We start from the raw sequence: 72089 nt of genomic DNA, 5'->3' as shown, positions 1-72089 counted from the left end.
GCAAAGATGTGCCAGTGTTTTAAATGTCTTATATAATCTTGTTTTGATGTAAACAATAGGGTCTGATCTTATAATAAGATCCAATTAATATGATGTTGACAATCGCTGTGTCAGGTAAGCAGAAGAATATAGCGTGCATTTTTCACCTTTGACCAGAAGCTCATTATCTTCGCATGTATTTCTTTGCTTTTATCATCAAAGCACATTAGTGCAGTAAAAGGAATAAATAAGGTGGTAAAACACAATAAATAAAGGCATGGTACAGGAGGTTAACAATATGCAACGGTAAAATACTATCACCTCTCACTGATTAGCATACCTTTGGAAGGTAAAAAAAAAAGCACAACTGGATAACAAAAGAAAAAAAGCTAAGGAGCCAGTGTTTAGAATTAATAGTGATATAAACTTGGAGAAATTGCTAACCTTTAGAACAAAAAGAAAGGTGTTTCAAATATTTTCCTCCTCTCTCTCTCTCTCTCTCTCTCTCTCTCTTTCTCTCTCTCTCTCTCACACACACACACACACACACACACACACACACACACACACACTGATTTGATAACTATATTCTTTACCCTGAAACTTCACTGTCATTCCTTTCTTTATATTCTTTTCTCCGATTTCTTCTCTGACTTAATGTGCGATGGTCTCATATCTTCTGTCTCTTTTTTCTTTTATTTTCCTCTTTTCTTGCTAGGTGGAAGCGGTAAGAATCAGCTGAGCTATAATGACAGCCTTTTTTCCTTAAAATCTGGGTCCACATAGTATCACTATTGTGTTCTCCGGTAGTCTGTGGAATGGAGGGATTTGAGAGGGCTGTGGAGGTATAAATTCTTGCCGATTTGTAAAGCTCACCTGGATGCTTATATCATTATTTTTAGATGGTACACACATGGTAAGTATATTCTTCCTATCTGATGTATACACACACACATTCTCTCTCTCTCTCTCTCTCTCTCACACACACACACACACACACACTCACACATCACTCTAAAAGGAAAAAGAAATAACTACACATTTAAAATTTTTTTTTTTACCAATTTAAAGTAGAACCACCCAGAGGGTATCGAAAGATCTCCCGTTTGCCTAGGCAATGGCTAATCGAGTTTTTCAAAGCACCTTAACAGGGACTGCCATGAAGTCCGCCTCAAGAAATATTACCACAAGTATTCCCCACCTGCCTGGTGGAAACCATTTGTCCTCAGAGAATTTTCATCTTAATTGTAGCTGACATATTAATGCCATCAGATGCCCAACCTACCGTATGAGATTGGAAGACATAATGTGTAGGAAGCCTTATTCTACTCAGCAAGGAATCTGAGAAGCATTAAAGATGTATTAACCTAAAAAACATGATTCACAAAAAAAGCTACATTAATGATTCTAGTTGTGTTCTTATTTTGAATAAACTATTTTGTAAATAAGACTGCTTTAATGCATTTGAAAAATCAATAAATAACAGATTCAATAATAATCCCTATCTTCTAAAATACTTGTAAAATAATAATAAAGAGGAAAACCTGGATGTTTTATTAAAAGCAAAGTCTGCCTTTTCGGTTCCAATTCATTCAACAAATAAGTCTGATTTGAAAATAACTGGAGAACCCTGACTGACAACAATAGAGAAGTTAAAATACTTAGGTTGTGAATACTTTATTACTATTCCTATGTGACACTAGTCTTGAAAAGCCCAGTGAAAATTCATTTAAATGAACTGATGCAACTCAAATTGGGACCTCCCAAATTATTCACTTTCTTTATTTTGGAACCGTAATAGATCCATTTGGTCTTAATGCCTGTGTCATCAGTATCATGTATAAAAGGCTTCTTCTGTAATCGAGCTTTAGCTGGATGGATCTTTCCAGTGAATTTGTTTCTCGGGAAGAAGGGGCAGAAAAGAGACTAGTGAATCCCTCACCTACCCACAAGGTTTTCTTTTGGAAACAAAAGAGACCAAAACAAATAGCCTTCTGAATGTATACTTAAACAGGTAAACCTCTCCAGAACCTTTAAACTCTAAGGGAGGATTTAATCATTGTCCTACATCAATATCATACGGAGCCAAATGACCAAAAATTTGTCACATTTGACCTTCATGATAGTCATTTATTCTATAAATGGGATGTGTAAGCTACTTCCAAAGTCTGCAAGCTTCTGGAGACTTTAGAAAGGACTAGACGCATAAAAGAGTACTCTGATTTACTCCATTGATCTTTTTAATGCTTAATAGGCAAATTATTTTTGCCACAGAATCATACAGCTGTACAATATGAGTTGTCTCTGTTCCATTTTTATTTTCTTTCTCGTTTGGATAAACCACTGAAAACCGTTTGAATACCGTTTTCATATTTTAGTAAGATAGAAGAAGTAAAACCAGTGTCTTCATGACACATGGTGAAGAAAAGAACTCTCCCCCACTCTAGAATCTGTAAGTTACATGTTGCTCTTTGGGGCCTGGCTGGCCTCACCGGGGCTTTGCTGTAGATAATGGGTTCAAGTCAGGTCTTCTCAAGTGGCTCTCCATTCTGGGATCCACAGCAAGTTGGAGTGTGCTCTTCTCTTCATGGATGCCAGAAGCACAAGAAGTCAAGTTGAAGCTTTCACGTGCATTTAAAGCTTCTGTCGGAGTTCCAGGCTGACAACAGTCAGTGCCCAAAGTAAATCACTGGCCAAACCCAGTATCCCTGGGGCTGGAAAATGCACTCAGTTCACTGTAGAGGAAGGTACTGCAGAGTCACATGGCAAAGTGAATCGATGATTTTTTTTTAATTTTTTTAACGTTTATTTATCTATGAGAGACAGAGAGAGAGAGAACAAGAGCGGGGGAAGGGCAGAGAGAGAGAGAGAGAGGGAGACACAGAATCCGAAGCAGGCTCCAGGCTCTGAGCTGTCAGCACAGAGCCCGATGAAGGGCTCGAACTCACAAACCGTGAGGTCATGACCCGAGCCGAAGTCGGACGCTCAACCGACTGAGTCACCCAGGAGCTCCTACATGCATTTTTGTATAATAAGGAGAGAGGACTAGCGGACAATGATCTAATCTACCACTAAGTGTTACTTATGGAAACTCCAGAGCCCAAAGGCCCAGAATTCCTGAGGGGTGAGGAAAGCCTCAAAAGTTACCACTCATGCATAACAGTGACAACAGACCTTAGTCCTACCTTGATGTGAAAATTAAATGAGATGATAATGGATAAATGTAACTTACTTTATTCCATAAATTCTCAAGGCCTTGAAAAGAAAGATTTACATAAAATATCAGTTATTAGCGTAGTTCTACTTCTTCCACATTTTTTTGGGGCGGGGCGGGGAGCCAAGCATGCTGAAAGAGCAAACTCTCTTACTTGGAAGGTAACTGTATTCTATTTACAAACATCTTTCTATTTCCAGGAGCGACTATCCTGAAAAAGTGAACCTATAATTTCCTTGCTAAATTGACTGAAACCAGTTAGTGGAAAGGAACTGCAGATTCACTGTAATGATTCTGTTATTTTTTATCACCATACTTTCCCCATCGCGTGATGCTATCACGGTCTAACTGAAACCCAGAGTTATGCCAAATACAGACACTCTTACAGGAGGCAGATCTGATACATGTAAGAATGGGTGGTTCCTGCTATCACTCATTCCCAGCCTGGCTGCAGGCATAACATTTTAGGAAAAACGGTTTCTTCAATATTCTATCAAAATGAAGCAGGGGAAATAATTGCTTAAGTGATATGGTGGAATAATCTCAAACAGACGACTGAAAGTCAGAAAAAATGCCTGTCACTGTAACAACGTTAGTATTAGGTACTTGATAAATAACTGTGGAAGCAAAGAAGGAATAAAGGGAAGAAGGACTGAGAGGGAAGGAAAGAAGGGAGGGAAGAAATCACCCATTTATTTACCTGCCTCGTGGTCCTAAAACAATGAAACATGTGCATGTCCGTAAGAGTCCACTGAGTATGCTTAGTTCTAATAATCATTTAAGTTGATATTTAGGGGTACAAAACAAAATGGGGAAAGAAGAAAAAAAGAGGTATTTCAAAATGATTTGACTCTTAAGTGTCTACCTTGAAATGTGATTTCTAACAATCCAGAAATGTGCTTAAATCCTTTTGTACAACATTCCTAACTCTCTGTGTAACCTAATGTAACAACTAAGGTCTAGTAACTAATGTTTCCTGAGCTGTTTTTAGTTACTCTCACACTGTGGGTCTTTGTGCCGCTTCTTTTCTATGGTTAAAAATAGACCAGTAAATCCAGATAATTATATTTTACTTTTAGAGTAAGAAAAGAAAGAACATTAGATCTGGAAGGAAACACTGAGGGTTTGAATCTCAGCATTCTCAATTACTAGCTTTGTGATAACGTTGGGCAAGTCACTTCAATGCCCCATGCTTAAACCCACCCTTTTCTAAAAATGGGAATAAAAGTTTATATGTTATTTCTTTAGAGAGGAACAAGACATTTCAAAGGGCATTCTCTAAGCTCTTTGCAGATTGTATGCCACTGTTCAATTGCAATTGTGAGTATAATCTTTCAACGCAACTTTTACCTTTGGTCTGGATTCTGGATGTTCTAACTTAGCACAGTGTCGACACAATTCAGCTCTAATGACAAGAAAATCCAATTCTTACAGAGGAAGAAAATGAATTGTATACCATACGGTCACACATTTGGAACCTGTTATTTTCAATAATAACATGTTTGGGAAGCATTCATTATCGACTAGAAATAACTTATTTCGACAGTTAACGATAGTGGAGTTCATGCTGAGTGCTAAGATGCTGACATCGAACAGAGAGGAAATACAGTGAGCTCCGTTCTAGCAGAAGACATCCGTCAGCGTGGTTTATTTGCAAGGCACTGTATTATTTCTCCTCAATCAGCAAGTTCAAGGTAGGATCTTTTACAGCAGGACGTGTTGTACAGCCATTCCTCTCCCTCTGCACTGCTCACCTTCTTGCCGTTCACAGTAAATCTTAACTATTTTAAGGCCACTTCTCTTTTAACCCATAGGTCTGGTTTAATACTCAAAAGTCACCCTTAGGTTAGAGGCTATAAACCCGGTTATTTGAATCCAGGAGAGGTAACCTGCTTTCATGAAGATCTCAGCTTAGGAGTCAGATAAATGTCTTCAGATCCATTTGTGCCGAGCACAGCCAAATGATACGAGGCCAGTTAGGAGATTACATTTCTGTGTTCCCTTCCCAACGGATAAGTTTATCCGGGGACCTATATCGTCTTCATTTCCCAGCAGGAGAAAGAGTATTAAGACATCGAGCCTCGGGGCGCCTGGGTGCCTCAGTCGGTTGAGGGTCCGACTTCGGCTCAGGTCATGATCTTGCTGTCTGTGAGTTCGAGCCCCAGGTCGGGCTCTGTGCTGACAGCTCGGAGCCTGGATCCTGTTTCGGATTCTGTGTCTCCCTCTCTCTCTGCCCTTCCCTCACTCATGCTCTGTCTCTGTCTGTCAAAAATAAACATTAAAAAAAATTAAAAAAAAAAAAAGACTTCGAGCCTAATAAAATGCATAGCAAAGCAATTTCGTGGGTAAGACAAGAACTGAGTTTGTGGAGAGAAAAATAGCACTAGGTCTGTCCATCAGAATTAATTTAAGAAGCCTGTTGTGCATTAGTATCAGAGATCTTCCTCTGGAAGTAATGTATAAAATGCTGGGATTATGAACAACAACAAAAAGATTGAACCTGAAGCCAAGGGGAAAAGAGTTCCCAAATTATTCAGATAGAAGTGAAAGAGAGAAAGAGGAGGTTGAAAGACATTAAGAATTTATTTTTACTGTAAATCAAATGCTGTGAGCACACATGTGTCTGTTAGTACTGTGTAAAATGCAAAATCATAAGAATAGCTAAGAAACCCCAGGACCCACACAACACACATACCCGTAGATTCCCATAGAGTGGTCTCTCAATGAACTTTAAAATTTTAATCAGTAGAAAGAGACGGGTGCCTGGGTAGCTCAGTTGGTTAAGCATCCGACTTCGACTCAGGTCATAATCTCATGCATGGTTTGTGAGTTCGAGCCCCATGGCGGGCCTGGGCCCTGCTTTGGACTCTGTGTCTCCCTCTCTCTCTTCCCCTCCCCCATTCATGCTCTGTCTCTCTGTCTCTCCAAAATGAATAAAGGTTAAAAACATTTCATCAGTAGAAAGAGAAATAAATACCGTAAAATACAATATCGAATTTAATGTAGTTTAAATGTACAAATTCTTGTTAACTACATTCTGTTAACTACATTAACAATGTACAAATTAACAATGTAACAAATAACAACGATTATTTCAAAATTATTTATGACTAAAATATATTTATATTGTCATCTTATTTAAGAAAACTTTTTTTGTACCCAAAATTATAAATACATGGTTTCGAGGTTTCGACAGTCAAATAGCTTCGTTTAACAAAAGCTCATGGGTAATTTTAAGTTGCTAATCATTTTAAATAACATGAACTCATCAATATTTAAATTTCACACAAAAAAACTCAGAGTTCCTTTAGGTAAATTTTAAGACTTAGGCCAATCCCATACCAGGTACATTACAATAAACATAAGTTTCTAATAAATGGTTTAGCTCATTTTGAATGTCACTTTTATTCAACAAGTATTAAGCAATAGTGTACAAGCCTGACTATGCCAAACGTACGCTAGGTGGATTATGTTTTAATAAAGATATTAGAGAATTTGGAGAAATTGATAGTTTCAGGGAATTAAAACGGCCTATTATAGTTCCCATCTCCTCCTCACCCAATCCCTATCAGTTTCTGTTTTCAGAACTCAGATCAAAATATGCTGTTTAAAAGCATTTAGAGATTAAATTCACTCCACATGGCTTATTACTTTACTTTGTGATAATATTCTGTGCCTATTGGGCAATCTAACTTATGGTGGGGACATTCAGACTTATATGAGACAACAGGGATTCAATCTTGATTCTATGACTCACCGGCCACATGGCTTGACCAGTTGTTCATGGAAAATGTAAATGTTTATGGAAAATATTATGGTTATGAGGATGTAACCATGTAAAGCACTTAGTACATATTCGAACATATAGTCTGGGGTTGCTTCAGTTGTATCAATGGATATTGGTGTTTTTACTTAAAGTTTTCATATGTATAATATTATGACAAAAATAAAAGTCTGGCCTTGTTTCCTCTTTTTTTAAATAATTATTGTCAAGGCAGTTTATTGTATGTGCTTCACATTCGATTTTTATGTTTAATTTCCACAGCACCCACAGGAAGAGACCACTCAGCTTTTGGCACGCCTTCCGTGAGTAGCATGTCACATTGTTTGACTGACTGTTAACCAGGTGTAAATCATCCAGAAAACAATTCAGCTTTAGCTTGGCAGCCTCTGGGGTGGCATGGATATTTTGTCTTTCCAAATGAGAATAATGGTCAAAACAATGGTCTGGACTTCCTGAAAAGTCTGCCCCGTGGTCTTCAATTATATCCAGTGTTTGCAAAGTGCCATGGAACTTGTTCGAACTAGAAAATACTCAAGCCTGTGCAAACCCAGGGTGATCTCAACCAAACTCTCCTTCCTCTTTGAGCCACTCCGTCAGGAGGCAGAAAGCAGGCAGTGGCTTTGGGATTAAGTCACATAGCTCAGTTTACAGCTTTCGAGATAGGGGCATGCGATTCAGGTCTATCTAATCAGACTGAATCTTAGATTTTTCCTGAGAGGGTTGGGAAAAGACTCTCACATATCCCCTGGAGCTGGTGATTCAGGTTTGTGCGACTCAAAACTGCTGTATTCCAGAAGCAAGAGCTTGGAAATTCCAAGGGATCATTATGCACAGCCTGACAATTAGATGCTATCAGAGGAAGCAGAGCTGGAAGATTAATTTGGTTGGCATCTCTGAGTCGCCGATGAAGTTCTCTTGGGAACTAGGTATCCTTCTGAGCCGCTCTGTTTTATGTACTGTATTTACTAAACCAGATTGTTTTAGGCTTTCCATGGCTTAAAACTGAGATAATCCTGAGATACAGACACTCCTAAATTTATCGTTACAGACACTCCTAAATGTATTATATATCAGATGATATTGAAGATCCTGAATTTAACATTCCTGGTCTGATAGCATTGCAGCCTTTGTCTCTAATTATTCAGAGCTTATCAACTGTTGACACTTGCCAGGACAGTGACTTTTGTGTGTGTGAGTGGTGTGTGTGTGTGTGTGTGTGTGTGCGTGCACGCGCGTGTGGTCAACAAATACTAGGTTGTAAATCAGTCAAAACTCAGTGGCTTCAAACAGCAACCATCTATTGTTGTTCACCCATATGTAGTTCAACAGGATGGGTGGTCCAAGTGTCTACAAGTGAATGAGTCTGCTTTAATATGAAGGTATTTGAGCTGGGCTTGGTTTCTTCCTAACGGTTAGTACACATCTGTTCTATGCCTGCTCTCTGTAGGGCCCAGACTAAAGGGACAATTAGTTTCCTATAAAAAAAAAAAGTCTTATGATTAAGAGTCACAAGAGAGCAAGACCAATCACACAAGCACATGTCAAGACTCCACTGATGTATTTGTGTATTTGAATGCAGAAACCCCCTCAGTGTGTTTTCAGTGGATGGTATCGGCCGAGGAGCTCCTTAACATAGTTAGCTTGTTAGAATTTATTTTCATAATTCTATTTTATTTATTTGTTTTTTTTTTTTTTTTGTTTGAGAAAGGGAGAGAGAGAATGGGAGGTGCAGAGAGAGAGAGAGAGAGTATCACAAGCAGGCTCCATGCTGTAGGTGCAGGGTCCAACTCAGAGCTTGATCCCACAAACTGTAAGATCATGACCTGAGCCAAAAGCAAGAGTCAGATGCTCAATGGACTGAGCCATCCAGGCACCCCAAGAATCAAAATCTTAATGTCTGGATTTTATTCCTAGCTTAGCCACTTATTTTATGACCTAGAGCAGTCATTTTACTTCTTTAGGTCTTTTTTCTCCCCTCTAAATGGAATCAGTAAAATACTTAGTTACAAGTTATAAAGAGAAAATAAAATGATATAGGTGGAGGTAATTAGAAGAATGTATCACAATTGCTCTGTGTAAAGAAATGAAGAGCCCCAAATACCTAAAGTATGAAAAAAATTGCACTTGATATTGTTGGAAACTCAATATAGAAAAGAATTATAGTTGTTTTCTTTTCTTTTTTTATTTTAGAGAGAAAGAGAGCTAGTTAACAGGAAGAAGAGACAGAGGGAGGGTGAGAGAGAGAGAGAGAGAGAATCCCAAGCAGGGCTCCATGCTTAGCATGGAGCCCAATTTGGGGCTCAATCTCACAACCCTGGTATCATGGCCTGATAGGAAATCAAGAGTTGGATGCTCAACCAACTGAGCCACCAAAGTGCCCCTACATTTTTTTCTAAAAAAAAAGAAATAAAAAAAAATTGAGAGAGTATGAGGAAAAAGTACTATCATTAGCTGTCTATCTCCACAGAGGCAAGCATTCTGATAGACAGAGTGTGTTATCTCATTTAATATTCACACTTTCCAAGAGAAAAGAAAAAAAAAAAAAAAGGAACATTAATTGGGGTATAGCATTAACAATATCCTGAGCAGTCAGTTTTACTTTATAAGCACATGGCTCACTTGGGACTCAGTTTGTAAGACAACAGAGGTTCCAGAATTTTCCAGAAGCATTTGTCATTTCCTTGAGCTTCGCCATACTTGTGCCACTAATTGACTCTGCTCCCCTTAGAAAGCGAGTCAACCTCTCAGGGCTTTCATTTGGGAAAACAATGTGACAAATTATATTTATTGCAACACTCCACAAGAATTGTAGAATTAAAAGGGGCATGTGCTGTTATGTGGCACAAAGTTAATTTTTAATTAGATATCCTTCTGATTTTACTTAATCTATCTCTGATAACCAAAATCTAAACATAAATTTGTGTTCCCCATTTTCCTTTCCTTTCTAAAAATGTCTCTATAGTTGTAGAAGGAATTTAGTCTTGTCTCTTACGGAAAAAAGAGCCTTGTGAAACACAGCAAATGTGTGAGCTAGACTCTTCTTTAGGCACCTCCCATCCTTTCTATATAAAAAAGAGGGGGGGAGGATGAAAATGGAATATGGATTACCTTTGGTCTACCATTCAACACTATTGAAAAACCTGGAGTTATATAAGGTATATCATTTTACTCAAACAAAATATGCTTGTTGGCAACAGCGAATGTTTTCTGAACCCTAATAAAATATTGAAAATAAGATGACATCACAAGTATTTCTGCAGTAGAAAACACCTTTAATGAACTGAAGACCATGTCCCAACTTCTAATTTCCTGAAGGACACAATATAATGGAATAGTTCAAAATACAGCTTCTGTAGTTGTCCTGGTCTAGGGAAGTAATAACTGCCACACACACACACACACACACACACACACAAACACTGAGATCTCAATGGATTGACACATAAAATTTTATTTCTCACTCATGAACATCCCACACAGTCCGGTGGGACGTTCATGAGTGAGAAATAAATCACATAATAAGAACCAGATAATCGGCAGTCATCATGTTTACAGTTAGGTGCCTCTAAGCTAAAAACTTTGAAATGATCACTCCTAGAACAAGGTAGGAAGAGTATATAATGGTGGAATCCTGGGAGAGGGAGATGTACTTTAAATTGGATAGCCACTGAATGCTACTCTGTTAAAATTTCAGCTAAAACCCCAAGAATGGGAATAGTAGGAAAACAGTCTTCCAGGCCAGTGAAGAACATGTGAAAAAGGTCTCGGGCAAGAAGTGGCTCAACATCTTGAGTGAACGAGACCAAGGACAGAGTAGCCAAATCTCAGTGAGATACATACGATGGCGCTGGATATTACTGGAGAAGTAGGTCCCACCCAGAGCGTAGGAACGGAAAATCAAGAGATGAATAGCTGATTGGAGGTGTCATAGTTAATGAGAATACTTCTAGACTCGTGATATTTATACTACATCATGTTTTCTTCTCAGAGTTACAGGCAAAATAACATCTATTCATATGTGCTATCAGAGCTTATGCATCACTTTTACAAATATAACCTCTTTGTAATTCTCAAAACAATCCTCTGAGGTCACCAAGGCAGATAATAATCCATTGAAATCCATAAGAAATGTATATCCAGAGATGGTGACTCAACTACCCAAGATCACATAGCTAGTAAGTGGTACGACAGGGGTATAAAATAAGTAAAATTCATACTTACTTTGAGGTGTGTTAAGGACAAAGAAGTACCATATGGGCCATGTATCTACTATGTGCCAAATTCTGGATGTGATATTATACAAGCATTATTCAAATAGACTTTGGCAATTACACTTGCAGTGATTTGAGATCAATTAGCTATTTTTTTTTCCTTTTTTCCATCATGCAATGTAAGTCATGACATTCTAGCATCTAACTCAACATTAATGGGAGGCAGAGTGACAGCAAATGCTTCTATTTTCATGAGCAGAACTGCTAGAAGAATAGAAAGATGTCACCATGTGAAAGATAGTCTTAAAAAGTAATAATATTCAGGACAGAAATGATATAGTGTATACGTATTACCATCATACTTTAACAATTATAATGGATCAGTGGAAAGCAATCGAAAGTATGCATTAATCACTGAATCACTTGTTAACTATGAAATCACCTACCAATTTTACTTAAAATGAAGAGGATTTAGAGACAATTGTGACTAATATCTCATCTGGCCTATTTGGACTACCTAACGACCACATTTACATATATTAGGACTACCTATCAAACAGATATCAACCATATATTTCTCTTTGCCAGTGCCTTAATAGAAATTTTTAAGCCCATCCAGAGTTGTGATACACAATTTCTTTTAATTTCGGGGGATAGAAACTCTACTTTTTAAAAAATTGTCACCATACAAATTACGGTAAAAATTAAATTAGCTGTACAGATGTTGAAAACTCAACATGATTTGAGTTTTTGGATTAATTAATTAAGAAGATTCTCCATACGCATGTTAGACATACAAAAAAGAAAAGAAAAGCAGAATTGGGAGTTATGTGAGGATAGGGACACTTATTAAGTTGCATTATTTATAAAGAACTGTATGTCCGCTATACCTCAAGGACTAATAGCTAATTATTGAGAGGATTATTGACATTCAAAAAACAAGATTATGATATGTCTGCTTGAAATTATCAGCTGCAGATATTATTTAAGATGGTTTTGCAGTCAACCTGATGCCGAGTCAACAGTGACTTTTTAAATTTTACATTCCATAAATATTTTCAAACAAAAGTTCTAGGTTTTGCCATCACGTAACACACCGAAAGAAGAATGAGCTTCTGATTCAGTCAGACGAAAGGCCAGGCTTCACAACTTTCAGAATGTTGATCTTGAACACATTACTGAACTTGTAAAACTCAGTTCTCCCATCTGTAAAATTAGACGAACACATCTACATTCTGTAATTGTTTCGTACATTTTCTCAGGTACTAAAAATACATCTCACCCATGTGGGACTTAAATTCTAATAGGAGATTCAGAATTACAACATAGCTAAAGAATATCCCAAAATGCCTTGCTTGCAGTAGAAGTTCAGAACTCAACATTTCTTCTCCTGTTACTGCCACACAAGCCATTCCTCGAGGTATACTTGGTTATTCTTGGACTTCTTTGGAATGAACAAACTGGGCATAACTTTGCCAGTTTGTAATTGCTAATTATAACACACAAGAGGTCGCACATATAAGCGTGCTTTGCGTTAAAATTTTAGAGGAACAAATGAATATACATTCCCCTCTTCAGGGACGTGAAGGACATTGTTAGAAAACAGGACATTACAAAATCTTAGTATGGCCAAAGTCCTGCCATCTGACAGGACATTTTTTTAAGGGCAGAAATAATGTTCTTTACATGAGTAAAGGTTATGTAAGATCAATCACAGTTTGGAACTCCTGTCTGACCTACAAAATCAGGGGAAGATTTAACTCTACCAGTAAAACTGTAAACAACAGAGGGCAGCAATGTGCAATAGGGCGGTCACAGAAGGCCAGCTGCAATTACAAATGTAAGGTTGGGCCATGTAGTAGTTGGCCCAAGAGGAAAGGACACAACAAAGTTTGTGACCTGAAATGGATTTTTAAATGACAGTTGACAATAGCTGGCCAAATGCATTTTGTGTTATATCAAACCCCAAACTTTTGAGATCGTTTGATATGTTTGATGAATCCAAAACCCTAGTAAGGTCACTAGTCCTTTCTTCCTCCAAAATGTTGGTATTTATTGGAAAATTCCCATTCGAGTAATAAGCAATTATAATACTGTTGACATCCACCATCTGGAAAATACGGTGCAGCTGGAGCCCTGTTTTTGTCCCCAGGCCCCCTTGTAGCTTAGAAATCTGTGTTTATGTTGAAGGAAAAAGCCTGTCAGAACCAAGTTAAATGATAGCGTTGGATATTATCAAATTGCAGAGTAGGCATGTCTATGCACACATGCACTTATTCATTCGCTGTTTATTTATTTACTTATTTATTTAGCCAGTCTCTTCTTTGTACTCCTCTAATTAGCAAGTATTATTCAGCATTTTCTATCATCTGCCACCACAGTGGAGACAGCAAAGATATCTGGATTAAAACAATCCCTTTTCTCCTGAAACTAAGAAATCTAGATAAAATAAGACAAAAATAAAGAAACAAACCAATAAAATATTTAAAATTGGTCCAAGCATTATGTAGGAACCTAACAAGGGGAAAAAAATCAAACAAATTGGGGCAGTCAGTAGCAGCAGAAGGCAGTTCTTTTGATAAGTGGTTGGGAATGCCCCTTTAAAGAGATGACATTTAAGATAATATCTCATGAGTAAAAAAGAACCAGCCAGACAATGGGTCAGGAAAAGAACATTTAGTTAGAAGGAGTTTACTATTCAAAGACCTTGAGTTGGAAAAGACTATTGGATGATTTGGGCAAGGGGGAGAACATCCATGTGTTTGGAGGATGGATAAAAATGGGACAGTGATTCTAGATAAGATGGTGGTCAAACTTAGGGGTTAAGTTTATCAGAATACTATAGGCTACGATAAGACATTTGGATTTTATCCCAGTACATGGCTGGATGTAAGCGGTGGAATAGTACAATAAGATTTTCATTTTTAAAACATCACTTGAGCTGCTATGTAGAAAGTGGGTTAATGAGACACCAAGGCAAAACAAGGAAACCAGGCAGAAAGCTCCTATAAGAGTCCAGGGAAGAAATGATATTGAACTGAGTGTGTTGACCAGAGTGCAATTAGAGAAGACATGTGTAAAACACTTATAGAACAACTTCAGTTGGTATCATAATTGATAAAGGCTTGGGATTCATCTTTTCTAATTATTGCGTTTTATAGCTACGTGGAAATGAAAGCCCAGCGAGTTGATATCATGCCCAAGATCATCAAGCTAGTTCATGGCACAGCTATGGTTCCGCCAGGCGACTCTGGTTCCCAATTTAGACCTAACTTCAGGTGAATAGATTCAAACAAGAAAATTGTTCTGCCATCACTAATCTTGCTGAGATATGTTGATATCCAGGGATAGAATCTAAATTCTTGTAATTTAATTAATGTGATGATTATGATGGCATTGTTGATGATACCAGCACACTTTTCATTGCTGCTTATCATCTGCCAGATTCTGTGCTAAGCCTTAATTTAGATAACCCACACAAGTCTATGAGAAAGATACTAACAGTATACCTACTCTACAGTAGGTAACAAAGGCTGACAAAGATTTAGTATTGGTCTAAATTTAGAGTTTGTACGTGTGGGACCCACATATATTTTATTCTAAAGAATCAACTCTTTTCCACCAATGACAGTATCTATTATAATTTATGCTCATTGCATTAAAAAAACAATGTATTTGTGTACAGAAGGAGGTTAAAAAAAATAACATAAAATCTTACAATTCTGAAACAATCCGCTTCAATGTTGATGGTTTCCTTTTGTGCTCTTCTTTATGTATTTGCATGCACAGAAATAGATAAATAAATTAGTTATATCACATTTTTGGATCTTCTGTGATGGATGGTTCATATTTAATCAGTCATTTTGTATCATTCCTTTGTATTACCTTACCTTTCTTGTCTGAGATCAAACCAAAATTGGAAAACTGGTTTCTGTCCTTCCTTATCTTTTTAATGTTAATTTAACACCATACACACACACACACACACACACACATACACACACACACACACACCCTTATTTCTCAAGGCCTATTGATAGACTGTGTGTCTGCAATGCTAGATCCAGGAATGGCGGAGGGGTAGCCTTCACTTAAGTTGGACATAAGTTCTTGAACATCAACAATATGCCTGTGGATGCCAGCAAGAGCTGGGAAAATGGTGAACACGCCCATAAAGTCAAAGAAGGCTAAGTTCATACCTACACTGTGAGATTATTATAAAGATATTTTTTCAAGGTAAGAAGAAAGAAGAAATTCTGTTCAAACACTTAAATATGACTTCTAATTTTTAACTATTTTTACCTCCAAGTTTACCCTTGTCTTCCTCCTACTCCTAAAATGTTAAGAGAAAGTCATATGATCTTTCAGAACCTGTAAACATTGAATGTAAAAGATGAAGTAACCTTGTCTTGTCAGGTCTGGTATTCACTCTTACTAGCATTTTATAATCTTAGGAATATAAAGCCTTATTCATAAAAGATCTAAAATATATGTTGAATTGTTCAAATAAAAGTACTCTAGTCTGTAAATTCTTAAAAGGTAATTATTTTTTTAAAAGGTAATTATTTTTTAAGTTTATTTATTTATTTTGAGAGAGAAAGTAGAGGAGGGTCAGAGAGAGAGAGAGAGAGAGAGAGAGAATCTCAAGTAGGTTTCTTACCGTCCACGCTGTCAACACAGCCCCTGATATGGGGCTTGATCTAAAGACAGTGAGACCATGACCTGAGCCAAAATCAAGAGTCGGGCACTTAAATAACTGAGCCTTCCAAGCGCCGCAAAAGGTAACTATTTTAATGTATTTTCCAGTCTAGGTTTCCTTGCAGTAGTCAAACTTAAGCTTGCACTTTAAAAGAGTAATATGCTTTCAGGTTATGCCAAAGTAATCCACATCAGGGGACAGGTAATAAGCAAATATCATCTTTTCCAACTTTCTCACTATAGTCTTGATAATATGTACATCTTCAGATACGTACAATTTGCAGCTGTAGCACTAAAAACATAAGTAAACTTGAAGTTTAAATTCAGTGCATAGACTTAAAAGACAAAAATATCAGTTGAAAGTAAAAACATTTTACTTTTTTCCCAATTATCTTCCAGGATGATAAAAATAAAACAATAGTCACTAGTGCATTTAAATTTCACCTAATCCTCACGTAGAATATTGGCCTACAAAGCTAAGACATACAAGAAAAAAATGGCAAATATTTTAGATGGGATCTCCAAAAGAAAATGGATTTATAGTTTCAGAGGAGTTCGATGGAGCACAATTGAAGCCTTATGATTGGGTTTTTTCTCTTAAAACACCTTATTCTATTCTCTGACTCTCGGTACGCATATATTAGAGTCAGAATTATTGAATCCTTTGCTCTTTACCTCTTTTCCAAATTCTTTGCTGTGATTAACAGTCATGTACTATGTAAGATTTAAAGTCCATTCATGGTGCTAAGCTAAGCCGGTGCTTAATGCTGTTATCAACACTGGTGTGAAAATAAATTTAGAGTCATTTGTTTTAAATGACTTCTTGTGGATCACTTAACTCAACTGTTGACAAATATAGTGGAGCTAATGTATAGCCCCTGAAGCTTCTCCCCACACAATTATCTAAAAGACCTTGGTATCAATCTTCTTTATTGTGTCATTTTGTCAAGTAAAGAGTAGTCAAGGGGTCTGAGAAATTCTGCTGCTCCCAACAAATAGAAAAGCAGCTCGAAACTTCTAAAGCTGTTATTCACACAGATTTGGGGCATGTATGTCCCCTCAAATCACAGAGTGAGTTCACCGAAAGGTAACAAATGATGGCTGAGAAGAGTAATGGGCCCGGAACAAATGGCACAGGGCTTGAGAGATTGCATTTGGCAGGAAGCTTGGTGCATCGTGTCTATGCATTGTGCGCCCATTAGGGGAAAGCAAGTTTGTCATTCTCTACCCCTCTTTCTCTTACCAAATATCAGAACAAAGCTGAAATACATCATGTGGAACTTTGTGAAAATGATGCTGCAATGCATCTAGAACAGCGTCATGGGGAGAGCTTAGAAATACTAATGTCTAGCACCTGCTCCTGATGATTTTGAGGCAGTCAATTTTGAATGGGGACCAGAAATCCATATCTTTAAGAAATAACCCAGATGATTCTTCTGCCTCCAGCCTGAGGGCTGGCTTTTGAAAACCACTGGTCTAGATGACCCGGTAAATAACCTCTGGAAAAGTACAGAGACACAGCGCTCACACTGTTTGGCTTCATTGCCCATAATAGGAATTCAATACTTTATGTCTTTGAATTGGTCATTTGCTCAAACTGCTCAAGTTGTGAAAAATCTGTGAAACCTAGCATGTTTGAAAATTGCAACATCAATTGCAGTTTCTATATTTTAAACTTTAAATCACTTCTAAGCGTTCACCCTCAAACACCTTCTGACTCAAGCCTCATTAGGATTTTTCTCTTATGCCCTGGCTACCGCCATGAGCTTTATTTTCTCATGTCTGAATTAGTTTCTTAAGAGGCTGAATATCATTATAAAATGAGAAAATATGAATCAATGCAGAAGGAAAAATTCTTTTTCTCTTCTTCTCAATGCATAGCAATGTGCTTCCAGTATGCATGAGAGCCTGATGAATAAATTAAAAGACAATTTCTAAATTGTGTATTGATTTTTATATAACATGAAATAAGACTATGTATCTGAGATCATCATAAAGGGCATAAATCTTAAAACTAAAAGTGAAAATAAGGTAAAATAGGATTTAAAAACATAGCATCTTATAGTAATATATATTAGTGTTCATTTTCTCTGGAACCTGAGAACATTAACGATCCTATGTTATTAAACCTATTTTTGAATAATTATTAACAGAGTATGCACAAAGTCCTTAAGAGCTTTAACCATTAACACAAGCAGCCATCTAATTTAAAAAAAAAATGAATATTCTGGGGCACCCAGGTGGCTCAGTCGGTTAAGTGTCTGACTTCGGCTCAGGTCATGGTCTCGTGGTTTGTGAGTTTGAGCCCCGCCTTGGGCTCTGTGCTAACAGCTCAGAGCCTGAAGCCTTCTTCGGATTCTGTGTCTCCTCTCTCTCTGTCCTTCGCCCACTCATGCTCTGTCTCTCTTGCTCTTAAAAATAAACATTAAAATTTTTTTAAAAAAGGAATATTCTGCACTGGGCGTTGTATGTCAGTGATGAATCACTGAAGTCTACACCTGAAGGGAATATTACACTGTATGTTAACTACACTGGAATTTGAATAAAAACTTGAAACTGAAAAAAAAATATTCTGGAGCATACAAATTATCATGTAGTATGCTCTACTTAAAAAACATATTAGGGGCGCCTGGGTGGCTCAGTCGGTTAAGCATCCGACTTCGGCTCAGGTCATGATCTCACAGTCCGTGAGTTCAAGCCCCACATCGGGCTCTGTGCTGACAGCTCAGAGCCTGGAGCCTGTTTCTGATTCTGTGTCTCCCTCTCTCTCTGACCCTCCCCCGTTCATGCTGTCTCTCCCTGTCTCAAAAATAAATAAACGTTAAAAAAAAATTTAAAAATAAATAAATAAATAAATAAACATTAAATTGCCATTGATGGTATTTGCAAAGTTCATGGCAGTTTTTCTATTTAGTTTTCTGTTTAGCATCTTGCTCCAGTCGAAAGTACCCATGGGTGAAGCCATACTCACAACCAAAAAATTACAATGTAAAACAATTAGGGATATATATACATTATATATATATATATATATATATATATATATATATATATATATTCAGAGTAACTTGATTGTCATGGAGTTTCTGCCTAATTCAAACTTAGAGCAAAAGATATATGACTGCTTAGCAGGAAATATAAAGTAAATTGTAAACATCCACATGCTTTGCACTTTTTAAAAGATTAATATTAGATTTTTTGAGATCAAGGCTGGTCCTTGGTCATTGGGCACCCAAACAGCACACTGGCCCTTGGGCGCTTGCATTGGTTAGGTTTCCATACCGACTGGTCAATGTGTTACTCTTTTGGTTGTTGACTACTTTGAATATATCTTGCTCATAATTTATAAGCATTGACATAAGGATGTGATATACAGGAACTTCTCAGCCTTCCCCACCTTGTTGCTTCTGATGGCATCTGAGGATGACTCTCTTCTAAACTCACAGAATACACATTTACTAAGCCTAGAAATGCTGTTGTGTAGTAAAGTGCAGGAGTTAATTTTTCAGTGAAAATTGTAAACCCAGCTTTTTTCAGGGCAACAAACAATATATAATAGCAAGAATAGGAAAATAAAGGAGGCTTTCACAGTGCTGAAGCAGCCGGTTAGGTCACTTAGAAAATGAAGGTCTTGGGGCGCCTGGGTGGCTCAGTCTGTTAAGCGGCTGACTTCGGCTCAGGTCATGATCTCGCGGTCCATGAGTTCGAGCCCCGCATCGGGCCCTGTGCTGACGGCTCGGAGCCTGGAGCCTGTTTCGGATTCTGTGTCTCCCTCTCTCTGACCCTCTCCCATTCATGCTCTGTCTCTCTCTGTCTCAAAAAATAAATAAATGTTAAAAAAAATTAAAAAAAAAAAAAAAAGAAAAAGAAAATGAAGGTCTTTCCAGCCAGAGAATCTTGATCATTCGAGTGCATTCTGTCATTACCCAGGTAAGGAAACAGGTGCAGAGGGATTACAAGGCATTAAGGATCTTGTAGTTAGTTTCATGCAGAATTGGGTCTGTGATGTAATCCATGGAAATAATAGGTATTCCATAATAATACACATGATGGATGTGTGGATGAAAAAAAAAAAAACAACATAACACCTTTGAGAGAGAGATTTTTCTACTAAACAAGTGGTTCTGAACCTTTTTCCTCCTTATGTGGGATACCACAGGGATAGATACTATTCACCTATGGGAGCTAAATTTGCTACTTTTCATTCTAGGGTGGTACATAGATAAGCATCATGTTATATAAAATTCTCAGGAACCTAACCATAATTCTACCTCGTTTCTTCTTTTCCCATCATTGTGACTTTATATCATGTTTGAGAACTGTTATACTACTTAATGCTACAAAACTGATGAACAAAGTTCATGTGCCTAAGGAGTTGACTTTTATCAAATTGGAGTAATGCATTGTCACCAAAAAGACTTTATTAAGACTTCATTAAGACTTCATTAAAGACCTCATTTTGATTGCTGATGTTATTTCTAAACCTTAAACCCACAATCACCTACTATGATGATTCACTAAGGAGCACAGTTCATGCAATAATAAGGAATGTATGAGTCTGACTTTTCCTTAGGTCTAAAGTCAGTGGGTGTGGCTTTGGGCTGCTGTTAGCTTTGGGACAGAACAAACACTGAGTTACAAAAAGAGTAGACTATAGCTTGCTTTATTCCATAAAATGTGTTAACCTGTGATCTAAAGTATACGTTGTAATTAGCATGAAAACTTATTATTTTCTAATAATTTGCCACCTATGGTACAATAATACTTTCTGGACTCCTCGAAAGCAAGGTCAATTGTAATTATTGCAGAGCTGTTACTATGAGGCTTGCCTCTTTGCTGATCTTAAAGGGTAAATGAGTTTCTTGCTGTAAGATCGCACCGTGTAAAGATTATATAGACAAATACAAATCGCCCTGAAAATCTAGTTTATTCTATCACACCATCAGTACACGGTTCTAAACATACGTAATTCTCAAAATGTGGAAACTGTGACCTCACTAAACATGAGGGAATTTGGCATTCTTCTTTTTAGGCTCGGAATTAAATACGGTGCACACTCTTTTATGGACCATCTTAGACTATTTTTCTCATGTGAACTTACACAAGGGCAAAGAGAATTTTACTCAAAACTGGTGAAGCAAGTGAAAATCTTTCAAAGCAATTCTGAGATTTAGTGTGCACTGAGAAAACGTTTCTCTATTGGGACAAAAAGCTAAGAGAACACAACCAAAAATGTATGACTGCCATTCTCTGGCTCTATCTCACTGCCAAACAGCTAGTTAGCTAGATAGAAATACACTTTGCATAAACATATGTTAATACCTGCCAATTAATTTTCAAAATGAAATACAGCCATACTCTGGAGAACTTCTTCCAAATACACATCTCGCTGGTAGGAGGCCTTTTAGGATTTAATAACCAGTGTTCCAGAACATTCCTATATCTTAACAAAATGTTATTTAGCTAGGGTTTGTATAGGAACATTTTGTATTTACATCTCCCAAATTCAATACAATATTTATCACAAAATGATTGTGGTAAACCATAAAGTACTATTCCAAACACCGATGGTCATAATACACAATTTATCTAGATATTTTGAAAATATCCCTAAGTGCCAAAAAAGTATATGCGCCTCTTGGATATTAGTAAGTCTGAGGTATCATAGTTTCATAATCAGTGGGAACAATTCTCAGTCGTCCTGTGTTCATCCTTAGTTTATTTCCCTAAGGCCTTTATTACATAACCCTTGTTTTTGCCTAGCGTTTTATGGGTCCCTAAAAAGATTGAGGAGGTGCTAAAGGAAACTGTGGAAAAGGAAGCAAAGACAGAAAAAAAAAAAAAAAAACAAAAAGAGTTAACAAACTATTTTAATTGGTGATCAGAAAGCGATATTTTAAGAATTTTGGATCTTAGGACAACGGTTTGTTATTATATATGTGTTGGTTTCTTGTGTTTTCGTTACATTTCAGGGCATTGACTGAGGTTTGGGTTGATGTTTAAATGCATTATAATGCATTTGAAATGCACTTGAAATAAAGGGAAACGGGCTTCCTATAAGAGTCTTCACCTGGAATATCTAGGATTTCTAGGAATAAGATTACGGACAAGAATTTAGAAATGCCTGTTAGGTAAACAAAAGATTATCACAAAGTAATATATAATTTATGTGGTGTTTCCTTTAAACCACTGTCTATTAAAAGTTTCAAAGTTTATTTAAAGGCAAGTTTAAGTCACAGCACATGTTTTCTACTGTAATGAGATAATGAAACAATTGTGAAAAATAGGATAAGTACATATTAACCTACACCAGTGATTGAAGAAAATTACTTGAGTATTCGAATAATAATCACAACTCATTTCCATTTCACATCTGTAATCCAGCCCTTTACATTTAAAACCCATACTAAACATTTTATGAAAAAACTTTAGTGTACATCTATTTATATTTTATTTACTGTATTAGAGATAATTTATGTAGCAGTTCATGCAATATTTGCAGTGACACTATATTCAGCCCATATCTGCATTATGTCAAATGCACAATGAAATAATAGATGGCATGGCTCAAAATATCAACACCCCAACTTCTTACGAGTCGTTAGATTCGGCAAGTTGCATTATTTGTCAATTTATTATAGTTGAAATAATAATAGCACCTACTCCATGGGATCATTGTGGTTGAATGTGTAAATCAGTACATATGATAAACGTTTGTGATTATTGCATATTGCTGCCTATCCAAGTAAATAATGTGCTTTAGCTCTGATTTTTAATATAATTTCCCTTGCATGTGCAGTGCAAATGATAATATAACCCACCTTACAGAGTTGTGAGGATTAGATATATCAATCGACATTAGGTTTTTAGCATAAAATCTGGATCAGAGTAAATCCTTGATAAATGTGAGATTTTCTTTTTATTAACATGATTGTGAAAATCCAGCACACTAGATTTTTTTTATGTTTGTTTATTTTTGAGACAGAGAGAGACAGAGCATGAGCAGGGGAGGGGCAGAGAGAGAGGGAGCCACAGAATCTGAAGCAGGTTCCAGGCTCTGAGCTGTCAGCACAGAGCCTGACGCGGGGCTAGAACTCACGGACCGTGAGATCATGACCTGACCCAAAGTCAGATGCTTAACCGACTGAGCCACCCAGGCACCCCTAGCGCACTAGAATTTTTATGGTCTTATAGATTGAAAAGACCTTTCTAGAGCCATTTGCACTTAGAAATAACCCAGGATGGCTTTTGCTAAGTGAGAACAAACCAGGCCCAGAGTGAGATTCTGAAATGGAAATATGACACGGAATCTTCCTTGACAGAAACAAAACAAAGTAAAAGTGGCAGGTAGCCATAATGGTAACCTTTTAAGAACATGGTTAATATTGTTCTTTGTTAACCGATCTAATTCACTGGTTCAATGTATTTGCCTTTGAACACTAGTGCTCTGCTTTGGCCTCCAGAAAATCATATTCTTCTTTACTGTAAATGCTTCATTTTGATCTAAGCTGTGAACATGTTCCCAAGCTACATTTTCAGAGAGGGTATCTGAGGGAGTCATTTATTTTACTGTTGATAAAGAGATTAATCATGAAATTCAGTGTTTTTCTCTCAGGATCTAGGGACGGTCATTTTGCAGAGATATTAGTGACAGGTGTGAGTTGACGCCTACAGAATTATAACCAAGTTCCTACCTGTTATAGGCATCAAATAAATATTATACCTGTTATAGGCATCAAATAAATATTATACCTGTTATAGGCATCAAATAAATATTATACCTGTTATAGGCATCAAATAAATATTATATATGTTATAGGCATCAAATAAATATTATACTTGTTATAGGCATCAAATAAAATTTTAGGATATGAAAGCCTAGCATCAAATTGTATCAGCTTTTTAGTAAACATGTTTTATAACGCACTTGGAGTTGTAAATATTTATCATTATTAATTTTATGCTGTATTTGATCTTTAGTTTAGAAAGCTGACTATATTGTGAGGAAGCTATCATGAAAAGCAGGGGACAAAAAATATGAATGCATCTGTCCCAACTCTGCTCTCGATCTGTGTGACCTTGGATAGAGCAAGTTTTCCTATGTTTATTTATTCTAAGATAACTTTTTCTGGTGTAGAATTAGAGCATCTGGGTAGGTAGGTAAACAATGAAGTCATTTTTAACTTTAGCATTTTGTGATTTGGTGAAGCTGGGCACTGGGGAATAGTCAGCAGGATTCAACTTTAACGGGTAAGTATTCGGCACAGTGCTATGTGCTAAGCACTACACTAAAAGTGGGAGTTGACACAAACCTGTGATACAAACCTGTAGCATGGGTAGCAGAAAAAGCGTGAACTGCTGTGAGCTCTGTGGGTGCGTGGGCTCTGATAGACTTAACTGGGCATCCCGTGGGCCATGTATAGCTCTTTAGTGTTAGTTGGTGGGAGGGGAATTAATATATGTTGAATGAATGAGCGAATGAATGAATGAATGAAATTATTTCCAGTGTTTTAACGTGACTGAATATGTCCATAAATTGCCAGCTCCAAGTAAGCAGCTTTAAGAGAAATTAGCAGAGAGAGAGCAACTATGGAATAAAACTTTAGACCTGACGTCAGGGCAATTGTGAAAGAAAGAAGCAAAGACTCCAACAGTTAAAAGTCTCTTTGAAAAAAGAGCTTGCTGTAAGGAATATTAGGTACCCTTCTTAATTTTCAGCCATACCCCATGCCTTCTGACATCGCCATCATTAGCTACTGTTTCCTTACGTTGTATAGGCACATATCATTTTTATTTTTGAGGAAACAAAGATTTCAGCCCCTTATTAAAAGTTGCAGTATTTGCATGATATTATTTAACAGTAAATTTAAATTAGCTACAAAAAATATTTCATTATCCACTAGTCTTAACTATTACATATCTATGGGACATTGTGATATAGAGATGATACCTTATATAGTTGTTTTGGAATCTGAGGTTAAATGCTAGAATATACTTAATGAAATCATTTATGAGAGTCCTGGCTTATATATAAAAGTTGCTCAAAAACTGAAACACAGAGTCTCCAAGATCAAAATTAAAAAAAAGAAATAAATGAAAATGGTTGATACTACATAGAATATTTTCTTTCTACTCTATTTGTTAAACAGTGAAAGGCTCAGGAAACAAAAGGTCCAAACACCATCTTTCTTTTTAAAAAAAAATTTGCATGTTACAAGCACCCCGATGTTTAGAGTAGCATTATCAACAATAGTCAAATTATGGAAAGAGCCCAAATATCCATAATATACTAAAGAATGGATAATATCCATAATATACTAAAGAATGGATAAAGAAGATGTGGTGTGTGTGTATATATATATATATATATATATATATATATTAGAATATTACTCAGTCTTCAAAAATAATGCAATCTTGCCATTTGCAATGACATAGATGGAACTAGCGTGTATTCTGCTAAGTGAAATAAGTCAGTCGAGAAAGACAAATACCATATGATTTAACTCATATGTGGAGTTTAAGAAACAAAACAGATAAAAATATGGGAAAAAAAACCAGAGAGAGGCAAACCAAGAAAAAGACCTTTAACTATAGAGAACAAACCCAGGGTTGATGGAGGGAGGTAGGTGGGGGATGAGCTAGACGGGTGCTAAGAAGGGCATTTGTTGTGATGAGCACTGGGTGTTGTATGTAAGTGATGATTCATGGAATTCTACTCCTGAAACTAATAATACACTATATGTTAACTGAAATTTAAATAAAACTTGAAACAAAGAAAGAATTAACATGAGTTATGTGGAAAATTTGCCCACCAAGAGAATACACATTGGTCACTCAGTAACAATCCACAAAATGCACAAAGATGGATTAGTAAGTCTCTTGAAGTCTTCAGAAGGTCCTGGCTGATTTGATCCTCAGGAGAGAAAATAATTTAATAAGATTTTTCAGTCTCTGTCTATCATGGAAGCTTAAAAAAATAGTCGATTCCTAACATTGACAAGATAATTGTCTCACTAGCTGGTGCAGAATTTTTCCACGTAAGAATCTTGGATCCAAGTAATTTGTGCTGTGAATTTGGCCTCAAACTATGCCTTTAATGCGAGAGCAGCGGTGGTTACTTTGCGAGGCTGAGTAGGATAGATTTCTTGTCCATAGTACCGGCTAACATGATAGCCTAAAGTTTGAGACTGCCACATGATGTATCATGAATGCTGTCTGCGAAGCACACTGTGTCCAGATCCAAAAGCCATAAGCGGTGATTTGTGCTTGATTTAGCAGTTCAAATACTGTCTGCATGCTTGAGACTCTTCCTAGGGTACAAGGACATTTTAAGAGATTTTTCAATCTTGTAGAAATTTAGAGTCATATATTCAACTCTTTTATTATGAAAAAAAATTTAAAACTATGAAAAGTACAGTATTAGTCAAGGTCACATAGCTAACTCCTGGAAGAAGTCTTGAGCAGAGCCTTCATTTTGGATTCCCCATTTCAAAATGCATTGCGATACAGGCCCATTTTAAAAAGAGGTGATTTTTATGGAAATCGGTGGGACATACAAGCATAGTTCATAGGCAGAGGATCCATAAATAACAAAATAATCGTAAAGCCCTATTTAACTTCTAACTCATTCTCTTCCATTTACAAGGTCCTTTCTAGGGCACCCAGCAACCAACTTAAATCCATTCTTACTAAAAGTGGATTTCAAATACTAAGGAGAACTGTGCCAGTGGACCACAGGACATCTGTACTTCCTGTAAGGTCCACAAAAGAAACACATTAATTAGTAATGGGTAGTAGGCATTGAAGGAAAAACACTCAAAAACCGTATTTCAGGTGTATTGTAGTTTGTCCAGATTGCTCTAACGAACATTTATTTCTCTTACATTTCTCACACTTCAGGGAAGTCCAAGATCAAGGTAACTGCAGATTTGCTGTCTAGTTAAGAGTCCACTTCCTGGCTAATAGATGGCTGTCTTTTCCCTGCGCCTTCACACGGTGGACGTGGCAAGGGAGCTCTCTTTTATAAGAGTGCTAATCGTTCATGAGGGCTCCACCCTTATGACCCAATCACCCATCAAAGGCCCCACCTCCAGATACCATCACATTGGGGGTTAAAATTTGAACATATGCATCTTAGGGGAACACATTCAGTCTATAGCAAGGTGCAGATTCATGGTTGTATAGAGGTCATGGGCAAAGGATGAAGAGATAAAGAAAGCAAGCCTATTTTATAACCGAATTGGTGTCTTTATAAGATATCTGTCATTGGCAACCGGCTGAATGACGAGGACAGTGTTGCTGGAAGACCAGAGCAACTCTAAATGTAAAATGAAATAAAAGAAAATTATTAAAGAAAAGGAATGTTAAAGAGAACCATTAAAATCTTCCATTAAAAAAGCGGGGGATTGGAATGGTTCTTGCCTTCATGTTTAGACTTACCTCACAACACTTCATATGCCTCAAATGCTACACTCCACTCACAGTGAACTTAAGTTCCTCAAAAGTATCCATTCCTAGGGATCTTGGAACATGTGATCCCCTCTTGTGTATTCTTCCCAGTTCCATAACCTTCTTTATCTAACTTCTACTCATCTTTCAGGATGCAGCTCAGATTTTGTCTAAGCATGGTGATCACAGAATATGTCATTAAAAGCAAGACAATTTGAAGAAGGAAGGATGTGTTGTTAACAGTCATATAACATATAAGATGTTTAGCCAGAAACATCCCAGGCGAACTCAAGGGGAGGGTGCCATTAATGACATTCTTCTCAGCCCTATAGCTTATTTGTAAGTACCTTAATTACCTGAGTTCTGCTTCCTGAATAAACCTTTATCTTTATTTATCTGCATAAACCTTTACAAATTAGCTTATTTGTAACTGTCCATCATTTTACTCTGGTTCTATACAGATCTGCTCAAAGTGGTAATTTTTTAAACTTTTATACAACTTTTCATTTGTAGAGAAAAAAATGTAGCTTACATTCATTTTGATTGTACATTCTTCACAGTTTGGGAATTATTGAACAAGGACTCTGTAAATCCTGTGTATAAGAACAAATGCTCATTTTACTAATACAAATGATTGAAAAGTAAAATATAAGATAAATGTATCTTCTTCTGAATTTGTTCTTCATTATCAATCCTTAATATTAGATATTTGATCATAAAGAATCATTTATTCTAAAAATGGATTAAGTTCTCCTGGACATTTCAAAATAGCTCTTTAGTGTGCTTGGCTAGAGAAAACTATGCTTGGCAGGTGACATAAAGGAGACTGAACAGCCATTTATTTGTCCAATAGGCATGTACTATGTGTTAGCAAGCTTAATTCCTCATGAGATAATGAAAGTCTCTCTTCGTTAATGAGATAATAAGATCTCTCTTATCTTTTGGCACATCTATGAATTTTTTTTAATTTAATGTTTATTTATTTTTGACAAAGAGAGACAGAGACAGAGCACGAGTAGGGGAGGGACAAAGAGAGCGGGAGACACACAGTCCAAAGCAGGTTCCGGGTTCTGAGCTGTCAGCACAAAGCCTGATGTGGGGCTCGAACTCACGAGCTGTGAGATCATGCCCTGAGCTGAAGTCGGATGCTTAACCAACTGAGCCACCCAGGCGCCCCTAATTTTTAAATAATGTGTTATGACTTTTCTGGCAATTATGATATCTGAAAATTTCAGCTTTCATTTTCCCATTGGATATGACATTTAATTTGAAAACAGTGACAAACAACAACAACAAAAAAACAAGATAGCAAATAAAAGAAAAATATTTTCGTCTCATCTCATCCATTTGCAAATATATGTGTAACAAAATATATTTGATAGAATATTAAAACAGTCTGGTTATGGGAAACAGCATATCTGGTATTTTTAATCACTGAATCTCTCTAGCTGATGGATAGAATTTCATTGAGTTGACTGAAAAGCAGATTGTTTTGTATTATGAGTGGTTACTCCACACTACATCATCACAATAACCTACATTAATAGCAACAACAAATGAAAATAATTGTAGTCATTATTTGTTGAATGCTTACTATAAACTCTTTTTGCCTTTATAAAAAAGTCCCTAAGGTACAGTAATGTTGTCCCAGAGGCGCCTGTGTGGCTCAGTCAGTTAAGCGTCTGACTTCAGCTCAGGTCATGATCTCAGGGTTTGTGGGTTTGAGCCCCGCTTCGGGCTCTGTGCTGACAACTCAGAGCCTGGAGCCTGTTTCTGATTCTGTGTCTCCCTCTCTCTCTGCCCCTCTGCCCACTCGCACTCTGCCTCCATCTCAAAGATAAATAGACATTTAAAAAAATTAAAAAAAAATAATGTTGTCCCAGTTTTCCAAATGAAAAGACTAAGGCAGAGAGAGATTAAATAATTTTGCCAAAGATTCACATAGCTGGTAAGTAAATAAAGTATACTGAAATAGTAATAGTCATAATAATGAAACAAAACATTGGCTATGATTTATATAATGCTGTGTATGAACTAATAATAGCTAATCTATACTTACATAAAACCCCTTTAGTGTAAACGACATAGTCCATTCATCCAGGTAAGGACACTGAGATTTAGAAAAAGTAAATAGCATGTTTAAAAGTGTATAATAATAATAACAGTGAGAAACATGGTAACTATGACAAGTTTAACAACTTGGGCAGTTCTCTGTTTTAAGTGGTTTTCAAAAATGTAGTCATTAATCATCACATAATCCTATAAGATAGTACTATTCCTGTTACAATGACAAGAAACTAAAGTACAGACAAAGATGTCTAAATCCAAGGTCCATAATGTTAATTATTGTGTTGGAAGACGTCACTCGTGAGAGGTCAATATTTTTTCAAAGGAGTAATTGATAATGGTAGAAAATTCAAGTGTCCCGTTGAATTCACATTTCCCATTTTATTTAATTTTTAAATAGTATAACACCTGTCACCAATTATACAAAGTCTAAATTAGTTCAAATGGCTACTGTCATGATGGCGGTTATCTGGCTACCTCTTCACGTTGAGCATCCGTCTGAAAAGCATTAACATAGGAAAACAGATTGTTGTACCGAAACACTTTTTCCATGAAGTGTATAGGCACACATAACCTATTCATCAAAAGCTCCTTGTTAGTCCCACCCGATTGGACATTTTCCCAAGGAAGACATGCAGGTGGGTAACAGACACGTGAAAACATGCGCAACATCACTGATCGGGGAAATGCAAATCAAAAACACAATGAGATATCACCTCATACCTGTCAGAACGGCTAGACTCAAAAAGACAAAAAATAACAAGTGTGGGTGAGCATGTGGAGAAAAAGGAACAGTTGTGCACTATTAGTCGTAATGGAAATTGGTGCAGCCAGTGTGGAAAAGAGTATGGAGGCTCCTTAAAGAATTTAAAAAAAAATGAAAATACCATATGATCTAATAATTCCACTCCTGAGTATTTACCTATTTACCCAAAGAAAATGAAAATACTAGTTCATAAAGATATATGCATGCCTATGTTTACAGCAGCATTATTTGAAATAACCCAGATATGGAAGCAACCCAAGTGTCCACTGATAGATGTATAGATAAAGATGTGATAGACACACACACACACACACACACACACACACGTATAAACACAATGGAATATTACTCAACCATAAAAAAGAATGAGATCTTGCCTTTTGCAACAAAATAGATGACCTAGAAGGTATTACGCTAAGTGAAATAAGCCAGACAAAGACAAATACTATATGATTTCACTTATATGTGGAATCTGATATATGAAACATATGAATAAGCAAACAAAAAGCAGAAAGAAACTCATGAATACAGAGAACAAACTGAAGGTTGCCAGCGGGGAAGGTGTCGAGGCGATGAGCAAGGTAGGTGAAGAGGAATGGGAGATATAGGCTTCCAGTTATGAAATGAATAAGTCAGGGGGATAAAGGCACAGCATAGGGAATATAGTCAATGGTATTGTAATGTCATTCTATGGTGACAGGTGGTAGCTACACTTTTGTGATCAGCACAGCATACCCTATAAACTTGTCAAATCGCTATGTAACATGGTCTGTCCACTATACTTCAATTAAAACAACAACAACAAACACACACACACACACAAGGGCTGGAGCGGGCAAGATGTCCTGTGTGTGCTTCGCTTCCTTTCTTGCTTCCCTTCTGGACTCCAAACCTGTTGAGGACAAACTCCGAGATGGACTTTCCATTTGATCGTTCAGCAAGGCTCCACACAAAGTGTTACTCATGGTAACACTGCACACGTCTGCTAAATAACTGCATAAACTAGACGGTCACTACGATTTGCATGCAACTCCAATCGTTTTGGTAGAAGCACAGTCTTCCGACGTGTATTACGTGCTCTTCAACACGGCTGTTTGCATATTAAAAGAAAATTGCTCCACAGTTAGGAAAGTGTTCCCTACTGGCTCCTCAAGAATGTGACGACAAAAAGTGACAGTTGTCTAATCCGTGTCTATCTTTCTAATCAGGCAAGTTAAATAATAGTGTTTCTTATAACTCCTCGCATACTATGTGGTTTTAAAAATCATATACAAGGCTTACATTGACTTGTAAAGAAAAAAAAATCAGTCATGCTTATATAAAGTAGCAAAGACCAAGTGAAATGGACAAATATAAAAATGTATTGGCAAATTCAAAAGCCGGAAAAATAAAAGCAAACAATATTCGATGCTGCGGAGAATTTTATTTGAGCTCTCTACCATTGCAATAAAGCATCATGGTCTTTGAAACTTCACTTTGATAAATGTAATAAAATAAAATTGAAAATAAAATGCATTGAAAAGACAAAAATACAGCAAAATACTCCCCAACACATACAGACAAGGATATCTCATCCCATGATTAAATAATTTCTAAGGAACGTGGTGAAATAACATCCGCATATATTAAAATAAGATATGTGCATCATGGGAAATACTAAAAGCTAGCAATATCATGTAATAAAAAGCTGTTGGAGATATACACACATATAATGTAAATAGAAGATTTCATGTATGTGCAGGTATATGTGTATGTTTGAATGTGTGCCTGAGTTCAAAGACAAATACTAACCACTTTCCCTACGATGTCTACTGTCATATGGAAGCCATAAACTGCCTTTAGGAAAACAGTACTGTAAGACGAGCTATTGCTTTCTCAATATATGACTTAAACAAATTATAGTAAAGGTTGGAACAAAAGCGTGGCATGTTTCTCAGTTTCTGTGGCTTGTTTAACGTCTTAAAAGTATTACATACCTTATAATTTATAATATCCCTATCAGAGAACAGAGGACAGCTAATCCCCAAAGTCACAAAGAAGAAAGAAAAAATTCTTATTCTATGCAATCACTGTTAATTATTTTGGGAGTGAAAGCGGGAAACAGAACGTCACAGAAAAAAAAAAAAAATAAGGAGCAATCAGGTTGGTCTACAAATCTTGACCGTGAGTGAGCACATTTTAATTATTCCCCTTCAAAGCAGCAGATGTTTTTATTGCCTGAGGTGCATGGAACAATTCATAGAAAGGGATGTCGCCAGCCAAAGTGTGAAAATGCAGTGTAGCAAAATCCAATTCATGCGTTACGGTTATTCTGGCTCCGGTGATGAGAATGAACGTAAGGGCAAGGATAAAAACTGATGGACCAGTTAAGAAGGTTTTGCAACCATCCCAGTAGAAGGTGGTGGCTTGGCTGAGGCACCAGCAAAGAAAGTGATGAGGAGCACTCCAATTCTGGATATACTGGAAGGTAGATCTAAGAAAATAGGCTGACGGGATACGAACTGGGTGGAGTAGGTTGGTGTGCTAAGATAAGCCAAGTATTCAGTTGTGGACATGATTTCGATATATGCAATTCGGTATGAGTGAGAACGTGGGAGAGATATCTGTGCTAAATATTTATACTAGCTGGAAGAGAAGAAAACATTAAAATTAAGATTTGGGTGGAGAGTGATCCCAAGATAGGACAAAGCCATGTGACGGGATATGCTGGACCATTTCCAAATTCATTTTCTTTCATATTTTCTTTCACCTCTGACCACATATCCAGATTATATTTCCTGGCCTTCCTTGAAGTTAGGTATGACCAGATTCTAGCTGAAGTGCTACTCCTGAACCTAAGGCAAATTAATGTTTCACGCGTGATCCTTTCCATTCCTTCACTCTCTGCCAACTTGGTAACAGACTTGCGCAATGGCTTTGGAGATCCTGTGTTAAGGATGCTTGTGGAGGACATTGCTAGTGTCCCCCATATCCAGGTTCTGCTTCTCTAATCACATAGAAGATTATTTCCAAAACCCCCTTTTCCAGTTGTAGCCAATGAGTTTAAAGTAAAAGTGACACTTTTTTATTTCTAGACTGAAAAAAATCAATCGCCAGTGGTCCACTTTCCTGACCAAGGGGGACCAATGAGATGGTGTAGCTACAGGATATTGAAAGTTTCTTCAGCCTGACCATGGAGATGGCTTGCCCTGGAGAGTTGCTCAGATTTTCAGTGGACTTTACATGAAAGATGAACCTTTGTTATCTAACACTGCCGACATTTTTGAGGTTATTCATTACCACAGCATAATCTAAGCCACCTTGAATAAAACATTCAAGGCACTCTAAGAGAGAGGAACCTTTTCAGTACACCCCAAAAGGATAATTTCTACTGTTTTGATTGGAAATTACCTTAAATTGTACGCTTCTCAATTCTGTGGTTTTCTCTGGGGTTACGAATAAAATAGAAAATACTGTATTCTTTAAATCTATGTAAATTGTGAGAATAAGGAAACTATTTTAATAGGATCTAGCTTTGGTTTGGAAACTTATGTTTAAATTTGGGCAAATGGACCAAATATTGAATTCTGGCACAAACACTAACCAGTCCGTGTTTTCACCCATTAAGCATTATGTTTATCAACAATTAGAATGAAAATGAAATGACATGAGTCACATAATGCAGTTTGCACAGTTCCTGAGATATAGATCGATCCTCATTACCTAAAAATATCTAATTTATCTTTTTTTTTAATTTTTATTTGAGAGAGATAGAGAGAGAGAAAGAGAGAATCTTAAGGAGGCTCCATGCTGGGCAGAACCACATGGGGCTTGATCCCGTGACCCAAGCCAAAATCAAGAGTCAGACGCAAAATCGACTGAGCCACCCAGGCGTCCCAATACCTAATTTATCTTAATAATACCTACTTAAGAATTGTTCTTAGTCTTTCAACGGTAAAAATGTATTCATGTTGGGAATAGAACATTTCAGAGGTAAATTACATAGAGCTTTTTCTAAATCCTATTTCTAGTATTATTTAATTTAGTTCCATGAGCCAGGTTACTAGCATAGCTATCAATGTCAATTAAAAATTGGTTAGCACTGGTTCAGAAAGTATATTCTAACAACACTAGGGAGGTGTTCTCATTTAGTGAACATGGAATACATTAGTCAGAGAGAAGATTTATGAAGTAAAATGAAATATGAGAGTCCTTATAATTCTATTCAGAATCAGAGAACTCTCACAGATGACCTCTTAAGGACCTCATTCCACATTTTTTGATTATATGAGGTTAAAGAAATCTTAGGCATAATCTAATCCTATATACTTGTTCTTAAACATGAATCAGAAAGATTAAGCAAAAAACCCTCAATTTTGTTGTTGTTGTTGATGATGATAATCTCAAGTTTAGGCCAAAATTCAAGTGTTTACCCCACTCTGCCATTATTTCTAGTGTGCACATATATCTTAATTAGCTATTTGGTAGGTTAAAAATTATGGTCTTGTCTTCTTTTTTTTTTTTTTTTTTTTTTTAATTTTTTTTTCCAACGTTTTTTATTTATTTTTGGGACAGAGAGAGACAGAGCATGAACGGGGGAGGGGCAGAGAGAGAGAGGGAGACACAGAATCGGAAACAGGCTCCAGGCTCCGAGCCATCAGCCCAGCGCCTGACGCGGGGCTCAGAGCCTGACGCGGGGCTCGAACTCACGGACCGTGAGATCGTGACCTGGCTGAAGTCGGACGCTTAACCGACTGCGCCACCCAGGCGCCCCTATGGTCTTGTCTTCTTAAAAGCCATAGAGCTAAACAATATTTATTAGATCATGGGCTCCTATTTAGTTTTCAAAAATTAGTATCTATCGTAATGTTTCGACAAAAATGCAAATTAAATATTGGCTGAAAGAGATAAGCAGCAGTATTCTTCTGTGGGACAGACATGGTCCATGGCATGAAATGTACTTCAGGAGATTCTTGTGATATTTACACTTCTACCTACAGCTGCTCTACCAAACCCTGTCAAGGGAATGCCACTTTTTACAGAGAGTGACTGAACACCGAGTAGTAGCCGATACATGTTAAAGGCTTAAACGTGGGGACCAATAAATAAAATCTTCCATTTTAAACAACATAAGTGCTGGCGCATGATGGTTGTTTAATGGTACTTGAAGAAAGGCACATGAAGTATTTTGTTTCAATACAGCATCCTTGAAAAGGCTACCTTCCAAGTCAACGAGTGAGTTACCTAATATTCATTGTAGCTTGGAGAAAAGAAGGAATTATTGGCTTAAATATTTGAAAAGTCCACTTACTATTAGACATAGGTGCTCAAATGAGGCTACGGGAACTCTATGTTTCTGTTCCTTATCTCTTTTCCTTTGTGATGGTTCCATTTTCATGCAGACTCCCCCACATGGAAGCCAAAAGGCTATAAGAAACTCTAGACCCATCCCTTACCACATCAACAACCCGCCAACACACACCCCAGAAGGGAGCCTTTCATCCTAGAAGGGAGAACGGATTCTGACCAGACCACACAACATATATCCACTATGCCACATTAGCTATTGTAATAGTGATTGTTAATGAAGTTCTGTAGTGTCCAAATATATTCAGGCAGTGTCATAAGGCACCTAAGAGTGCTTAATTTTTCTTCTTTGCCTGATAGTCCTTAAGTGCCCATGGTTGGATAACTCTTTGTTTATTAAGTAAAAGTCATTTTCTAATATGTTCCAGGAGTTTTCTGTATGCTGAAGTCTTAAGATGAGAAGATACAATATAAAAAGTATACTGGGTAAAAGAGAGATAGACTTGAAAACACATAATTACAGCACCATGACATCATTTTTACATAAAGACCCATTGGAGCTTAGGATAAACTACACACCTGCCTAGGGAGACAAGGAAGATTTTCCAGGTGAAGTACATGGGTATTGTTAAGAAGACATTGCGACAGTGTACTAAATTAAAGAAATTTTTCCAACGTTTTGTTTTTCTCTAAATATTTCACGCTCAAGCAGCCACAGTGGATTCACTGTTGCAGAGACCTGCCTCATGGTTGTTCCAGTCCTTGTTTTTGGCAAGTCTATGATGAGGCAGATACATATTAGAATGCGGTCCCATCAAAATCAAGGAGATCCTGGTTTATCCCTAAAAATGCAGTTGAGGCATCTGTATTCCTCCTTTGCTAAGTACAGAGAGTTGGTGCACACACGGATTCCATAGTGAAAAATCATAGTTGACAAATATCAACTTTAAATGTATCCCCTCCTGTCCTTATTTCTAGTAAAAGATGTAGCCCTGAAAAAGTTTTATTAAAATCCAATCTTATTACTTGTTCTAGTCTCTTATCTTCAGGCCATGGTAACAACCCCAGCTTCGTGTATTGTACTCAAAAGTAGATGACTACTGATGATGAGTGATGTGAAACATATTTTCATGTGTCTCTTAGCCATCTGGATGTCTTCTTGGAAAAATGTCTATTCACATCCTCTGCTCATTCTTTCACTGGATTATCTGGTTTTTTGGGGTGTTGAGTTTGATAATTTCTTCCTAGATTTTGGATACTAACCCTTTATACAATATGTCGTTTTCAAATATCTTCTCCCATTCCGTAGCTGCCTTTTAGTTTTATTGATTGCTTCCTTCACTGTGCAGAAACTTTTTATCCTGATGAGGTCCCAACAGTTCATTTTTGCTTTTGTTTCCCTTACCTCCAGAGACGTGTGTAGGAAGAAGTTGCTGCAGCTGAGGTCAAAGAGGTTGCTGCCTTTTTCTACTGTAGGATTTTGATGGTTTCCTGCCTCACCTTTAGGTCTTTCACCCATTTTGAATTTATTTTTGTGTTGGTGTAAGAAAGTGGTCTAGTTTCATTCTTCTGTATGTCACTGTCCAGTTTTCCCTGTACTATTTGCTGAAGAGACCATCTTTTTTTCCATTGGATATTCTTCCCTGCTTCAAGAGTCACATTCACCACCAACTGAGCCAGCCGGGTGCTCTGAAAAATTAGAACTTTCTATCAGTCACAGGTCACCTTCATTCAAACATCAAACATTCTGACTCTGAAAAAGAAGTAGATAATTACTTATAACTAAAAAGACCTGAATCTTATCAGCAGCACTAAAATATTTCCTTATGCTAAGTCATATTTTTTTTCCATGTCGTAACATTTCTGATTGCATTTGTGATTAGTGGCCTGTCAGTTAATTGGCAATATTTGTGGTTGTTTTTCTTTTCTTAGAGGTGAAAAAAATAATGGAAGATCTTAAATTCACAGTGTTTTAGATTTGGTAAATTATTACATATATCCCAGGAAAGCTGAAAACTATACTTGGAGGTTCTATTCTGGGTAAGGCAGTCTGTTTGCATCCAGACTCCCAACACTTATGCCCTGGACAAGTGACTTAACTTCTCTGTGCCTTATGTTCTTCATCAATAAAAGGGTAAATAATAGTACTAATTTCAAAAGGTGTTATGAGATTTAAAAAAAAAAAAAGAGTTAACCCTTGTAAAACCTTTTAATCAACATCTGGCATGTAGAAAGCATTTCCAGTTAATATTAACTATTATCATAGCCCTGTTTTTTTTTCTCCCTTGGGTTTACAGGGGTTTTGTTTTGTTTTGTTTTTTAATTTAAGTCCAAGTTAGTTAACATGTAGTGTAATAATTATTTCAGGAGTAGAATTTAGTGATTCCTCACTTACATGTAACACCCAGTGCTCATCCTAACAAGTGTCCTCCTTAGTGGCCATCACCCATTTAGCCCATCACATCACCCAACACCCCTCCAGGAACCCTCAGTTTGTTTTCTGTATTTAAGAGTCTCTTACAGCTCTGGTTTGTAGTACATTCTTCAAAATCTCCATGCCTAACCTTTAAATAATGTTTTCTTTCTACTGCTTCACAGTGGCATTAAAGTTTATGCCCCCAGGGTTCAGAGTCAAAGTAACTTAGAATATGGAATTTGAATTGCAAAATGGTCCCACTGGCATATTCAATACGTAGGCACCAGCCACAGGTGGCTATCTACATCTAAATTAATTAAAAGTAAGTAAAATTAAAAACTTAGTTTCTATGTCACACTAGCTATTTTTCAAGAGCTCAATAGCCACATGTGTATAATGGCTACCATATGGCACAGCACAGATGTAGAACATTTCTATCACCACAGAAAGTTCTAATGGACATTGCTAGTCTATATTCTCCTAAGCTAGCTCCCTACTAATGAGAGTTCTCATTTTTGTGTCTGTTATAAATTTGATAATGATGTGGTGTCTTTATACTGAGGAGACACCAAATCATCATAATTTTTAAAAACTTCTAGTTTGTAGTAAGGGCTATTATTTTGTAATATTCAATCTTCCTCTTCACTCTAGATACCAACAGTTGATACTCATAATAAACCTAGCTAGGCTAGGTATGCCATCTGTGACCTCAATGTAGAATAAAGATGGTCTGGTCAAGATGGGCTGGGAGTATTGGCATTGGCCATGAGGCTCTGTGTTGTGATAAGACACGTTTCAATTTTCCTTTGTGTCCATACGGCATAAGAATAGTTTGTAGACAATGCTCTCATATTTATCCTAAAGAAACTTAGGATCATATTTTCTTTAATAATTTTAAAGAATACCTATTAAGCTTGTATCAGGAAGAAAAAACTTCTACTCAGTTGTAGGTGGGAATGTCAACAGTGTATGATATAGTTCTTGAACTCAAATGACTTGGTCTACATGGGTTATAAAAAGAACACAATGAAAAACTATAAAAGTTAGGATATTATACTTTTAAATAAGATTAAAGAAACATAATGGAGGTTCAAATGAGGAGAATATATCAGAAAATTTTCAACTTGATCTTTAAACTTTCCTAAAAACCATTTTAAGTATATTTTACCCTCTGGCTTCTTCTTTTCCTATCGCTGACCTGCTTTTTCAAGTCACAAACCGATGAAAAGTCCAATTGCCAGCATTTTCCACACAGCATAATTAAACCACACATAAGGTAAGTTTCAATATGTCTCAAACAGTATCTCTTTACCAAAGTTCACTTTTTTTTTCATAATTCACACTACCTTAAAAACCTTATTTTGTGGGACGTAGGTGAGCTCATTGGAGAAAACGTCATAAAGATTTTGTGGCAGTAAGTCATGTAATATTATCAGTCATTAAAAAAAATATCAGATTTCAAGCCTGATGCTTATAACCATCATCCTGTGAAATTCAACACCTTAGCAATCATTAACGGTTTTAGTTTTTAAGAATAAAATAAGAATCCTTACAGTTTCTAATTTAAAAGCTTTAACAGTTTGATTTGCCTAAAACTACGATTTACAAAATGCAGTGCAAATGTCATGAAATCTGCCTTCATTCTCACAAAGCGATACATGAAGTAATGAAATACAGCACAACTTTCTTTAATGGATTAGTTGAACTCAAACAGTTGCTTTGTTAGAAGATTGCTTGTTATCATTTACTCTGGCATTGGATAGTAAACAAAGCCAAGGAAATACAATGCACTCAATTATTTTGCTGGGCTGTGTTCCTTGAATGGGTGAGGGAGAGAAGAATCTCTTTCTTATGTTCACCTCCCTGTCAATGTAAGAAATATTTTAGTGAGACATGCTTTTACCTCGTCCTGTTCCCATGGAGAGAAAGAATATCCACTTCTCAGGCGAAGAGAAAGAAGGGAAAACTACTTTCTACCTCCTTGTCTCCGCTCCTATTTGTGGGTTAAGTTGGAAAAAGAAATAGAGAAGACTCAGCAACTTTCTTTCTTGCAGAGAAGACTGGCTTATCCTTGACATGTAGAGATTTTCCTCTCTCCACCAGGTTAAAAAGGTCTCTCTCTTTGAGGAAGGCCCAATGACGCCCAAATCTGCCTATGTCTAGAGAAATAAGCTCAATTAATTTTTTTTTTTCAATTTATCCTTATAAGTCCTAAAACTGATCCCCTGAGTCTCATGTGATTGATAATTCTTTCTCCGAATGATATAAAACTCCGGGGAACAGAAGGTGATTGAACAGTCCTTCTCAAGACCCACCTTGCCAATGGTTTAATACCTAGATCATCTTTTCGGCCAAGAATTCAACTTTGGGAGATGTTACAAACAGATGGGTTTTGAGAGGACATTCTTTCCCTTCATGAAGAGGAAATCACCTGGTTCTCTCTTATGTTTGTTTTGTTTTTCCAAAAGTCAGTTATATCGTCCCTAATCCAAAACTATATTGCTATCCTTCCTCTTTGTCATCAACGTCCCAAGTTCTAGACAGGAGTAATGTAAAATCTTTGGTGCAGGAATGATCCCATCAACGTTAGAAGAGTATTGCTGACAGTTGAGTTTCCTATCTTGACTAAATCGTGACTCTTCTTTAAATTTATTCCTCAAAGTTTCTGAATATCTTGCCTGTTCTCTCTGTTCTGTCCAGTAACTGTATTTTAGCCATTGATTTCCATCTACCCATGACCTAGTGTGTCTGACACTTGATATCAACAGCAGCCTGTCATTTCATCCTGCAAGAATCATTCTATCTATCCTCCTATGAGTAGACAGGATAGAGGTTGAGCTCTATTTGGCCAATAATACCACCCTCCCTCTGGACCAATTGGCAAATTCCCGAACTCTTTTCATCTCTAGCCCTGTATAAGCAACCTTAGAATTTCCAAACCCTGCCTAATAGAGCCCAAATTCTTCCAGTACATTCATGTCATGCCTTCCAACTTGTATAATAAAATCTCCTCACTTATTTTTCATGGGACAATGAACTTAAAGTCCAAGAATGAATCTCAAATAATACCCAGATGCTGGAGTCTTAGTGCCTTGCTTCTAATTCCAATTCTACCATTAACTACATCCGTGACTTTAGACAATAAACCTAATCTCTTTGCAGCTCAGTTTTTTAACCTATAAAATGGGAACACAACCGTTATCCACTACATAAGGTTATTCTGAGGATTAGCTGAGATAACATTTTATATGCTGTCGAATACAGCATACATCCAGTGAATATTTGTTCTTAATACCAAACTTTTCTTGGATCAGTTTTTATTTGCATAGCTAAAACAGTTTAAATGACTACAATTCAATGTTTTTTATGTTATCTACAGACAAGTGAAGAATAATATAACAAATACCCTTTTTCGCATCACCCAGAATTTTAATATATAAAAACAGCATACTCTCTGTGTGTTTTTATTGTTAATATAAATGTTATCCTAAACATTATTGTTAAGGTTACTTTTCTCACTCAGAATTATCGCTTGAGATCTACTTTTGCTATAATTCATTCATTTTAATTTTATGTATTATTTTCTCATATGAACACACTATAGTTCACCTGTAACCCTGTGAATAATTTATAATTTTTTTTCACCTTGAAAAATAAGGTGCAGCAATAAACATGCTCAGCCACGTCTCACTGTAAAAACATGCAAGAAATTCTTACGGACGTATAAGCAGTTAAATTACTTTTCCATACATCCCATACGTTATCAACTTTACTAGGTTAGTCAACTGCTATTGAAATGAATTATCAATTTAGTCTTCTATGTCAAGTGAATGAGGAGTCAACTTTACCTGATGTTAGCCAAATTTGGTATCTTCAAGCATTTTAATTTTTACCAGTCGGACGGGAAAAAACGGTATCTATTCTTATCTATGATTACTAGTGTGTTTAAGTATCTGTCACATGTTTAACAGATTCAAGATTCCTCTTATATTAACTACCTGTTATAACTTCTTGTAAAGAGCTTTTTCCTTTTCCTCATTTAGTACTAATGCCATTTTTATCATACACTAAGTCCTCATATATGTGTAAGTTTCATTCTGAGGTCATATTCTTATCCATTAATATCTTTACCCCTGAAGCAATATGATAACATTTTAATTACTTTTATAATAAATCAGTATATTGTAAGACGGGTTTTCTCCTCATTTTTATTCATTAGGATAGCTTGGTTATTCTTGAATAATTTATTTTTCAGCATTTATATGAGGATTATCTAGTCCACTCTCACTAAAAACCCTATTACAATTTTTGTTGGAATTGCAATGACTGCGTAGATTAATTTGGAGAGAACGAACTTTAAAAATTATTTTTATAAAATATACAGTGTACACCTGTACAAAATGTTTTAAAACCATACTGAGTTGGGATGACAGTCTTCAATTTCTACTTTCCAGGAAACCCTTATCCAGAGTTTTTAAGTAAGCGAATTATTTGTGTGTGTCCCATTCTGAGATTGTCACACGCCATTTGTGCTGTGTGTCTCCTTCATGTTTCAAAGTTGAGATTCTATTTTCATTACTGCAATTGCTCAAACCCTGGCCTTAAATTTTGAATCTGTTGTCACCCTCCTCCTTTCCCAATCATCCCCCCATTTCTCCATTGTGATAGACTGTTTTGCAAAGATGGTTGCGAGAATGTCTCTGATTCCTAGATGCATCCTTTGCAGTGTGACTTTGCCACTCACAAAGAAAAAAAAGAAAAGAAAAACACTAGGAATCTATTTCTCCACTCTGAATCTAGCCCAGCTTTATTATACTGGTTTTGATAAGAAGTGACGTACATTTTGCATTACAATTCTCTTAGAATATTTGACTAAGGTCAGGAAAAACAAGAACTACCCAGCTAAGCACTGTTTAAATTACCAGCCTACAGAATTATGAGATGACAAATCATAGTGGACTTAGGTCATAAATTCACCCACCTTCCCTCAAACTTAACTAATAATAAGGCGGTGTGTACTATTTTGCACCCTTCTCAATGTTCTTACAATCATGTATGCATAATAGTTGGGCTATTAATTTTTGTGGTGTTTTACAAAAATGCAACACTATGTTTTACACCTTTAGGTCTTGTTTTTGATGTTCCCAGTATTGTACATTGTAGAAATCTTTCCCAATTGTCTTATAGATCAAATTCTTTCTTTTAGTAATTGTTGCATACAATTTCATGGTATGGATTGTCACAGGCTTTACATTCTCTTACTAATGGAGATTCACTGTTGTCAGTTATGACTATTATACTATGAGTATTTTAGTTAATCTGCCCTTATTGGCTGGTACACTTATTTCAAAAAGATGGATTCTAAAACAATGGTTTAGCATCGAATTCCTATAGGCCAAAGCTCATTTCTCAAATCTCTTTTCCTTATTGTTTAAGACATCTTTACTCTGAAGTCTCCATTTTAGTTTGTTACACAGTTTGGTGATATCTTCAGATTAGGTTTATAAGTGACATATTCTCTGATTTCTTACAAAATTGTATTTTTCTCTCCATGACAAGTGAGTAGTGCCTTGCCTGTCAATGGGACTTAGGGTTATATTCCTTTCATCTAGTTGATCTGCAGATTTCATTCCACGGTTTCCCACCTTGATGTGTTACAGTTGAGAACTTGAGGTCCGGCGATAGCCTCTCCCTTCCTCTTCCTTTGCTCTGCTCATTACATCTGGAAGCATGCCAGAGTTGGTTGTGTTTGCTTGTTTGTTTGTTTTAGTCTTCCAACTCCAAAATAGGATGTATTTCTGCATTTATTTTTGTCTTCTTTATTTTTTCCCAGAAATGCTTTTATTTTTCAGTGCAGTCGTCTTGTACATATTTTCTTCCTTTCAGTCTTAAATATTTTATAGTTGTTGGCATTATTTGAAGTGCATTTTTAAAAATTTAATTCCCCAAATGTGTGCTACTGATATATATTAATACAACAGATTTTTGTTTACCAACCTTGTACTTTTTGGCCTTGTTATATTTACTTATTAATTCCAGTAGCCAGTCAATTCACAGGGATTTGCTGTATAAACTAATAGATGGCAATAGGGAGACTTTTTACTTCTTTCTTGCCTATCTTATGAATTGTATTTTATTTGCCTTATTGTGATAGCACCCCACTTTAGTTTGCTCAAGAGTTTTTAATGAAAACTGATGTTAAATTTTGTCAGGAACTTTTTTCTGCATTTATTAAAAATATTGTAAGTTCTGGGGCACCTGGGTGGCTCAGTATGTTAAGCGTCTGACTTTGGCTCAGGTCATGATCTCGCGGTTTGTGAGTTCGAGCCCCGCGTCGGGCTCTGTGCTGACAGCTCAGAGCTTGGAGCCTGCTTCGGATTCTGTGTCTCCCTCTCTTTCTGCCCCTCCCCCACTCACACTCTGTCTCCTCTCTCTCAAAAATAAATAAATGTTTAAAAAATTTAAACAATATATTCTAAGTTCTAACATTTTTATTATCATAATATGGGAAAATACATTAATTGATTTTCAACCTGGCATTACTGATATAATCCCTACTTTAGCACAATGTTTACCTTTTTCTCATCTTGTTGGATTTTATTTGTTAATGTTTTGTTAACGCCCTTGAATCTATGTTCATGAGGGATAATGGTGTCTAATTTTCTATTTTCGTTATCTTTGTTAGAACTTAGTATTAGGGTCATGCTGGCTTCATGAATGATTTGTGCAGCGTTTTTCCTCTGTTTTCTGAAAAATTTGTATAAATTTGTCATTCATTATTCCTTGATATTTGAGTAAACACATGTGTGACACCATCTAGGCTTGGAATTTTTGAGTTTTTTTTGATAACAAGTCCAATTTGTTTAATAGATACAAGGCTATTTAAGTTTTCTGTTTCTTTTTTTTGTCAATTGTTGTTATTTCACACGTCATTAGCCTTTTCATCCAAATCGCAAGTTTGATTTCATCGAGTTGTTCATAATATTCTCTTCTTGTCCCTTCACTGCCCATAGGATCTGTACTAAGAAACATTCATGCATTTGCTGCCAGCCACAATTTTTGATATATTTTATTTTTATTGTCATTCAGTTCAAACTGTTTCCTTATTTTATTTGGGCCATGACCCAGTCATAATATATTGTTTTATCTCCAGAAAGTTGGAGCTTTTCTAGAAATTTTATTGTTATTAACACCTAATATAATTTCATTGTGGTCAGAGAACACACTTTATGTAATTTTGATTCTTTTATACTTATTGAGACATGTTTGATCATCCAGCAGAGGGTCTATTTTGGTGAATATTCCATGTGCAACTAAAAGAATTTGTATTCTGAAGTTAATTTATGCAGTTAACTTAATATTTCATAAATGTCAATTAGATTAAGGTGGCAAGGAGTGTTCAGATTCCATTTTTTAAATTGGTTTTGTGTCTAATTTCCTATTAAATGCTCAGAAAATGTGTAAACATGTCCGTTTATAATGGTGGCATTGTCTAATTTTGTTTTTAATTCTGTCAAATTTTGCTTTATGTTACTTGAGGTTTTATTATCAGATGTATAAACATTTACAGTATTTGTAGTTTCCTGGTGAGTTTCCCCCTTTACTATAATGTAATATCCTCCACTGTCTCTTTAGGTGTTTAGGGTTTATTTTGTCACATTAGCATAGCCAGTCTAGCCATTTTACTATTTGCAAAAGGTTGGTTTGTATTTCTTTCCAGGCATTTACTTTCAACTCATCTGTGTCTGTATCTGTTAAGTACGTCTCTTATAGGCAACATATATTTGGTTCACATTTTATATTAATTTGTTGTGCTAATCTCCACCTTTTAGAATGCTTAGACCATTAGTATTTTACCCAATTAATTAATTGATTACTTAGGTTACCATGTAAGTTTTTGTCTTTTTTGGATTTTTTTTCCCGTTTTCCACATTTCCGATTTTCTCTGAAATTATTTGAATGTATTCAGTGTCCTATTTTAATGTATCCATTGGCTTCTAGATTATTTGGCTATATTTTAGGGGAGAGGAGAGACAGAGAGAATACTCCAGGGATTACAATATACAAATCTAGCATGCTTATATTTTATATTATGCCAACTCATATAAAGTGTACTAACTTTGCAGTCTCTCCTTAGGTTAGAGTTTTCATATGTATGGTTCACACATATACTGAAAATCCTGACACACAATAATATACTTTTTGCCTTAAACAGTCATACATATTATAACAAATTAAGAGGAAAATTACCATTTCAGATGATCTGCATTCATTTCCAAGGATCCAAGTGTCTACCTGGTATAATCTCCCTTTAGTATTTACGTTCACCTATGACGTTTCCTTACTTCTCCTGAATTGAAAATGTGAGAAAGAGTATGTCAGTAACTTTCAATCTGAATATCTGATATTATGAATGAAGTTGAAAAAAAATGAAGTTGAACACATCTTCATGTGTTTTATACTGGATATATTTATCACCCTTCATTGTTTTTTTTTTCTTTTTTCAGTTTTTCCTATGAATGTTTTCATATTTATTTTTGTATATGAATTTTAGAATAATTTGTTCTGGAAAAGTTCTAGAAAATAATGGTTGGTAAAATTTAGTGCTATGGCATTAAATTTACAAATTAAATTAGGGAGCATGTACGTATTTATGATATTTTGCCATTCTATCTAAGACAAGAACTGTATTTGTTCAAATACTCTGTGCCTTGTTTCAAATATTTTTCATAAAATGTTATTTAATATTTCTTGTTAAACATTCCTTAGCATTTTGTCTTTTAAATTTCTATTGTAAATAAAGTTTTGTCTTTATATCTTCTATCTGGCTATTGTTTATAAATATGAAGCCTATTGTTTGCTTCAACTTTTATTATGAAATAATTTTGGACTTAGGTAAAAATTTCAGAAATTGTACAAAAAATCATTTAATGTCTTTCACACAGAACCCCGTATGTTCTATCATATTTGTTTTACCATTTCTTACATATATGCATGCATCTGTTTACTTATAGACAGATATAGGTAATCGTTTCTTAGATGAGAGCAGGTTACCAAGCTTCCTTACCTATAAATACAGTATGTATTATATATGTATTTACTAAAAAAACAAAAACAAAAAGGTTATTCATTTATAACCACAGTAACAAAATTTGGAACTGAATACTGATACCGTTATATTATCCAATCCAAGGGTGTTCAAACTCTGTCAGTTGCCTCACTACTCTTATTTGTAGTAAAATATATTGCTTCATTCTGGTTCATAGTCCATTCCAGGGTCATGGGTTCACTTAACTATCATTTTCCATAGTGTTCTCCAATCTAGAAAGAATCTTAATCATAAGATATAAATAAAAAGTTTAGAATTGCCAATTCATACACTGAAAAGGAAATATACTTACTAGATTGCAATATTTAGTTGGAGTTCCTTTTGTCTTTACCATGAAGATATATATTCAAAATATTGTATTCAAAAGCTTCTTGGATTCCTTCTCTTACATATCACTCAGCATGATTATGTAATACATTTGAAATTGTGTTCCATTTTCCCCCGTATTTATTATTTTTCATATGTAAAACAACATGATTCTGTTGTATGATTAGTATATTTTCCTTAGAAGTGTGAAATTTTGAAGCTGTGACTTCCACATGGCTACCTTTTTTTTGGGAGGGGGATTTCATCTTGCTTCTGTCATTAATGCCAAACAGCTTTATTTTCCTTGTTTATCACAATGGATGCATGCCTGCATTGCATTTTGGACGTGAATTACCTACTACTCAAGATTCACACCTTCTGCCAATACACTGAAATCCTTTACCGAATTATTCTCCCACTGTTTTATTCAGGATTATGATATTTAGAATTATGGCAGCAGATATACCTCCTTGGTAAATTTTATGTTCAAGATAGGAAACTTTCATTGTAGGCAATAAAATGTCATTACCGAAAGTTACTATCTAGCTTGCAGGACAGCTACTCGGGGCTAGATTACAATATATCTTCAGGGATTGATTGCGTATTTTTGAATTTGCATTTTTCCTCAAGGTTGAGCATTTTTAAAAAGTTGTTATTACTCAACTTAAATTTATAATGTTCCAAAGCCCATGCAACGAATAACTAACAAGAAGGTAATACTCCACAGGAAGTCTGATTTGGAGGTGATCTCCTCAATGAAGGTCGTTATCATGTAAACTGCATGATGTCCAGTGATCACACTTTGTGTGTGCTCATCCTGTATGCTTTTGTCAGTCAACCCATTTTACTGGAAGGCTCAGTATGTTTCAGGAAAAAAAGTAACATATCACTGATCCTTTCAATTATCTTACGAAAGTATTTATTAAATGTCTCATATATGTGTACTAAGAGACACAAAATAGGACATCGTCTACACCGTTTGTTTTCCAGTAGGGAAAACGATGTCTGAAATACAACATTTGTAGAAGTGAATAAAACTGCGGAAACGTTGAGTTCTGTCCATATGGCAGATTAAAGTACCGGGCAGACTTCCAAGTCAAACGTGGAAATTTAGGATGAAATGTAACCAGTCTCCTTTCGAGTGGTAAGCCTACCTAGCCAGAAAGGATGGGGACATTTCCTGGGGTCAGAAACAAAAAGCAAACTAAGAGCCAGTGTGATTTTAGCCGACGCTACAGTTACCCTGGCCTGGGAGGGCAGGGTCACACCCGGTTTCTGTCACCCGAGGGCCAAAATCTTAAAGCTTACATGCAAAGATGAATCCATGCCTGTGCAGAATGGGCAAGTAGATGAGACCTACGGACTGGCCCATTTGAAGGGCTGCATCCTTGGAGAAAGATTGGAGAACTCCAGAAAAACCCACTCTCTGGCTACAGAGGTATAATAAAGAATTTGGGACAGGGTATGTGCCATAAAGATAAGGAAGAAGCGCATCTAGTTTGGTATGGGCTCTGAGTGAGCCAAAATTGTCCTCTGAGTTGATAGCTGTAGCTCTGTACCTCACATAGGTTTAGGGTTTGAGTTTATACTACTTCACTCTTCCGGGAACAATATTGTATGATGGTTTACGCTATATTCTTACTATATTTGAAATCTCTGGCGTGTCCTCAATTATCATAATTTCAAATTTCTAATGTTCCCTTGTGCCATATAATTTTCTTGATCATTCTGGATAAAGGTTTGTCCATTTAAGTTCTCTTTAAAAATAAGTTTGTTTTGGTTTATACTCTATTACATCTGTGCTTTATCTTTTATAGTTAATGCTAAAATATACTTTTCTCCCTTATGTACTTTCTCAGTTGAATGTTCTTATTTTTTTTACATGTTCAAAAGAATATATCCTTGAGATGAAGTTTTTATTTATATTGTTTGAGTTTTCATAATTCTTTTTTTATACCTTATATAGGACATGGAAAGTATGAGATAAACCTTCAAGAAAATAAGTTGACTAATTCTAAAAGTATAAAGTCTGAATAATGGGATAAGAGAGAAGAAGAGAACAGAAAAAAAAGAAGAGGGGAGGACAATTTAAAAATCAACACAAAGGGTTGCCTGGTTGGCTCAGTTGGTTAAGCGTCTGACTTTGGCTTGGGTCATGATCTGATAGTTCATGAGTTTGAGCCCCACTTTGGGCTCTGTGCTGACAGTTCAGAGCCTGGAGCCTGCTTCAGATTTGTGTCTCCCTCTCTCTGTCCCTCTCCCACTCATGCTCTGTGTCTCTTTCTCTCTCAAAAAAAAAAAAATTAATAAACATTAAACACACACACACACACACACACACACACACACAAATTATATCCCCAAATTAAAAGACATGACTTCCAGATTGAAACTGCTACTTGTCCAGCAAAAATAATCTTTAACATTCTCAAAGTGTTAGAACCTGGAATTTTAGAAAATGGAGTTTACAGAGAAAGACCTAAAGCTTCCAGAAAGACGAAAAAGAGAGAGAGAGAGAGAGACGAAAAGAGAGAAAGAGGAAGGAAGAAAGGAAAGAAGGAAGGAACGAAGGAACGAAGGAACGAAGGAACGAAGGAAGAAACAAAGTTTGGTCCCATACAAAGCATGAGAATAAGGGTAGTATCTGGTTTTGTACTGTAACAATAGAAGTTAAAAGAATATACACATACTTTCCAAGTTCCATAAAGAAATGAATGAAAATCTGGTACTCTGTATGCCCAGACAATGTATCTATCAAGTGTAAAAGTAGAAGGAGGACATTTTTTAGACATTGGTGTTGTGTAAGAGTTAACTTAGCCTAATTGATATTGTTATCTCCAGGAGGACCAGCTTGAGAAACTGACCTTTGGGAAGATTTCTGGAAACCTGGCCTGTAGAATTTGCCAGACTCTGCACTGATAAGTAGTTTTATGTGACTGGAAGACTGAATTCTGCTATATTAGTCTCCTAGATTGCTTGTGCAAACAATGTAAGTTATGATGAACACTCACTTTACTTCTCGGAGTTTGGAATTTTAGTAACAGTGATTGGTTGCTCAGGCAACAAGTGCCTACATGACAAGTCTTCGGCAAAATCCCCACACTCTGAGTTTTAAGAAGACTTCCTGAGGCAGAAGCCTTGGATATATTTTTCTCATTTCTTCTGCTAAAGAAAGAACAATGTTCTGTCCGGGACCTCCCTTCCCGTCATCCCATGATGGGGACCTTTGGAAGGTCTGGACTCCTCTCCAGACTCTTCCTGATGCCTCTCTGTTCTGTCCCGTGCTGATCCTGCTGTTCACTGTAATAACCCATAACTGTGATCAAAACTATCTCTCAATCCTGTGAGTCCTTTTAAAGAAATACCAAAAGCCTAAGTGGGTGGGTACTTCCTCACCCAAACACATGGTCTTAAAAATTAACATCCATACATTCTTGGTCAGGAATTTCCCAAGAGATGTGCTCCACCAAAACAGGTCGTTTTATCAACAAAGCGGAAGAATCTGGATCCAGAAAGTATTTACTACACAGTAGAGGCAAATAAAATGCCCGCAGTGATGGTAAATGTAAGAATATGAAAACTACAAATTAAGCCTAAGATAAAACAAGCCCACGTTAAGGAAGAACACAGAGGGGCTCATTGATAGATCCCTGGATGCAGTTGAACAAACTGAGAATGAAATTGCACTTGATTTATAAAGTTTGACTAGGACTTAAGGATAAGAAAATGACTTTTCAATTAAACGAATAAAAATAATTAACTGAAAGGAAATAAAATCACATGTCTCAGAAATGAATACCATTTAGATATCCATGATGATGCAGATTGTGAATAATGATATAACCAAAATTCTGATGCAACAAATTTAGGAGGGTGGTTGAATTTTCACATGAGACATGTGTGCACATGCACGGGTATGAGAAGTATTATTAGGGTTAAAGCTTCCTTATTAAGGGTGTAATAAGTAATAAATAATTTTAGCAGGAATATAAAAATGCCTTGAAGAAATATTAGAAAACTGGAAGTAAATACTAGAAATAAAAACTAAAAGTATGGCTGCCTTTGTGGAGCAGGAATTAGGCTTGGGAGTACGTGCAGAACCACAAATTCGTTTTTATTGGAGACTTTGCAAAATTATTAACCCTTTAAAGTACATACACAATTTGAAAACGAGAATTGTATATATGTTTTTTTAAAACCTTTTAAAGTTTATTTATTTTTGAGAAAGAGAGAATCAGACCGTGGGGGCGGGGCACAGAGAGAGAGGGAGATACAGAGTCTGAAGCAGGTTCCAGGCTCTGAGCTGTCAGCACAGAGCCCGAAGTGGGGCTCGAAACCAAAGACCACGAGATCATGACCTGAGCAGAAGTTGGGGGCTTAATTGACTGAGCCACCCAGGCACCCTGAGAATATTTTTTATTCATTTAAAAAATATATATCACTAACAAAATGACTTGGATATATATTCTATATTCAGGAAAAATTTTGACTAAAACTAAATCTGGATGCTTCAGCATCATTGTTTAGATCCCTGGAAAATGATTTTTTGATTAAAAACATAAATGGTATTTATTAAAATACCAAAACATAAAACATGTTTATGTTTAAAAACATAAAATGGTATTTATTTATTTATTTATTTATTAAATAAAAGGTATTAAAAATAAAGTTCTACGTTTCTCTCTTGCACACAAACACACACACATGCGCTCAAATTGTCTAATAAAACCGTGGATCGGCCACCCAAGACTGAAAACAAATAATGAAAAGATTCAAACGCTTGAGGCAACTTTTTTTTCTTTAATTTGAATTACTGCTTGTAAAGACTAAGCTTATCAGGGGATTGCTGAAATGAAATATGTCCAATTGTCTTCTCTATTCATATTTTATGTAGTCTCTTTATGAGGCAGAAATTGTTACAGTCCTTCCTCCACTATAAGTTATATGTGTGTACACACACACACACACACACACTCAATCTCATCTAAATGCACCTACACCTTCCCATACCCATCGGCATTAATACTTCCATCCTTCAAATGGATCCGCTAAAACCTGATGCCTCCAGTCATGTTCATTCTCTTTCTCGCTCCACTGATTCTTAACCCTGAATCCACAACAGGAAGTACAAAAATGTGTTTTATTAGTGCTACCTCTCCATCAGTCTAAAGTTAAATCAGTACCTTTCCCTTCCCAACCTGTCTAATTCAAAGAATAACGTATATTCACTGACTACATGAAGATATGAATAAGCAGAGAAGAAGGGGGAAGTATGTAATCAAGAATGCTGACTTTCCTTCATAGACAATAGGTATTCTAGTAAGCGTAGACTTGCATTTAAGAAAATTACTGGACAGCATGTGGAGGAAGGTTGGATGGGGCAGGACTGCAGGCAGGAGCAGTGTTCTAAGCATAGGGGAGTAATTCAGGGACGAGTATTGGCAGCAGGGATGAAAAAGAATAAAGATCTGAGAGATGGGTATTAGAGAGGAAGCAGTGACAGTATTCGCTCAGGTTTTTAGTTAATAAAAATATCTTGCTCATAGTATTAAAGAGAATCATATATCGAAAGCATTTTGTAGAAGGGCAATAAAAATTACTCTTAGTACCCTTTAAGTAGGTATCTGTATTATCGAATATGAATAATACTTAAAAGTATGTTAATTTTCGAGTTAGAAAGCTTTTATCATCAACGCAGTGATAAAAATACAGATTAAAAACTGTGTGGGACTCCGTCCCTTATTATGAGCTAAATGACCCACAGTTATTTGAATAACACACAGACCAGGCGTGGTTCCTGAACGCTTAGCGTTGAAAACTCCCCATTTCCCTCTGCTTAATGAACTGTCCCAAGAGGCACAAAGAGCACTGGATTTGGAAACTGAAGGAGCCTGAGCCTTTGCTATATCCCGGGATCCCTATTTGATGAGAAGAAATACAGCTAAGCTATCTGAAAGTTAATTTCCTAAACGCCCAAAAAGGAATAAGAATCCTACATCCCACTGTTTTGAAAGAGCTACATAAGAACAAAGTGAGAGCTCTAAGTTGGATGGATGCTGGTTGTTTTTTTGTTTTTGTTTTTGTTTTTTTGTTTTGTTTTGTTTTCTTTCCATTTCATGGGCTCTTGTGTTGGTAGAATATGTTTGGAATAACTTACGTGTTTTTCTATCAAATGTTTCTTGAACATAAAATTCACAACTTTAAAAATCTGAATTTAATTCGAAAGTAATGAGCTGAATTTTACTAAGGGGATGGTACTTTGCCACTTGAAAAAAAAATTATGTTCTTAGTCTAAAAGTGTGCCTCTACAGTCTATGTTTATATTTGTTTAACTACTCTTATGGTACAAAACTGTTCTAACTTTTTGGTCGTTTCCATTACCTTTATTTTTTATTTTTGGGTTTTTTTATTTTTTTATTTTTATTTTTTTTATTTTTCTTTTTTATTATTTTTATATATAATTTATTGGGCAAATTGGTTTCCATATCCATTGCCTTTAGCAAGACCTTCTCTTTCTTAAAGTGTAACACCCAAAACTGCATGCAGAATTCTAGAGCAAAGGAGTAGTTTTCTTTTTCTTTTTCTTTTTTTTGTTTTTGTTTTTTGTTTGTTTGTTTGTTTTTGTTTTTTGCCTAAGTTTACTCAAATTTTCTCTTTTATTCAGAGAAAATATCCTGGGCCAGGAGCAAATGAAAGAATGTTTCCCAGGGCATATATACCACTTAGAGGTCTTAATTTCATCTCTTTGGTCTGAATTCTTTTTGACTAAAAGTAAAACTTTATGCCTGCCTGCTCCCAACTTTATCCCTGCTCTGAACATTCACACAGCCTCACCAACAATTGCCACAGTTTATTCCCATTAGCTTGACACTCCTCTAAGCCCAGGAGGCCATAGTTTCATCTGTAAACTTGATCATCTCATTAGGTGCTCTTTCTTCCACAGCTTTTATATCAAAAGATAGTCAAAGAAGGGCCTGCGGAGCCCTAGCCTTGATCCCTGGAGAATACCGCTTTTAATAACCAGTACGTCAAAGACAAGATTTCTGCCTACACTGTTTCGCATCTTTAAAAGCTAGTTGCAGCTTCATGGACAAATGTGTTGCCCAATATCATGATAACTGCATTTATAGTAGGCATTCACACTGAACCTGGAAACCCTCGCCAGAATAGATTGGTGTCTAGTTAAAAAACAGAAGACAGATGTTGAGATGTCAGAGGCTACCCTCCAGTAGAGCGCCTGTCAACCTAAGAGCAGTATATACTGTATCCCTCATCAAATCTTCTATTAATGGGATCATGGTGATGATATAACTTCTGTGAGTCTGTTTCTTCATCTATAAAACACAGTTCATAATATCTACTCAAAGGCAATTGTAAGGCTAGATATATATATATATAGATAGATAGATAGATAGATAGATTTATATAAGGCTATATATATATTTATTTTTAATTTATATATATTTATATATTTATATATAATATATTTAATATATAATATAATATATAATATTATATTTAATATAATATTAAATTATATATAATATATAATATATATAATAAATATATATATTTAACATATATATATAACACCTAGTACATGGTAGATTCTCACTATGCATTGAATTAATTAACTTTAATTAATTAATAAATGAAATAGTGGAGTGCAGGCGATGTGGACCAAGAACCACCGTGCCCGACTAGTACATGAGGAAACAAGTATTTTTTTCTTGCTTATTTATCTCTGTACCAACAGAGATGCTGTCGCTTCTCTTGAAATGTTCTTACAGAAAAGACAATCGATGGATAGATGGAGCCTTCGGAAGAAAATACAGATTAGCATTTTTCTAAACAGAATCAATCTCGGCTAACATGCCAACTCGGAGTCTTATGAGCACTACTTGAGTGATTTCAGTGTTGACGTTCACTTTGAAATTCAGTTTATACTACAGAAACAGATGACCTTTGGAAAAGAAAGAGTTTAATGACAGCTACAAGTGTCCTGCAAATTCAAACGCACTAAAGAAAAGAAAAAAAAGAAAAAAAAGAAGAAAAGAAAAAAAAGAAAGAAACCAGAAAACTACAGAGTTCAATATAAATGTCAATGAAGCCCTTCTCAGTATCTTCAATTGGAACTAATTGCTCTATTCTCAGTGATATTATAGCACTTAGAGAACAGGTCCAACATAGTATATTTTATTGTAGCTATTTGCAGTCAAGAATGTTTCCTTTAATAAATGAATATAAGGCAAGAACTCTAATTTACATTTTTTTCTATATCCTATGATGTTCCTAATGGAAGGTTTAGGTTTAATTATGTATTAAATACATATTACTTGAATTTTAGTAAGTATACAACCATTTCTTTAATACTAACATAATGTTAGTTCTTGTTACGCTATTGTTTAATTCAATGTATCAAAGTTTACAGACCGTCTTCTTACCCCATTTTATTCTCTACATTTAGTGTTTCCTTTAGAAACATATCAGGAGTGGGGCACCTGGGTGACTCAGCTGGTTCAGCACCTGACTCTTGGTTTTGGCCCAGGTCATGATCCCAAGATTGTGGAATTGAGCCCCCCCGTCGGGCTCCATGCTGGGCATAGAGCCTGCTTAAGATTCTCTGTCTGTCTGTCTGTCTGTCTCTCTCTCTCCTTTTGCTCTTCTCCCTCTCTCTCAAATTAAAATAAAGAAATATATTAGGTGTATTAAGGTGCAATTTATATAAAGCAAAAACCACTCTTTTTTTTAGATGTACAGTTTTAAGAGTGTTGAAAAGTGTATACCGTCATAATCCCTACTATAATCAAGATACAGGATATTTACACCCCTCCCCCCACACACAAGCCTCCTTGTGCCACTTTGTAGTCAAGGTCCTCAACCCAACTCAAGCACCTGAAAATTCTATTTCTACCGCTGGTTTTACATTTCAAGAATGCCATACGAACAAAACCATATAGTATGTAGTCTTTTTTGTCAGGCTTCTTTTACCCGGTATAAGACTTTTAAGATTTGTCCATGCTTTGGGGCACCTGGGTGACTCCGTCGGTTGAGAGTCCGACTTGGGCTCAGGTCACGATCTCACCGGTTCGGGAGTTCGAGCCCCGCGTGGGGCTCTGCACTGACAGCTCGGGGCCTGGAGCCTGCTTCGGATTCTGGGTCTCCCTCTCTCTCTGCCCCTCCCCTGCTCACGCTCTGTCTCTCTCTCTCAAAAATAAATAAAGATTAAAAACATTAAAAAGAAAAGATTTGTCCATGATTTTGCATGTATTCATGGTCCACACTTTTTGGTACCTCCATCGTATTTCATAGTATGGACGTACCCCAGGTTTATCAGCTCATCAGTCAACAGACATTTAGATGGTTTCTTGTTTGGGACCATTACAAATAAAAACGTCATAAAGATTCAGGCATAGGTCTTCGTGTAGTCATATGTTTTCATTCCCACTGGATAAATACCTAGAAGTGGGTTTGTGAGCCATAAAGTGTACCTTTAATAGTGTAAGCAACTGACAAACTGATTGCCAATCTGGTTGTATCATTGTGCTTTCCCCCCATCAATATGCGTGAATACTGATTCCTCCACATCCTGGCTAAAAGTTGCTTTTGTCATTAAAGGAAAAATGTGGTATTAGTGTGCCAGGGCTGGTAAAATGCCCTGATTTTACCATGGTGGCTGAAACAACAGAAATGTACTTTCTCGTGGTTCTGGAGTCCAGCTGTTTCCAGATCGAGGAGTCAGCAGGTTTGTTTTCTTCCTCGGGTCACCCTGCTCAGCTTCCAGATGGCTTCCTTCTGCTTGGCATCTCATAAGGCTTTTTTCTCTGTCCATGCACGTTCCAGGTGTCTCTCTGTATGTCCAAATGTCCTCTTCTTATAAGGACACCAGTCAGATTCTTCTGGAGCCCATCCTAAAAGCCTCATTTTAACATAACCACCTCTTTAAAAAGCCCTAGCTCCAAATACATTTTTTGAGGCATTAAGAGATTAAGGCTTCAACATAGGAATTTGAAGGAGGTTGGGTCGCCTGGGTGGCTCAGTCAGTTATGCGTCTGACTCTTGATTTCGGCTCAGGTCATGATCTCATGGTTCGTGGGTTCAGTGTCCCCACCCCCCCCCCCCCCACACCAAACACATGTTGAGCTCTGCTCTGGCAGTGCAGAGCCTGCTTGGGATTCTCTCTCTCTCTCTCTCTCTCTCTCCCTCTCTCTCTGCCCCTTCCCTTCTCTTTCTCTCTCTCTCAAAATATAAATAAATAAATAAATAGATAGATAAATAAATCATTCATTCAAATAAATAAAATAAATCTTCAGGTTAGGGGCACCTGGGTGGCTCAGTTAAGCTTCTGACTCTAGATTTTGGCTTAGGTCCTGATCTCATGGTTTATGGGTTCGAGCCTCGCATCAGGCTCTACGCTGACCGCATGGAGCTTGCTTAGGATCCTGTCTCCTTCTCTCTCTGCCCCTCCCCTGCTGGCTCTCTCTTTCTCAAAATAAATAAAAATAAACTTTAAAAACAATGAAGGAGGCATAATTCAGCCCATAGCAGACACCAATATCATATGCAGTTTTATTTTCCAATTCCTCAACAAATACTGATATTGAGGATCATTTCAAGTGTTTGCTTGCACCTATGTCTATTTTTTAATAAAACGCATATTTAAATCTTTAATAGAATATTCTATTGATGTTTTGAGGGGTTTTTTGGTGTTGATTTTTAAAAGTTCTTTATGTGATCTGGATAGAAGTACTTGATCATATATGTGTTTGTTTGCAAAAAACTTACCTATGTCAGTGGCTTATTTATTTATAATTTTTACATCGTTTCCCAATGAACACAAGTACTGAATTTTCATGAAGTTCTACTTAGCATTTTTCTTTTATAGCGTATGATTTCATAGCTTGTGATTTTATATGTAAACTCTTCCTTAGTCTAAAATTAGAAAATTTTTCTCCATTACTTTCTTTGAGTTTTATAATTTGAAGTTTTACCTTTATATTCATGGCCCATCTTGAGTTAATTTTTCATGGGTTGAAGGTCATTTTTACATATGGATATCTGATTGGTCTCTGTAGAAAGGACTATTCTTTTTTCATTGAATTATCTTGACAATGAGTCAAAAAACAATTAACTAGCCATATATGTGTGGGTTTATTTCTGGGCTTTCTATTTTGTTACATTGATCTATGTGTCTATCCTTCTCCAATAACACATTGGCTTAATTACTGTAGCCTTACTTCAGTCCTTGAAAATCAAGTAGTCTGTCCGTCATCTGCAGTCTTATTTTTTAAAAGTTATTTGTTTGTTTTAGATGTTTTACACTAACATGTAAACTTTAGAATCAACTTGCCAATTTCTACCAGGAATAAAGAGCCTGCCGGTATTTTGAATGTCCATGCATTTACTAGGTAGAATCATTTTAGAAGGATTAGGATCATAACAAGTTGAGTCTTTTGAAACATGAGCATGCTATATTTTTTCAAGTCTTTGTGCCTTCTTTAAATTCCATCACCAATATTTTCTACTTTTTGCCATGCAATTCTTGTATGTATTCTGCTGAGGCATCACTAAGTATTTCATGATTTTAATGCTGTTGTAACTGGCATTGATTTTTTATTTGAATTTCCACTTCTCCAGTTCCAGTAGTATATAGATCCAATCATTTTCTAAATTTTGACCTATAACCCTAAGATCTTGGTAAAACCATTTGTGAGTTCTATAGTTTTATTTATAGATTCTTTAGGAATTGTTATGTAGAAACCATACCATCGGTGAATGAAAACACTTTCATTTATTCCTTAACAATTTGTATGCTTTTTACTTCTTCATCTTGCCTCATTTCACTGGCCAAGACTTCCAGTTCAATACTAACTGGGAGTTCAAGAGTAAAAATCTCTACCTTGCTTCCCATCTAAGTGGGGAAGCAATTAATCATTCTTTCACTATTAAGTATACTAATTACAGTTTTTTTCAAGGATGCTGCTTATCAAGTTAAAGAAATACTCTTCCATTCATGGTTTGGTAACAGTTTTTATCATACATGGATGTGGATTTTATTCAGCTCTTTTTCCACACCTACTGAGGTTCTTTTTTTTCATTTTCTCTTTCTCTCATTCTCTCTCTTCCTCTTCCTTCTCCTTCTTCTTTCTTCTTTTCTCTCTCCCTCGCTCTCTCTCTCTCTCTCTCTCTCTGTATATGTACAGACTTCTATGTGTTATCATTGTAAGAATTCATCAGACAAATTCCTGACTCTATTTCAGGGTTAGAGACTTTTTGGTTTCTATCCCTTCCCCAATAGCAATAGATCTTGGTGTCTTGATTAGGGTTTTCTATCCCTCCTTCTTCAGGAGCAGGTCGCCAAAGGCAGATGGATTTTGCTATTACTCCACCCAAGAAGCATTGGATTCCTGCGGAAGCCCTATGGGTTGGGGCACGTGCATCTCCTGCCCCAGTGACTTATCATTTTTTGCTTTATTGAAGAGAGGGAGAGAGGCCTATATCATCATGTAGGTGAAGCTTTTTGCCCGGCACAACCACTTCTTCCATACATGTTCCGTGGAGAAGAGCTCTCGTTGCTCTGTCTCTCATCTTTAATGTGGTCTCCTGGTAGAGGTCTGTGGGGGCAAAGCTTGGAAATGATTATGAGCTTCCCTTCTGCTATTCCAAATCATCACTAACCCACACTTGGCCTTTTTAAGAATGCATTGAATTTTTAGCTGACTTCTTGTTACCCACTCGTATGATGGGCACATCTTTCTCTGTGCTCTACCAAAGGTGAGATCATTGTGGTCCCATCTGTCATTGGAAGTTCTAACCTCTTTTGGTACTTTTCTTTGCAACTCCACTTCTCTGATGTGGTTAAGAAAACATGATTCTGTAGATTATCCTTCTTTTTCTCATTCTTGTGGGAGCAATATTGTTTTTTATTTTTCATTTTTCTACATCCTAAGAATGCAAAGTCTCAATGACTGACAATTTTTTAAGTTTATTTATTTTGAGAGAGAGTTTGAGTGTGTGGAGTGGGGGAGAGAGAGGGAGAGAGAGAATTCCTGCACTGTCAGCACAGAGCCCAACATGGGGCTCAAACTCATGACCCATGAGATCATAACCTGAGCTGAAATCAAGAGTTGGACACTTAACCGACTGAGCCACCCAGGCACCCCTCAACAACCACCTTTTGAAAAGGAGTTACATTATTTAAAAACAAAAAGAAAAACTAGAAACTATGAACTTCATTTTTAAGTTTTAAAATAAAAAAGAGTGGACTAAAGTAAAATATGACCATGAAAAAGGGCATTTAAAACCCATAATGATATCCCAATTGTCTAGAAAACCGCCATCAATGAAATAAATCAATTATTAGGTTAAGAGAAGGTATAAAACACACAACCTACCAGTCTGCTGTCCTTGATAATGAATTGATCTTTAACTGGCAAAAATTGATGGCACAGAGATAAAACACAATAATGTGATTTCTCATAGTATATTATGATGACATATACATCAAGCAATGAAAATCAGCATCCCTTTCTATTGAGAAATATTTATTATAATGTTCACTATGGCCTAGGGCTTCCAATTTAAATTTCTTCTTAAAACACTGAAAGAATAAGTGTGAAAATAGAAAAAAAAACTTCCAAAAGATCTGAACCAAAATATAAAGGCTTATTTCTGAGAATGGAAGAGTTATTTGTTACCTACTTTGGTCATGATGCAAATAGCATTGTTGCATAAAAAATTAAATCCTTCTGCTGCATTGTGACAGGTAAACAAAAACTAAATCAAGGGATTTATTGAAAACTATACGGACTTTTAATTCTAGAATAATCATAGCTCACTTGCATGTGAAGAAGTGATTGTTTCTTACGAATATCACATAAGCATTTCATGCTGCTGAACAGTTTTTCCCAAATACCCTACAATTTTAAATTAAGAAGGAACAAGAAAACATAATGAATTAGACCTCAGGAAAATAACATTCATTTTAAACCAACTTCTACTTATAAATTTTGGAGGAATTTTTTTAATAGTGTCTGAAGGTTTCCCTAATTTACCAGTTAATCAAAACGTGTGTGTGTGTGTGTGTGTGTGTGTGTGTGTGTGTGTGTTTGTGTGTGTGTGTGTGTGCTTGAATTCAATTTAATTGTCTTGTTTCACATTTATTTTGCAGATTTGAAATGAACTTATTAATCTAGATCACTTACTTTAACATCTATGAGTCTAACAAAATTCTTATCCACTGGGACCTTCAATAATTAACTATACCAGGGGCGCCTGGTTGGCTCAGTACGTTAAGCATCAAGACCTCGGCTCAGGTCTTGATCTCGCGGTTTGTGAGTTCAAGCCGCGCATCAGGCTCTGTGCTGACCGCTCAGAGCCTGGAGCCTGCTTCAGATTCTGTGTTTCATTCACTCTCTCTGCCCCTCCCCAACTTGTGCTCTGTCTCTCTCTGTCTCTGAAAAATAAATAAATGTAAAAAAAATAATAATAATTAACTCTACCATTTTTGAATACCATATTTTAACTGCCCTTCACCATCCTGGTGTCCCTACTCCCCTCTTTACTAGTTTAAATTGCAAAGCCAGTCACACTTTATACACATACATAATTCCCTAACTTTCACTGTACTAACTTCACAAAATCTGAATCCAAGAAAACCCAATGCTAACCCCTCCTCATTTGTGCCTAAGCAGTTGCATAACCAGAGAAAATCACAGAACCCCGCTGTCATTGCTGGACCATGAAATCACCTTCATTATTAATTTTGCATTTTATTCTCTACTCTCCCACATAGTTCTTTAATGACTGTTTTCTTTTCAACTCTCTAATCCCTCTTACCCACTCCTCATTCTAGGCTTCCCTGGCTTCAAGGAAAATAGAAGCAAATAGGAAAAAACTACTTAATTTAGCAACAGCAAATGAACCAAATAGCCTAGGTCTATATCATTCTATTCTGCCTTTTCCTTCTGCTAAAGTAGGTCTCCTGACCCTTCTCCTAGTCTTGCCCTTTGTTTGCATATTGGATTCTTCCCACGTGCCTCCGTGACCGCTTTTGCAGGACAGCTTTCCTGTCCCTCCTAAGCATAAATGTATTCCTATTTCCTGGACTTTTTCCATCATCAGACAAACATACCACAATATCTCTCAGGTTAAAAATATGCACATGATTAACTCCCTGAAATACCACTTTGCCCTTGTAATTGCTACCTCATTTCTCTTGCTTGCTTTCATAGAAAAATGACTCCCAAGATCGTGACTCCAATATCCAATCATCTATTTGCCTTTCCCATTAAATACGCTGTAGGCATTCCAAACGCAGCTCGGCCACTGAACTCGTGGTTTCTCTTGTTTCACATTTCAGTAAATCAACCGTCACTTACAAACTGCTTTGGCCAAATAATTAGGATTCATCCTTGATCCTGGTCTTTCTGTCACACCACATGTCACATCTTCATGTCCAGAAGCAGATTTTCTTTTCCTTTCTACCAAAACTTGTCTTAACTTTGGCTTGTTTTCATGACCCCCCCCCCGCCCCCGCCAAAATTCTCTTCCAAGCTATCGTGTCGTCCTGTGTCAATGAACGTAATGCCTTCCTAACTAGTCTCCCTACTTCCACATCGCCTGGTAGTATTCACACATGATTTCCGAATGATATTCTTTTTTTTTTTTTTAAATACTTATTTATTTTTGAGACAGAGAGAGACAGAGCATGAACAGGGGACGGCCAGAGAGAGAGGGAGACACAGAATCGGAAACAGGCTCCAGGCTCTGAGCTGTCAGCAGAGAGCCCGACGCGGGGCTCGAACTCACGGACCGGGAGATCATGACCTGAGCCGAAGTCGGACGCTTAACCGACTGAGCCACCCAGGGGCCCCCCGAATGATATTCTTAAAATATGAATTAAGTGATTTATACTCTCCCTCAGGTATGCAAACAAACTACAATGGTTTCCAATTATTCATAGCATAAAATAAAAACTCCTTACTAAGTCTTAAGAGGGTCTCTGTGACATTATTCTATTTTGTTTACATTATTCCATCTGCCTTGTTTATGATCCTATTGACACCCTAGTCTTGTTTTTTGTTTTTTGTTTATTGTTTTTTTTTTTTTTTTTTTTTTTTTTTTCAAATACACCAAGCTTGTTCACACTTCAGAACTTCTGCACTTGCGTTTTCTTGGTCAGGAATTCTTTCCAAGTCTTCACATGTTTTGATCCTTCATTTCAATTAAATCTCTCATCAAGTAATACAACTGAGTTAAAACGGTCTGGGATTACGTCCCATAAAACAGTACACTTCGGTGATCTCTAGATCCTACCATGCTCTACTCCTTTGTATTTGCTCTCACTCCCTGACATGGTATTCGTTGCTTATTTGTACATTTATTTACTGTCATTTGTTCACTGTCACTCCAATATGTGTTCCATGAAGACAGGGACTTGCTCTGTCTTGTACACCGTCTTACCACCACACCCAGCCTAGTACCTGGCACGTGCTAGTCGCTTATCAATATTTGCAGGATAAACGAACTACTGTATTTGTGTCCGAGAAGTAATAAAAATTACTACCAACTGGATAGCTGAAATCAACAGAAATTTATTCTCTCATAGTTCAGGAGGTCAAAAAACTACAATAATGGTCTCAACAGGACACAGAGGAAGAATCAATCCCATACCTCGCTCCCGGCTTCTGGTGGTTTCCAGTAGACCCTCATATTTCTTATTTTGTACACACATCTCTCTTATCACTGCCTCTATCTTCATTCAACGTTCTCTGTGTTTTTTTTTTTCAAATTGCCTTCCCCTTACGCATCTCTCTGTGTTCATGCTTCTGTCTTATACAAGTACAGCGATTATTGGGTTAAAGCTTACCCCAATCTTGTCTGGCCTCCACTTAATCACAACTGCAAAAATTCTGTTTCCAAATAAGTTCCAGGTTCTGAAGTTCTGGGTGGACATCAATCTGGTAGAAGAGGTGGGACATGACTCAACCGAGTGCAACTATATTTGTGTCATCAGATCATAATGATGAAAGGTTCTCCATCCGTGTCAGAATCATTTCAGAATGGCATGTCTTAGCATCATCAAAAAGTCCTGGGAAGAATTGCAAGTCTTCAAGGATCCTCTTGTACATCTTTTCAACCCATGTTCTTTCCTTCAAATAGTTCTTTTAGTTTAAAACATATTCTTGTGGGGGCGCCTGGGTGGCTCACCCGGTTAAGCTTCTAACTTCAGCTCAGGTCATCATCTCACAGTTTGTGGGTTCGAGCCCCGCATCGGGCTCTGTGCCGACGGCTCAGAGCCTGGAGCCTGGTTCAGATTCTGTGTCTCCCTCTTGCTCTCTGCCCCTCCCCCACTCTCTCTCTCTTTCTCTCTCTCTCTCTCGCAAAAATAATTTTAAAAAATTAAAAATAAAAAATAATATTGTTGTGTGTTTCTATATTACATCTATTTGTGCTAAGTCGCAAAGACACATTAATTAGCAAGCCATAAATGGTGTCTGCTCTCAGGAAGTTGACAGTCTACTGGATTTTTCTCCATGACGTCAGCTGCCACCTGAAATCCTTAGCTGGTATCAGTCAAATCTGCATTAGTAAATAAATGGCACATTCCAACTGAGTAATATGAAGAGAGTTTAATAAAAGAACGATTTAAAAAGTTGTAAGGCAGGTTTTAGGATAGCGATCAAGAAATAATACAATACCACAGGGATAGTCGTAACAGAGATCATTTACCCTCCTTAGGCCTGAGTGGCAAAGAGGAGAGAGAGGGTGAAAAGGAGAACTCTTTGATAGTGTGTCCCTTATCTAGAAAACCGCTTCAGATTATAACCATGGTTCTTTCTATATGTTCACCTTTTATAAAGTGCCTGAGTTTACTGTGAGCAAGTTTCTCTCTTTATTTTGTAATAACCTAAGCTTCTTAAGTGGTTTGAGATGACGGTGTATAATAGAAAGTAGAAATAGTGAATAAAGCAACTTGGGAATATCTCTTTGCTATGTATAAGAGGAAAGAACCATCTTGAAGGTGGAATTGTTAAGTCATCTCTGAGCAACATACATCAAGGCTGCTTATTGTGATGATATGGAAGGCAGAAGGAGGTGCGAGGGAAGAGGCACTTGCTTTTGGATTATAACCATCGGTGTGCGTGTGAATGTCTTCCGGCCATACTATATGAATAGATTTTTTTTTTTACATTTTTTAACGTTTCTTTATTTGTTTTGAGACAGAGAAAGGGCAAGCAGGGCTGAGGGAGGGGAAGGGAGAGAATCCCAAGCAGGCTCCTTGCTGTCGATGCAAGACTCTGTCTCAGGAACTGTGAGATCGTGACCTGGGCCGACATCAAGAGTCAGATGCTTAACCGACTGAGCCACCCAGGTGCCCCTCGTAGGAATAGATTTTAAGATAATTAAATGGTAATGTATCTTTTGCTGGTATTTTAATAGTATACATTTTAGAATCATCTAGAAGAATTGTGTTTATTGTACTTTATTGTTCTGTGTCTTATTTTGAGTTGAGCATTAAGAGAATACAGGATTTTAATTGTGACTCAGCCAACATTCATCTGGAGGTCTGATATCATTTTGTCTTTTAAGAAGTATTTGCCCCACAAGAGGATGGATTACATTTCCTGGTTGTTGTAGTGTAGTGTATTCTTGATAATCAAACTACTCATGGCTTTGAGACTTTGAACTATAAATAGCCATGATGTTAAAAAAAAAAAGATAGATACTGCACTATCTAAAAAAAAATGCATACTCCTTTGAATAAATGCACACACACAAAATGACTGCTTGCAAATATAGAAATACCAGCAGAGACTAGAAGGATATACCAAAATATAGACTGCTTATAATCATGGATGATTTTGTGTTCTTTGATTCTTGTGCTTCTCAATTTTCCCTAATGTGCATATTTTAAAAGTTTAGGGCATGGGCGCCTGGGTGGCTCAGTCGGCTAAGCATCCGACTTCAGCTCAGGTCACGATCTCACAATTCGTGGGTTCGAGCCCCGCGTCGGGCTCTGTGCTGACAGCTCAGAGCCTGGAGCCTGTTTCAGATTCTGTGTCTCCCTCTCTTTCTGACCCTCCCCCATTCATGCTCTGTCTCTCTCTGTCTCAAAAATAAATAAACGTTAAAAAAAAATTAAAAAAAAAAAAGTTTAGGGCAGGGGCACCTGGGTGGCTCAGTCGGTTGAGTGCCCGACTTCGGCTTAGGTCATGATCTCGTGGTTCCTGAGTTCAACCCCTGCATAGGGCTCACTGCTGTCAACGAAGAGACTGCTTTGGATCCTCTGTCCTCTTCTCTCTGCCCCTGTCCCACTTACAAGCACTCTCTCTTTCTCTCTTTCAAAAATGAATAAACAGGGGCACCTGGGTGGCTCAGTTGGTTAAGTGACCGACTTCGGCTCAGGTCATGATCTCATGGTTCGTGGGTTAGAGCCCTGTGTTGGGCTCTGTGCTGACAGCTCAGAGCCTGAAGCCTGCTTTGGATTCTGTGCCTCCCTCTCTCTCTGACCCTCCCCTGCTCTCTCTCTCTCTCTCTCTCTCTCTGTCTCAAAAATAAATAAATGTTGTGAAAAAAAATTTTAATGTAAAAATTGAATAAACATTTTTTTTAAAAAGTTGAGGGGAAAAATATTAATTGAAGAAATTAAAAAAAATTTTTTTTTAATGTTTATTTATTTTTGAGACAGAGAGAGACAGAGCATGAACAGGGGAGGGGCGGCGAGAGAGGGAGACACAGAATCTGAAACAGGCTCCAGGCTCTGAGCTGTCAGCACAGAGCCCGACGCGGGGCCCGAACCCACGGACCGTGAGATCATGACTTGAGCCGAAGTCGGATGCTTAACCGACTGAGCCACCCAGGCGCCCCTAATTGAAGAAATTTAAGGTCAAGAGTGCTTAAGACAAATGAGCAGGCTCTTGTAGGAGTATAATAGTACAGACTGCAGGGGGACATTGGGATAAACACATATTTTGTACAACATGGTGGGTAACAGTGGAATGGGAGTGTCATAAATAGAAAAGCTATGAAATGTTTGAAATACAGTTATGGTATTATTTTTTCTCTAAAATATTTTCTCCCTGCTCCTACCATCTTACTGACTGGGGACCTTCCAAATTCCTCCCGTTCCAAATTCCGTTCCTTACTGCATCGCACGTTATCAGGTGAAAAGTAGTACATTAGGCTCATCGCCATCACTTTCAACTCCTCGTTCCAATGTAAGTAGAAACTTTCCAGGTCAGTGTAGGAGCCAGTTTCATCATCCTGCCTCTTAAGGCATTTGGGCTTGGATCCATCTCAAGTCCTGGGTTGGAAATTCCCATGCCTATTTCCTTTATGCAGGTATGGGAAATCAGGAAGGGAAGATGGTATTTCCTGGAGATGCATACTTCTTGGATCCCCCCAAAATGTGAGGAAACTTGGTACAGGCTCTTGTTGGCGTGCCTGTTTTGTATATTAATGACAGCGTCCCGTCTAGCACCACTTGGACGTTCTTTATGGGCAAAGAAACCCTAGATAGGCTGCGACTCTTCATGAGGTAGTAATTGCAGAGTGGAGACCCGAGGCTTTAGCACCAGACCACGTGGGTTTAAATAGGCCAAATGAGAACCATAATAGTACCTAACCTACAGACTAATAAGAAAGTTGAATTTGCCAACATAGGTTAAGTGCCCATCTTACTATCTGAGCTGAATTAAGTACTTGATAAATGTTGATGATCAACCCTCATACTCCCACGTAAGCAAATACATTTAAAGAAGAGAAATTCTATCCATTCTGAATGTTTTAGCGTCACTCTGACTAGTGTTATTCAATCATTGTCATTGGTAATACAGATGTCCTATTATTGTTCTTTTGTTGTTATTCAAGAAGCTTTAAAATGTACATGTCTATATATACCTTTAGGCTAGAATCACACACACACACACACACACACACACACACACATATTCTATAATTATGCTATGCCTATGTATTATATATACTGTGATTCTAAATATGTATGTATACATATATATGTATAAGCATCGTTACATTTTTTTCGTTTACAGAGGAGAAATATTTTTAAAGACCTGTGTTCCTTTTTTTTTTTTTAACGCTTATTTTTGAGAGAGAGAGAGAGAGAGCAAGAGTGGGGCAGGGGTAAAGAGAAAGGGAGACACAGAATCCGAAGCAGGCTCCAGGCTCTGAGCTGTCAGCACAGAGCCCGATGCGGGGCTGGAACTCGAACCGAACCGTGAGCTCACGACCTGAGCCAAAATCAGACGCTTCACTGACTGAACCACACATGTGCCCCATAGAGGAAAAACAATGACCAAGAAGTTAGAGGATTTACCCGAAGACGCACAGTTAGTGATGGATAGAAACAAATTCTCCATCTCAGAACACAATTGGTTTCATGCAAAAGTTTTCTCCTTTATGTTTATACGGAGGGTGATTGCTAACAGCAACATAAGTGCAAACCCTGGCCCTTCGGACACTTCTAGCAGACATGAGCAGACCTTCACGGGGTTCCCCCCCTGTTCTCCAAATAGCCCTCAACAAAACAGTTTACATCAGTACTCAAGCAACAGGAAGTCTATTTGCCACCCATAGTCTAGATCAGGTGTTGGCGCACATTTTCTGAAAAGAACCAGTCAGTAAATATTTTTGAGTTTGCAAGCCATATGTTCTCTGTGACAACTAGTCAACTCTGCCTTTGTAGTGTGAAAGCAGCCATAGGTGATATGTAAATGAGTAAAGGAATTAGCAAGGCCACACATAGCCTGCAAGGAGTTCAATATGGCTCCCCACCCCCCACCCTCAGATGATCTCTGGGGAAACTATCCAAAACCAATATTCCATGATGATTCCTATCTACCAAAAGACTCAAAGCTTGCATACCAGGCTTCTGGCATACCCTTGCCAGAGTGATAAGCGTTATTCAAAGTACAGGTTTTTCATGGTTGAGAATGTAAATAAGGTGAAGTTTTACAAATCATGATTTGCAAGTAACAGAACCCTCAAATCCAAATGGCTGAAATAAAAGAAAATTGGCTGCCTTACTAATTGAACAGACAAGAGGCAGAGCTGTCTAATTTCAGGCCTGGATTGATTCAATAGTTAAAAAAAAATAGTGAGCAAATAAAGAAATAAAGCAAATAGAGCACTAAATCAGAAAGAAATAACATCAATTACATTTCTGCCACAAAAGAGGAATTTATACACTAAAGAAATACTACAATAAAGGGAAAATGAAAGTGCTGAATTGCCATTACACCGACTCTGATCAAGTCCTTTTTCATTAAGAAACATTAAGAAAACTCTTGGGCTGCTCTCTTCAAAAAATTCTAGGGTAAGATTAAAATGTTCTATATTATTTATGCATAAAATGGAAGACCAGTCAACTTAGAATAAAACCTGGTCTTCTCTTCATATGGAAGTATAACATTTTTATAAACTATTTATTGACATGGAAAAGCATTCATTGGTAAAATTCCAAGTCTACAGAACAAGAAAGAATAATACAGAATCATCTCAATATTGTGTGTGTGTGTATATGTATATATCTATACCTATGCATAGAGACAGACAGAAGCACAAACAAATTGACTTCTTTTTTTTTTAATGTGTATTTGTTTTTGAAAGAAAGAGACAAAGAGAGCAGAGGAGGGGCAGAGAGAGAGGCAGACACAGAATCCTGAAGCAGGCTCCAGGCTCCAAGGTGTCAGCACAGAGCCCAATACGGGGTTCGAACCCACAGACCACGAGATCATGACCTGAGCCAAAGTCCAGCACTCAACCGACTGAGCCACCCAGGCACCCCGAAACAAATGGACTTCTTTCATATCCACCTTTTCTCTCCCTACAAAAGTATCCTAATCCTCTACTGGGGAATTCACACTTTCCCTATTATCAACAATCGAGTCTCAGAGGGATTAATTCCTAGAGCTAGGTCCTGATTGGCTTAACATACCCCAGTCCTCAATTCAAAATATTTATTTTGTAAGTAATCATTTTGATTATAATCAATAAAATGAGACAAAATGTTTCTTTTTCTTAATGCTTGTTTATTTTGAGAAAGAGAGAGAGATAATGAGCTGGGGAGGGCAGAGAAAGAATCCCAAGCAGGTCCCATGCTGTCAGCCCAGAGTCAGAAATGGGGCTTGATCTTAGGAACCATGAGGGTATGACCTGAGCAGAAATCAAGAGTCGGACACTTAACCGACTGAGCCACCCAGGTGCCCCAGGAGAAGAAATGTTTTTTGAGACTTCTGAAGAGAAAGGAGTTTTCTTCTTTGCTGTTGTCTTGGCTTTTATTGTTGTTTGTTACTTTTATGGTGCTACCATGAGAAACGCTTTCCACTTGACTTGCATAGGAAAAGAGTGAATTCTGAGGAACTAACAGCATCCATTTTCTAAGTATAAACTTAGAACTATGCTGTAGAAACTGAGCAGAGAAGTGGAGATAGAAAAAATAGAATGCTGGGCACAATTCTTTTATTCCTGAATCAATCCAAGCTTATAATTCAACAGATCTATCGCCTGTCTGTTCAGTTACTTGCCAGGTATTTTCTTGTTGTTTTTTTTTTTTATTTATTTAAGCACATTTGATTTTAGGTTTCTGTTACTTGAAAATTATGATTTGTAAAAATTCACTTGGTTTAAATTCTCAAAATAATGAAAACATCATGTCAATTACCATACATCGATTTTCTGGTGAATCTTCGTTTTGCGAAGCGTGTCTCTTATTCCATGTAGGAAACGCAGTGTGAAAACATCTGTTTCCCTAGACTTCCTGAGCATATGTAGTTTTCAGACCAATTACTGCACTTGAATTATTTTACCATAGGCTGCTGTTGCATTGGTTGAAAAGCATAAATACGACGTAGCGGTATCCTGGTACTGAGGCAAGTTATTTTATAAGGCTATAAACTTCATCTTTCTTTGCCTACATAACGATGATGATAATAAAGAGTGCATGCCAGTCTCTGTGAAGTTTTCAGTAAAATCAGCGCCTGCAAATTATTTTGAAGTGCAGGAAACTTTGGATTTATGAAATATTTATGAGAAATCACATCATGTCTACAGCGGTTCTCAGCTGTGACTGCAGCATATGGTTTATAAATCGAAACAGGTGTGGGAGAACAGGTGGTCACAGCCAAGCCAGGGAAGAATTGGAATTTACCGTGGGGAAGCAACGTGATAAAATACCACACGTTGAAGGCAACTTGCCGATGTGGTGGCAGCAACCTAAAAGATGCTCGCAGGGGCACATATATATGACAGCACTTGAAATGAAAGCGTTCACCTACTCAGGTATCACATATGGAAACTGGGAAGCGGTGGGTGTCATTTCCCATGGTGAGTGAATGCAAGCGAATCTTCGTCCTGAATGTGGATAGTTTGTGCATTGATTGCATTAAAAGAGAGAAAAGTGAACACTTGCCCTTAACTTCTCTCAGTACAAAACTGGTCCAGATGAGGTCTAGAGCCATTTCATGCATGCCATCCACGTTATTTCACAGGTTAGCACCAAACAGACTGTCCTGAATCCACAAACTCCAAGCATGAGAAAATATTCCCTTTTTTTAGGAGGCGGTGGTCTAATGCCCTGTTATGTCACAATCACTTTTAAGATTAGCCATTTTTATTGTTTACTGAAGAAAGGTAACAGAAGATCATATTTACAAGTTTTAAATCTTCCTCCCCATTGCCGGTACCTTATTCTCTCCATTCAGTCAGAACTTAATAGTCCATTCTAAGGGAAAGGAATTGAGATACAGGGGTTTAAAAAAAAAAAAAAAGTGTTTCTAGC

At 36.9% G+C, this 72089-nt stretch overlaps 1 long non-coding RNA gene across 1 annotated transcript; it reads right to left on the bottom strand.

The window, feature by feature from the left end:
- Positions 1-35305: 35305 nt before the first annotated feature.
- LOC132693344 (uncharacterized) lies at positions 35306-50460 on the bottom strand. The gene is made up of 4 exons (XR_009616741.3): positions 50152-50460; positions 47045-47204; positions 46123-46222; positions 35306-37145 (listed from the first exon to the last, which is right to left on the bottom strand). It is a non-coding gene; the product is annotated as an uncharacterized LOC132693344 (long non-coding RNA).
- Positions 50461-72089: the final 21629 nt, after the last annotated feature.

The sequence above is a fragment of the Panthera onca genome, chromosome B1, assembly GCF_046562875.1.
Source record: "Panthera onca isolate mPanOnc1 chromosome B1, mPanOnc1 haplotype 2, whole genome shotgun sequence".
In the NCBI taxonomy this organism is placed as follows: Eukaryota; Metazoa; Chordata; class Mammalia; order Carnivora; family Felidae; genus Panthera; species Panthera onca.
This window is presented reverse-complemented; position numbering and strand designations above follow the sequence as displayed.